Source organism: Centroberyx affinis, unplaced genomic scaffold (genome assembly GCF_046629955.1).
Source record: "Centroberyx affinis isolate AG114_WGS23_722 - 3 ecotype Tasmania unplaced genomic scaffold, CSIRO-AGI_Caff_v1 ptg002965l_1, whole genome shotgun sequence".
NCBI classification, from domain to species: domain Eukaryota; kingdom Metazoa; phylum Chordata; class Actinopteri; order Beryciformes; family Berycidae; genus Centroberyx; species Centroberyx affinis.
The window spans coordinates 159,188-231,276 of NW_027281077.1; the positions used below are offsets into that span (position 1 = coordinate 159,188).

Below are 72,089 nucleotides of genomic sequence, written 5' to 3' on the forward strand. Positions count from 1 at the left end.
ACATCGTACTGTGTGGATTTTTCATTTGCACATCTACTACAAGGCTCTTGCAGATTATCACTTTAATCTATTTTACATTTTTGGCTGCTGCTCTTATAATGAGGGAACACAAGGTTCAGTATCCCGCTCACGGACTCTTTGAAAGGACGTTTTGCATTGCATTTGATTTGCATTGCATTTGATAACACGAAAAGTTACGAGGCTGAAATAAAAAAAAAAAAACAACCTAGCCTACTCCAGGAAGCCCACCTGTACTTGTGCTGAACTGGATCTGTTTTCTTTATCTGGCTCAGTGCAGCAGAGGACAGTTGACTCTGTCTGTGTGATGGATTTGCATTGCAAATGTGGGACGAGGGACCTGTTTGAACACTCAACTTCCCCTTTGGGGCAGATCACATGGATGTCAACAAGACTGCACAGGGTCCCCCCTCCCGCTCCCCAACCCCCCTACCACTTCTACACACACACACACACACACACACACACACACACACACACACACACACACACACACACACACTCACTCAAACCGGGCTCTCATTTAAATGTTATTTCGTTGAGAAAGTCACAAAGCCAGGCAATCGATGCGCAGATACTGCTGAGGGTCACAGGGAGTATTTCCAGTCCTGAGACGAGACAAAACTCGGACATTATGCCTTAATAAACGCTGTGTATTCTTCTAAGACACAGCTGACACCTCATTTTGATAAACCTGAATTTAACTAACTCATTTTCAGATTACACTGTAGCAGGTCTGTTGATGTGTTTGCTGGGAGCCTGATATGGTTGCGAACTTTGCTGAGTTTGCCTTTCACTATAGCTGATCGTTGATGATGATTGTTCTTTCTAATTTTCAGCATTTTGTAACTTGTTAGGAATTGCTATAGTCTACAATTATATTAGTATTATTATTATCATTATGAGCACCATAGATGTAGATTTGGGGGCGACAGGGAAAACGCCCCGCCTCAGTATTAGGTGAAGCATGAATTGCCCACTATTTTTACTTGCTCTGTGTTTTTAGAAGCAATGTTTACATGGATGTCTCCTCACCAGCACATTGCCCTGCCTCTGAGGAGGAGGATGAGGATGAGGGGGGGAGGGGGGCTATGAGAGAGTGGGTATCAGTTTTATTTTATCAGTGACCCTGAATGACCTTTTGCCCTAAACTGTCACCTAATAAAGACACTCCACTCATCAATTGTCAACATCCTATAGTATCTGACTGGAGTGAATTCCCATGTGTTGGTTTCAGTAAAGACTTGCAGTCTATACTCATTACATTTATCAATATGAATATTTATATATATTGCATTATACAGATAAGCAAAAATGTGGTGCTGACTTGAAACATTTATTTTAACATCATTCAATCTGGTTTATTTGCATCTTATAGGTCTAGGAGGAGAGTGATGTGTGGACACCAAGCTTTCTGCCAGAACAAGGACTGACATTTGCCCAGACAGGGAAGTGAGAAGAACTGATTGTTACTTGGCTTTTCATTTCATGTTCCACAGATCCTCACAAAGGAAATGCAGTAAGTCAGCTGGGCAGTGGGGGGAAAGGTGCTGTCAGTGGAGAACACACAGTCAACACTACAGGGAAAACCGCCCAAAGTGATGATGTGATATTGACCAAGAATTAAGGGGGGAAATATAGGATCCTTGCATACTGAATATCACATTAAAACGCAAAACATTTCTCAAGTGCAGATTTATTTGAGAGGCATTCAACATACAGTATTACGATATTTTACATAAAAAATGCAATACAAATCACTGTAGATGTCCATTGATTCGTTCCATACGAGTGCGCACGGTGCGTAATGATGCGCAATGCAAAAAAAAAAAAAAAAACACTCACTAACTTCCGTTGTTTGCAGTGAGATGGCAGTTACAGATAGCGCTAATGCTAGGCTCTCATGACAATGCTATAAACTCACCGCCACGATCTTAAATCACCTGTCCATCTGACTCTAACGTGGTTTCTAGCGTTTGTCTCCAACTTACCAACACCAGTTCGCTTTATGGCTACAGTCCTGCTGTGTTTTTATATCCAGTGAAATGTGCGCTAAGATGGAGCGCTCCTGCTGCTCTTCCCTCCTCTCAGCTTCCATCCTGTCTCTCACATTGCCATGGAAACGTGGAGAGCACCGGCGACAAGAGAGGATAAAACTAGTGTTTAATGTTTAAAAAGAGGCGGAAATGTATTCTGCAAAGATCACCGGGTCCGATATCCCGCTGTATCACGCTGACAAGAGCACAGTGAAAAGAAAAAGCAGCACAAGAAGATCAAGAAGCCCCACGCGTGTTCTTCCAGTCCTGGTTTCCAAGCCTGGATTCACTATAACCAAGGCTTTTGCATTTTATATAGCTTTGATTTAAGCCTGTCGCCCCTCCCTCTCCCGTTTCATTTGATAGGCATAACGGGTCACTTAAATATTATTCGTTCATTTAATTTATTCTGTATAAAATGTAGGCTACCGCACTACTGTATTGGGACGGATATTAATGGCTACAAAGCCAGGTGACCCTCTTTCAGCCTCATAATGATATCTGAGGATGAGGTTCCTGTCAGATAAAGGTTATCAAGGCAATATTTCTCAAATGTGCCATCAGCTCTAACTCTTCTTAACCTGTGCAGGTGATTACTGTAATGACTAATCATTTGAAGCAATATGTTGCCATTCTTATTGAATTCCATACAGATATTGCACAGGTGAAGTAGAGATGGAGTTTAATCAACACATCAGCATGCAAGTGGAAGTACTGAGACAGTGGAGACAGATGGCAGCTTGCATCCAGTTAAACCGACTACAATAAACGTCAATCATCATGGCAAAGTTGCCAAGCAGAAGTGAACTGTTACCAATGATTATGTCATCTTCAGTTAATCCAGATAAATCCATAATTAGGCAAGCATCAACTTTCTAATATTCAAACTTCTGAAAGCATCAAAATATAATCAAAAAAGCCTCATCAGTTGAGCAGTTGAAACAATTTAGTAATTTGTAAAACAGAAAATTAGCAGCCACGACAAGTTGATCCTTGCAGATATGTTACAATATCCAATGCTGCATTCACGGCACGGGGGAAAGATGGTAGATACCAGCTTCCCAGTTGAGAATAACGTTCACCTCAAATTTCAGTAGGCATGGACCCTGATGTCTCTGACCTTCTGACTACTGACGTCACCAACGAGACAATATCTCTAGTCAGGTGTGGGGAATAACATAATAATTTCAAACAAAACAACAAAATGTATGATTTCATCACATAATCACAACTCTTGATACGCTGTGGCACAACACAACTACTTTCTGGATTTTGTCATTTGTGGTAGAAGTTGCAGTTCTGATTTGCTGTAAAACATAAACTCCAAAGGTGTATATATATATATATATATATATATATATATATATATATATATATATATGTATTAGGCCTACATGAAAACTACAGAAAACTTTTAAGTGGTGACTGGCGTTTTCAAATACGTTAGAAGGTGTGAAAGCATTTTGAAATGATTTTATTATGAAAAATCCGTTCACACAACAATCTCTAATACTCTAACTGTAAAAGAACTAACCACAATATAAATAACTAACAAAAAATACAATTATAAAGATGGAGACAATAACAATAAAATAAATGAACAGCGTAAACGAGGGAAAGAAGAAAGAACATCACAATATAATTATTTTTACAGATTGTCTCTATAATCAATTTTTAATCATCATTTCTAACATTTGGAATGTTTTTATAGCTTTCCTATTATTTGTTAAAGAGTTGGCAAAGCCTTTGATTTCGAAACAACCAAATGATGATTAGGTTTGGTAAGAGCCACTCTAGGAGTATGAACATCCAGAGACTTAAAATCCTAGTTGCAATAGTGTGAAAGTCGTCATTGCTTTGAGTCATCGTTCCGTTGATTTACAGTGAAATGTTGTCATCTAGTTTCAACGGACTAGGGTTTTTCCCACACCACGTGAAGGCAGCGCTACAATCTATTGTTCACTCCCTTTTTCTAAACCCCGCCCACTCGCTGGATAGCGGCTGTGATTGGCTGAATCTGAGTGCGGTGCCGTCATCGCTCGGAGCGCCCATTCATCTCTGCACTTGGGCGTTGGACTCCGCATCTTATTAGCAACAAGGGAAATTTCTCCATTTTCCAGCCTGTCTACAGCGACACAGCCACCAATCTGGGATTTTTATTACTTCTCCTCACCTGGCAGTGTTTTCTGCAATTTTAAAAATTTTCTTCACTGCAACTGGACTTTAGTTTATTTTTTTCCAGTGAACTTTTTCCAGAGAGGGGCAACAGCAAAGAGCTGGTGTTTCAAGAAAGAGGCTTGTGGTCTTTGTTCGTTTTTGGATCGGTTGAGTTTCTTTGTTGGAGCGAAAAGCATGGGAGCGCAATTCTCCAAGACAGCTGCAAAGGGCGAAACCGTGGCTGAAAAGCCAGGAGAGGCTGCCGCTTCACCAACCAAGACCAATGGACAGGTAAATTATATTTTACAACCATCTTTACATTCATCAAGGGGAATATAGGCATTCTGGAGGGCTGCGCTTCAACGGCGCAATACGTGCGTAATTGTGGATAGATTGAATGGAGATGCACGTTGGGAGTTTGAACTAAATTATAAGACTTGATTTTAAATCAGAACAGATTATAGTTTATGAGCAACAGTTGATCATTTGCTATTTCTATTTTTTTTCACTGAAATAACGAACACGGGGTCAAAATTCAGGATTTATTTTGAGGTAAATTAACAAAATAACAAGAATTTGTTTTTGACTAGGAAACCTCGGTGGTACAGAGGGTGAATCCTTTGTTTGGATAAAGTCACTGTGAATGTGATCACATTGTAGGATTAGAATGAAGCCATGTGTTGATTGGTTTATTGGTAAAATGGATCAATTCGCTCCAAAAAAAATACAGATTTTGGTAAAATAATGGATTGTTCATTCGAGGTTTGGCGTAAATCGAGTTGCTTGGATGCATTTGGAAGTTGGGGAACGAGACAAGATGCACGACGCCAACAATGGCTTTCTCCGGTCTGAGCACCACGCCTTTTGTTACAGATGCTCGACTAGAAAGTGGAGATGGCAGGCTACTATCACACTGGAGGGGAGAGCCTCGTACCCAACTGTGCGCTCCAGTGAGACAGAGGCTGGTGTTATTAGCTGTTGCTTATTAAAGTTTGATACGGATGATGACAGTTCAAATGCCCATCTATATTTTATTTTTTTAGTGAAATGCATCTGAACGCTGCTCTTCGTGATCTGGTGGACTAATGAGCATCTGCTGTTTTAATGAGCAGCTGCTTTGCCTTGGCGCTCCGTTGCTGGAGCGACTAGGCACCGACCCCTTGCGATCCAGTCGAGGCACTGCGCTCCGTCTAGCTCATGATATGAATTATATTCTCGGCAAAAACGGGACAGGTGAACACGTTGGACTGTTGAAACTAATGCATGAGTTTTGTTTTTAGATGCCCGGTCCTAAACAACGTCTCTGTTGCACTGTAAGCATGCGTAAAGTGAAAACACTGAGCCCAGGTCGGGCTTCATAACACTGAAGGAAGAGCCTGTGCTTTTGTCACTATTGATTTTGTGGTGTCTGCTGCCCCTTGCGTCTGTAGGAGGCATCGGTCGACTTTACACTCTTGAATTTGTGCCAGCTCTTTACATGGTATTAATAGGCGCTGCTTCTCTTTTTAGGAAAACGGCCATGTTAAAGCAAACGGGGATGCTTCTCCTGCAGCCGCCGAGGCAGGAAAGGAGGAGGTGCAGGCCAACGGCAGCGCCACAGCTGAGGAGAGCCCCAAAGAGGAGGCAGAGAAGGCAGAGCCTGCGCCCGCTGAGAAGGCAGAGGCTGGAGATGGGGAGAAGGTAGAGGCTGCGTCTCCTGCTGCTGAGGGAGAGGCGGCGGCGAAGCCCGAGGACGGCGCCACGCCTTCCACCAGCAACGAGACCCCCAAGAAGAAGAAAAAGCGCTTCTCCTTCAAAAAGTCTTTCAAGCTCAGCGGCTTTTCTTTCAAGAAGACCAAAAAGGAGACCGGCGAGGGGGCGGAGAACGAAGAGGCCGCCGCGTCCACAGAGGAGGCCAAGGCCGAGGCCGCAGAGGGGGCCGCGGCCGAGGAGGCCAAGCCCGCCGAGGGAGAAGCCGCACCTGCCGCAGAGGAGGCCAAGGAAGCGGCGAGCCCGGCGGAGGCCAAGCCAGAGGCAGCGGTGGCTGAGCAACCCGCCGAGGAGGCCAAGGCCGCCGCGCCCGCAGAGGAGCCAAAGGTGGAGGAGAAGCCGGCCGAGCCTGCGGCAGAGGCCAAGGCGGCCGAGGAGGCGCCCAAAACGGAGGAGGCCGCCCCGGCAACGCAGGAGGCAGCGTCACCAGAGGCTCCGGCCGCAGCCGAGGCTGCAGAATAAGGCCGAGGATGCAAAGGGCAAAATGGAAGAAATAAAAAAGGAGAAAAAAAAAGATAATCAAAGAACATTTCCCTGTTTGTATGTTGGAGTGATGCCAGTTCCTGGCTTTGGAGAACTTGTCTACGACCAGGGATATTTTAAAGCTTTTCTTTTTTTTGTTTTTGGTTTCCATTCCCCCTTACACAAAACCCATCTCGGTCCATTGTTACTTCCATTCCAACGGGCTAGGGAGGTGGGTGGCTTAAATATGTAAAACAGATAAAAACATCCACACTCTGCCATATATTTTTTTCATCAGTATTAAATGTTTTTTTTTTCCTTTTGCATTTTTATACAAAATGTAAACTTGTCAAAATGTATGGACATGCCCATGGTATGAAGGAGATGGGGATTCAGCTGAGATGTAAATGAAGGGGGTTCAGGGAGGGCAAGGGAAAAGGATTTGGAAGTGGCATCCTTGTGCTTGGGAAATGTGCCACAGACTATTATGTAAAGAGTAGTCTTAAAAAAAAACACGAGACCAACATCTATACGCCATGAGAGGACCATGCGGTTTACAACACTAAGTCATTTTTACTATAAGACAACAAAAAATACAATTCCCAGAGCTAGGTTTTAGGAAGTCATATAAAATCATAGGAGCTTTTCACCTCTCATTAGCTGTACCAGTCAGTGATTCAGTAGAAATACAAGTTGTATAGGCTTTATTGTTTATTGCTGGTTTTATGACCTTAATAAAGTGTAAGTATGTATAGGCGGGGTGTTTTTAACTGTGATTATTGTACAAATGAAATCTTGATCTCAAGAAGCACATGAAGTTTGCAGCTCTTTTTTCCACCCGCTCATTTTGTAAGATAACAATAAACAAAGTCATCCTGGAAGACCTTTTAAGCAATTTTGAACTCAACCAAGCTGTGATAAGTGGAATGGTTACTGTTTATATACTGTGGTATGTTTTGATTACAGCAGACAATGCTTTTTCAGTGGTCTTTGACAAATTAAGGAATCTCTATCAGATGCAATGTTTGTGTAGCATCTTGTCTCTTTTTCTTTTGTAAATACTGGAGAAGCTTTGACCAATTTGACTTAGAGATGGAATGTAACTTTGCTTACAAAAATTGCTATTAAACTCCTCTGCTTAAGGTGTTCTAATTTTCTGTGAGCACACTAAAAGCAAAAATAAATGTGAATAAAATTTGAGCAGCATCTGTCTTTTTTCTTTCCCAGGCTTGGTGGAGAAACAAAACAGTATTACTCCAGGGTATTATGGCAGTAATAGCGCTTGTCTGGAGTCTAATTCTGATTTTGATTTACCTAAGGTTAAGTGGATTAATCATATCCTAAGACATTTATTTGAGGTGCAGCAGCCCTGTGGCTTGAGTCCAAAGTCCAGGATACAGGGAGTTTTTATGCCACATAAAATCAAGTATGGCAGTAAAAAGTAAGCTGGACAAGGACTTAATTGTAACTTAAGAGGAAATTGCTTAATTGTGTATCCAAGTTGATTTAAGCAGAATAATAAAAAGAAAATACATCCAGCAGAAGGGCCTCGTGGTTAGAGATGAAGCTCGACATACATGGGACTTTACGGAAGGCATACATTTATGTTTACCTGTACCTGAGAACGATATGAGAAAAGCAAATTACCTAAATACTCTGCGTGTAATATGACAAGAAATATGCAAAAAACATTCCTTTAGAAAAGCACTTGAATACGGTATTCTGACACTAAATATCTCTAAATCTCAACAAAATCGCAAGACATGTGAGCTCACTCCACACCACACACTGTCCTATAAGCTGAGTTTTGTATCAACTGGCCCAAAACACCCAGCTCAGCTTCACCTCCCAGCTGATCCTGACAGGAACTTGGCCTCCTGCAATCAGTAGCAGCCTCTCACTTGGCATCTGATCTGTTGACAAGTGCGCTGCCAACCAAGACTCACCTTCAATGAAAATAGGTTGCAAATTTGGAAGTTGATTGGCCCTTTTTAGACCTTTCTTAGACTATTTCCAACTCTATTGCTGGACGTTTACAAATGTTTCATAGGAGAGAAGTAAAAGTTATTTCCATGTTGAGCAAAAGCAGACAAAAACTGATTAGTATTGATAATGAACACTGGGCTCACGCCTAATGACACAGCAGACATGGCATGCACTCTGCCAAATGCAAATAATCGATTAATCGGTCATAAAAGCTGCAGAATAATCAACTACTAGAAACAGAAGTGTTGTGCACCGCTAAAGCTGAGCAAGCAAATGACTTTCAGAGCTCCTCAGAATTGCTTTAAGTTTCTGATTAAAGACAGGGGAAATGCAGTGTCACAGACCAGAAGTTCCCAAAAGTTTTGAAGTCAAGACCTCCAAAACAGACACACTTTGGTGCCATGGACCTTTATTTTGTAAGATTTTAACCCAGGGACCCACATCTGAGAAGAATTTGGTTAGTAGATATGATTTGGTACAGAATTGGGCAACAGTGAGGAGAGTGAACAGCCCTGTGATTTCTTCAAACGAAATAAAAGTGAAATTATACAATTCCTTATTCTGCTGGGGGTCCTGGAACCCCCTGAAGGACCCCTGAAGGTCCCCAGACACCACTTTGGGATCCGTTGGCCTGTAGCTGACATCACAGTGTGTTGTTTTTAAACGTGACTGCCTGCATAACCAAAGTTCAGCCCGAGGTCGGATTTGTTCAGTTGTGTGTCAAATGTTTTAGTTCAGCAGGCCTAGTAGTCCTGATCAGAAAGAGGAAGTGAACTGAGAACTGCATAGTCAGCATGGATAGACACAAATCTGCTCCATAATAAGCAGCCTGAATCGAGCAGTTTTTGGTCTGAGACGCTGTCTAGCACGCAGATCAATTTGTGACCAATACTGCTTTCTATGCAATCATGCATCTGCAAGAGGGGGATGGGTTGTTATTATTCAAGAAGCAGGAAGGCGGAGTGGGGCTGATGTCTGTTTCAATAGGACCTAATGTGCCTAAATGCAACGTGGCTGTGAATAAAAAGGTGGGTATTTATGACCTGTCACAGATCATCATAAGGAATCACAACCACCATTTATGAACAAAATTCAGTTCAATTTCCAGAAAAGCATTGATTCATGTTATTCTTTTTCTACTAAAACACCCTATCTTCGTGAAATTTACATCAGTTTATACTACCTTATATGAATTCACACCATAAAGACTATAAAAAGGTGGGTAAAGTGGATTTAGGTGAGTTTACCCTCCACTACGTCCTTGGTCAAAGGCCCTGAATGCCTTGATGATGATGAAGATGGTGAATGTGGGTAAACCAAAACATTCCCACTCAATTCCCAACATCTCACTCTTCAAAAGTAGCATCCTACCTCAGTCAGATGCTCATCCTTTATGGCTCCTCTGCTTGCCTAGCTTGAATTTCTGCATGTGAAATTTGCTCAGGTATGATCTGCAGGGCTGTAAACATTAAATGATTACCCTTAGGCTAAAGGCTATACCGAAACAGTCTTGTCATAACTGTGCATTTTACATACCTCATTATAGCCAACAACAATACATACCTCTCCATCAGAGCAGTCTATGTCTTTAGCCTGGGGCAACAACTGCATTGCACTTCATTAGCATTGGTTATGATTCTGCCTCCTGCGTGTCCTCAGTGCCCCGACACGAGTCTTTCTCTCTTCTATGGCAAGAACATAACACCAAACGCCCTTGAAAAAATCTGGCAGTTTAAGGTTTCCTTGATAATTACGACATACACATGCCTGATAAAACATAACTTAAGACTCTTTAGGAATCAATAGGACCCAGCGTTCAATTCGGCATACATGCAATACATCAAACAGCACGTATTTTAATAAAATGTCAACTTTTAGAACTGGTTCGACTGTTACTCCCTAGCTTCCTCCACAAAAATGTAGCTACATTGGTGGGCGGTAGCGAGCAGTGTCAACAATCTATATACATCGTCATTTTATTAAAATAAAGTCCTTCTTGGTGGATCGTCTATTTGCCGAATTTACCAGAAGACAGTACTGATTCGTCAAAGATCTTATAATATGTTCTACTATGTATGTACGCTTGCCGATAAGCGTGTAAACATTTAACTGCCAGTTTTTGAACGGAGTTTGGGGAAGAGCTTTCTCCTTACGACAACAGCAATTACCAGGGCTAGCGCTCCTGCTTCCCACTGCAGCACTCGGCCTCTACCTGTCCTCAAATGATGCAGGAGATGCTGTATCTGTATAAAGACATACAAAAAAAAGCTGTGTACTCGTTCGTCTACGTTTATTTACAAAGTGAAGAAGTCCGGAAGTGGGCCGTACCACTCTAGGTAAGAACCAAAACACCAAAGCCCTTTGCACAAAGTGAGGATTTTTAGGTTATGTCGCCCCCGTGTGGCTGAATATTTCCATGACACAAGGGTACAACCATAGAAATTGAATTGATAGAAAGGTAAGCCCCCATTCAAATCTATATACATTACTGAATGGTCATCGGGCTGACGCACTTACAATAAACTGGCATATAATTTTTGATAATTTTGTCATGGAAGTCAGTGTTGATTTGGTGAATGAGACTCAGAAAGCTGGTGTGTTACCGTGGCAACAACATCATTTGGATGAACATCCCAATGGCAGTTGTGATGAACATTCTAACTTCATATGTTCATGATCAAAACTCTCTGGAAGCCATGTTAGGTGCACCAAAAGTTACCATGATACACTAGGAAGTGTCATTTCTATCCATCCAGGATCTGTGGGTACAACACAACAGTACTAGTCTCACAGAGGAATACATTTCAACGCAATAGTATAAAAAAATTTTATTGGCAAATGCAAAATATCAAATCTTAAACATATGAAATCCTTGTAGGTTAATCTACGGGTAGACCTATACTCACATAATTTTCTAAAAACAAGTAGGCTGACATTTCATTCAGAAGGTCCAGCACATTGGAATAAATGCATTCAAATGGTATCAAAGGAAGAAGTATGGCAGATTCAAGTCGGAATCGGTGGATTCAAGAAATCCGCTGCTACAACACACAAAAGAGAAAACCTTAACGTTCACAACAGATTTACAGCTAGGACATGGAGATCGGTAATAAATATAATGCTTCTGATGTGGAGTCGGTTGAGAGTTGGATCCAAAAGGGATGGGCGGATAGCACCGTTGCGTTGTGGGAAAAAAACGAACACAATAAAAATTTAAAAAAAAAAGATGTTTTCAGGCACTGCTGGTCTGCTCAGTCTTGATGCTGCCAAAAGAAAAATGAGGAATGATGAGCGTCAAACTCATTTCAGCTGGAGATTTACTGTAGGGCTTTAGACTTGTTATGGGAAATGGTGTGTTGCAGCATGTGAGGTTTCTAATGAATAGCTGTTTCAAATTAAACTTCTACAATCAAATTCTGAATTCAAATCGAATGGTGTTCATAATAACACCATTAGATGACTCAAGACGCAACTAGATGCTATTGGGTAAGGGTCAGCTAGATACATTTTTGATCCAAATTACATACACACACACTTTCAAAATCTCTAAACTAGATATAGATATATCTAGTAGATATAGATATATATAGAACAGCATAGAATCATAAGAACTAGATCTGAATGCCTCTGAAGAATAGTGAGTAAATATTAAACAAAAACACTCTAGGTATTTTCTTGGGACCACATATATCTGTAAAGACTAAATACAATTTTACTTTTTAGACAAATAGAAACACTGATAGAGGTCAAATGACTGCTTTGTATCACCTTTTTGAGTCAGTCTTCTCAGCACTGCTGTCTTTTGCTTTCTCTTCCTCTTTAATCTCTGGAGCGGGGACAAATAACAAAAAACAAAAACAGATTTTAACATATTTTTATGCCATTTCACCACTGTAGAATAATAAGCCCGCCATTAGTTTCCCTCACTATCCCAGTTCAGAATACCCACCAGCTTTCTTCTCCTCGCCTTCCTTCTTGTCCTCCTCGACTCTCGGCCGTTTCGCTCCCTTCTTGTGATTGGCCACGTTCCTCCTGCCTCCCTCTCCCTCGTCCTCGGAGTCAGAGAACTCCTCATCGCAGGCTATCCTCTTGTCTGAGGCTCGAACTGTTAATGAGACAAGAAGACATCATGCTTAGATACGATTTACGGTTTTCAATGACAGCCAAGACGGATTACCTGTTTTGAAGGCACTGGCGGTAGCAGCAGCATGAGGTTATTTGAGTGTTATCGCATATTTGCAGTGGTTTAACAGACACACGAGCATATTTGTGCGACTTGGAAGTGTTGTGGAGGACAGCCTTGCTTAATTAGCAAAGATGTCTTGAGCAGGGAGGGAATTTACACCTGCCGCTGTTTTGGCTCAGGCTTTCAAGCTCATCTATCCTACAAGCCACTTTGGCAGGTAACCAACCATCGTTTGGCGCTCCTATTGTGTTCTAAAAATCTACTTGGCTGCTAAAGTAGTGAGAGTGCTCGGTCAATTTGGGGATTTACTAGACAATGTGGCCGGTGGACAGAAGAGGTAGTTTCCTGCCTTGGTCTAGTGTAAATGCATTGCTTCTGTTTAGAGGTGTAAATATCTCACTTTAATGCTGGGTGTGCTGTGTGAAGGAGTAGAAGGACATTTCTTTCACATAGGACTTTTTTTTAAAAATATACTTGAGCCTTTTTCAGTGGTTTGGTCATGGCAGGTAGGGCTGGGCGATATGGTTGAAATCAATATCATGATAATCATAAGGATTTTTCTCGATATCAATATATATCACGATATGGTTCATGTATGCAAAATCACGTTAAATAATCAAATTAATGTTCATCTCATTGAATCGAATGGTAATGTTAGGTGTGATGTCAAACAAAACTGACATTCCTACCATACCTCATTTTATGAGAGTTTTCAAGTAAAATTTGCTTGTCATCATCAATTTAGACAGCAGAAATGTGTCACGATATTAAAATATCTTCATATCATCACGATATGATTCCACTGAAAGACGATAAACGATAATATTGAATTATCACCCAGCCCTAATGGCAGGTGTGCATCTCCTCCAATCTATGTGCCTTGTGTTTTGGATGCAGCATGTTTTGGGGCGCTCCCCCTGGGCTCCAAGGTGAACATATCTCACTTATAGCTGTATCACACATTACGGCAGACAGAGACAAAATTAGAAGCGCCTGGAGGGAAGTAAGTAGATTCTCGCAGTTTCTCAATGAGTGATGGCAACTTTCTCTACAACCTCGGTTTTGGAACTGGCTCCTCATCCTCTTTTTTCGAGAGCAAGCAGAGCAATCGCTAACTTTCTCCAGTGCATTTGTATTTTCAACAAATGTTGCAAGTTGTAGTCAAACTTACACAAATGATGTAACGCTCCTTGTGCTCTTTGAGCTCTTGGCCTCTCTGTTTGCAGCAACACTCACAGCACTTTGTGTCTTTCTATCTGATCACAACCTGAGAAGCAATATTACTCCTGATAACAGCCACATGATCAGAAAGGTGAGCTTGGTAATATCAGCAGTTACAGTAACACATTTACATGCTTTACAAAAGGGATCTAGGCCAATGGTTGTCAACGTGGGGTCTGGGGACCACCAGGGGTCCTTGAGGGGGTTCCAGGGGGTCCCCAGAAAATTGATGAATTGTTGTTATTTCATTTAAAAGAAGTCAACACAGTTATAAAATGTAGAAGAATGACTGTTTTGATCATAGTTTCACTGTTATCTCTCTACCTACAATACAGATAGTCATGGAATTCTGGACAAAATCATATCTAACAATAAAAATATTCTCAGATTTGGGTCAGAGAGACAAAATCTCATCAAATGGGGGTCCGTGGCTCTAAATTTGGACTAACTTAGGGTCCTTGATATGAAAAAAGGTTGAGAATCACTGCTCTAAGCAGATGGAGGGCCTCTTACTGGACATGCGCTTGTCAGGGTCCTCTGTGTCCTCGTCCACCGTGTCGTCTGGGATGGCGTCCTCCGGGACGGCCTGCATCTGCACTCCAGGGGCGTGAGGCAGCATCCGCAGGTTCTCAAAGAGTCGCTGCCTGAATGGTGAAACACACAAGAGGAACACATTCAGGTCAGCCGATACTGAGAGTAACTATGGAACGGTGTAAATTTTCATACATGAACCTTCAAAAGGACACAGGAATATATGTTGCATCTATTGTGAAGCACTCTATAGTCTAGCCCTGTTTATTTATATAACCCTTTATCACAGTCAAGGCTCAAAGGGCTTTATATACAAGCAAATGCCATACTACATCATATACAGTACATATACATACTATATATATATATATATATATATATATATACATACTGTATATATATATACACATCACATCATATACATTGTTTACTACACCATACACTCTGACTCCTGCACTCATTACTAACGGTTGCCTGTAATGTTGATAGATCTAGGTAGTTGAGCTTATTCTTCTGCTGTCTCCTGTCATCTTAATTTGATATGTAAATGGAGGACACATTCAAGAACTCAATACAAGGAAATTATATTATAGTAACTTACTGTATGCAGTGGACTGTTACAATTTTGAATTACATTTTGAATGTTTCAACACTTAACATTTCCATTAAGGTGGCCAGAAAAAAAGAAAGACACTATTGATGCTATCTTATCATATCTAACGTTTTGCCTAATCGTCAATCACCAATAAAAATATTGTTGAAAATACTAGCAAGACCCATATTGTGCTCTACACTTTTTTGTTCCATTTATATTTGCATGACTTTGAAACGCTTAAGAAAAGCTGCTATAAAATTATTACACATACTTGATCTTGTCCATGTACTCCTGTGTGTTCTGGTTGGTCATGTTGGAGGGGCTGATGTGCAGCTTGAAGTCAGGCCCAAAGTACTCAAAGTAGTCATTGTACGGCAGTTCTGGAATAGAAACATCATTGGGAAAAGTAAGCGAACTGTCTTGGCCAAGATGAACACGGCTGTTAAAAGATTTATAGGCTGATGTTAAAACAAAGTGTCAAATTATCTGTCCTTTCGAATGAAAAAGGAGCGATAACACACCTGTTAATGTGATTTATAACCTACACCGATCCCTCACTGAGGAGAGGATATATTGAAAGGAGTGAGGAGTTCAGTTAATGTCCTGAAATTCCATTAAGAGAACTGCTGGCCCTTTCGACAGGCTGTGATAATGTCTTCTCTCTCTCTCCGTTACACACACTCAGTGGCGGAGACATTCTGCTTTGTCAGCTCCCTGCAGGGTAAGGAAGTAACCGGGCCGTCCCGTTCTAGAGGTGAAGTCGTATAACATTCCCCTCAAGAGCGATCCCCGGATCCCCCTGCCACCCAGGTTGAAGAGGGCAGAGGGAGGTAAACCATGAAAAGTGCTGCAGTCTGACTTGCAGAGCTGGGTACTATTGGAAGTTTTTAGATCCATATTTCAAATGCTCTGCTGGTTCTAAGCTGATGCTCTTTTCTGATACCTCTCTTTGCTGAATAAAAGCACATTTCATTACGCAATAGATTAAATTATATTCTGCATAGCATTTGTACAGGCCTTCTGTTTCTCTTAATAGAATCAGACCATGGTTAATGGATTTCCTCAGAACAATTTCTCATGAAAAAAAGTTATCACGTTAAGAATCTAAAATTTTGAAGCTTTTCAATACTTTTCAAACCTTTTTTTATGCCTTAAAATTAATAGATACCAAAAATCAGTTCAGTCCTAATAGGTTTTTTGATATCCAACCCTACCCATATGCTTTGGAAACTGACACTATCAGAGTAACAATGATGCCATACAGTAGTTGAAATAAAATGAAACTCTTCTAATTTACAACACATGATGATACAGGTAGGGTGGTGGCCTTGTAGCTCAATAGGCAGAGCATGGCACTAACATCACCAGGGTAAAGGGTTCAATTCCCACTGGGGCTACCCATGATAAAAAATGTTTGCATTCATAATACTGTAATGCACTTTCGATAGAAGCATCCACCACAACTACAGGTAGGCTACAACTGCCATGGTCATTTGAACAGTTTCATACAATATATTTCATTTTTTAAGCTGTAAGTTTCTCATTCAGTTTCCCCCACCCAGATTTTCCACTGTCAGTCAGCAAAACATTCATCCAGTCACAAGACCACTTCCCTAACCTCTAGGCTATCACTTCCTAATTTAACCACAAGTACAATTAGTGTTCATTCCTATCAATAGCATCATTCATATTAACTGGTATTTTGATGTGGAATCAGTGACAGACCGTCTGGGATGTCCGTGTCCAGAGCCACAGCGGTCTCGTAGGTCCAGCAGCGGGCCACGTTGCGAATGGTGTAGCCTCCTCCGCCCAGCATGAGCAGCGGCAGGTTGAAGGACTTCATGTACTCAACACACTTGGCGTGGCCTGGTAAAGACAGAGTTATAGAGTATAGAGCAGTGTTTCCCAACCCAGTCCTCAAGGACCCCTTTTCCTGCAAGTATTGGTTCCAGCTCTACTCTTGCGCACCTGATCCAGTTAAGGTCTTAATGCTGATTGGTAGAGACAGATCTACCTGAACAGAGCAGCATGAAAGTGTGTAGGCCCCAGTGGGATCAGGTGTGCAAGAGTAAAGATGGAATAAAAACTTGCAGGACAGGGGGTCCTTGAGGACTGGGTTGGGAACCACTGGTATAGAGTAATACTTGTGGCATCGGTTGTTAATGCTAGATGAATGGCAGTCATAGAAGAATCAGATAATGTGACACGGTTGCTTCTATGACTCCCGTTCATTTAGGATTAGCTGGTTTCTTAAGACTAATCTTAGTCCAGAACTATCTGAACATCACATGGAAATAACAGCATTTATCCCACAAGTTCATGTAAACGTGCAGGCCTCCTTACCGCGGATGGTGAGGTTGAAGCAGCCGAGACGATCTCCTGAGAGCGAGTCTGCACCGCACTGAAGAACCACGGCACTGGGCTGGTACATCTCCATCACCTTGGCCATCACCTGCAGAGCCACAACGGACGGTTACACAGTAAGTCACGTTAAGTTGGATAAGTTGGATGATCTGATGTATTCGTCCATGCCGGGTGGGGGATGACAGACAATCAGAAAGTGTGTGTGCAGTTTAGACGTGATGGCTTGAATTGAAATGTAGTCTGTCTTTTAATTGAGCAAAGACAGGGGCTTTTTTTTTTTACATTTTAAATCAATCAAGAAAAAAACTGATTAACAAGTTATCAGGTCACGATGCATTCACAGTAGGAAGTAGTAGCATAAGACAGTGGTTCTCAACATGGGGTCCAGGGACCACCAGGGGTCCTTGAGGGGATTTCAGGGGTTCCACAGCAAATTGATGAATTATGAAATTATTGAACCTTCACCATTATTTCATTTACATGAAGTTAACACAATTAGAGAATGTAGAAGAATGACTGTTTTGATCATAGTTTCTCTGTTATCTCTCTACCTACAATACAAGTCATGGAATTCTGGACCAAATCATATCTGACAATACAAATATTCTCAGATTTGGGTCAGAGAGACAAAATCTCATCAAATGGGGATCTGTGGCTCTAATGTGGACTAAATTAGGGTCCTTGATATGAAAAAGGTTGAGAATCACTGGAATAAGACATTCAAATGGGGAAGCAGAAGCAAGGACAAAACCAGCGCACCCCTCTGGGAAATGTTGTTGTGTGTTAGGCTATTTTCTGTGCTGGCTCTAAATACATTCAAAATCTATTTCAGCATGATTTTTGTCCCTGTGTGTACTTCCCCATTCGAGTGTCTTGCACTTTCAGGCTACATTTTAAATGAACAAGCTCATTTCCACCTGAATTCATCACCTATCCCTGATGTATTCGCCCAATCGCCCGAGCCTAGTGTCAGAACACACAATCTTAAATCTGTTACTGAGGTATAAGCACTGGAATGCTGGGTAATAAAGGTGATAATCTGGGTGGTTCCTGGAGGCTGGTAGTTAGTGTTCATGTATCCCTGGGCCTAATTCAACAGGCCATCTGTGAAGGGAGGAGCTCACTTGATCACTATAGTTTACACTTTAACCACACTTTAACATTTGAGCAAAGTTTCAGAGCTTTCGAAGTGCCTAAGTACAGTTATGGCATAAGGGATTTTTACATCAGATCCAGTGTATTTTGAAAATGACAATAATACTGAGTGGACAACACAACAGCATAATACAACTGTGCAGTGGAACATCTGAAGAGACATTTGCCATTTTCCTGATTTACAGCAGCATACTCACAGGCTTGAAGATCTTCTCGTATGACTCATCGTCAATGCCATCCCTCAGTGGGAAGTTGACAGCGTAATATTTGCCTTTTCCAGCTCCAATATCCTAAGAACAGAGAAGGGCATTGGAGAACATGAGGGATAACAGACCAGCACACGGATAAATTACTAAATAATATAATAATATACTCTAAATGATTTTCAAATAAGAGAGTATTCATCACAGAGGTGTCATCATTAGTGAAAAGTGCCGCAGCAGATCAACAAGACAAAAACGCCTTTTCAAAACATTAACTACTTAACACTTAATGTTGTGTGTTACATTCTTATTGTACAGATGTGTGTATTGCTGTTCTTTTCACACAATCAATCCCACTTTTTGTTGTTTTCATACCTGAAAACAAAAAATTTAACATAAAACTTGAATGGTCTAAGTAAGTACATAAGTGAGAATGAAGGATCCATCTCACCCTGAGGTCTCCAGTCCCGGGGAAATACTCCCCATATTTATGGAAGGACACGGTCATGACCCTGTCTGTGGTGTAGAAGGCCTCCTCCACTCCGTCCCCATGGTGGATGTCAATATCGATGTACAGCACCCTCTGGTGGTACCTGGGGATGAGGGACAACACACGCAGAAAGGCTGCACTGTTTGGTTGTATTCTCAAGAGAAAATGCAGAACTCACAAAACAACTTTTACAAGACAATGTTTCTGCCCTAAGCGAGCATGAGCCTATACCTGACTGGCATATTTCTGACATAATGGCAGCGTAATTTCAGTGTGTGAAATGGAAATGCTGTCATGTTTTTGACAGGCAGTTTTCTTAAACAGGCGGTGAAACTCACTTGAGCAGCTCCAAGATGGCCAGGACGATGTCATTCACGTAGCAGAACCCAGAGGCCTCGGACTTCTTCGCGTGGTGAAGTCCTCCTGCCCAGTTAACCGCGATGTCAGTCTGCTGTCGGTTCAGTTTCACTGAACCCGCTGTGCAAAAGAGACATCTGTTTCAGTTACAAGTTCACAGGTTTAAATATACGCATGTGTAATTGCACAGCACAAGCGCTACAGCTTGCACAAACACCCAAGGTCTGCTCCAGCATCGCTTCTGAAGCCAAATCCCTAAATCCTAAGGTACCAAACACAGCTGTAATGACTGGTTTGGCTCTTCAGTGATGCTGAAGTGATGCTGACAGTGATTTGTCAACAGACTGTATGCTGTGAATGATGTTACACCCAGTTATTGTGATTTTACAGGCAGTGATTTTTTGAGCGAAAGAGCCTTGCAACAAAATGACATATCCACTACTGGAAAAATGTGACACTCTTAAAAAAGGTTTAATAGCACAAAATTAATATTTTGTATTTGAATATAATGTATTTTAGTAAACTATATTTTAAAGCTGCACTAGGCAAGATTTTTATGCAATAACACACACACGTTATCAACCTAAATCACAAATTGGAGCTGCAACAGAGTGTCTCATCCCTACTAAGTGAGTAACAAAGAGGATGATGGGTAGGTAAATCACTTATTTCCTTCACATTTTTGCCAGAAATCGAAATGACTTTCAGAGGGGGATGCATTTCATCTTTGTGCTGACAAGGGAGGTGCCACTCCCCCATCCTGTCAAACTGCTCACTTGTTACATATTTTCCTTTAACTTACCAGCAGAGCCGCCGGTGGATAGTTGGCAGAACTCAAACAAGCCATCGAACACGGGACAGTCCTCTCCGACGTTGACTGCAAGGGAGAGCAATGAAGCATAACACATGTAAATCAACAAGAAATCATTCAATTACTGATGTGAGCACATCAACAAAACAGGAACAAGAGATTTACAGTAGCACAGCTAATTAAGCAATTTAACTGTTTCTGTGTGTGTGTGTGTGTGTGTGTGTGTGTGTGTGTGTGTAGTGTAATGTTGTAAAATTGCCTGACTTTTCCATAACTTTCCATGACTAAATCAGGGCACTTCCATGACCTAAAAACATATTCCTTCCTGGTTTGTTGATGTTATTTTTCAGTTCAGACAACTTCTAAAGAATCTGCATTCCAAAACACGTGTGCTTGCTGTGGAAAAGTTGTCATACAATATATTAAAACAGCTGAAAAGACACCATCTGATACGATAAATGCATAAGACAAGCTGTAAAATACATTCTGGCATATTCCCTGATTTCCCCAGAAAATTTATCAAATTCCCAGACTTTCCCCGTCTGAAATACCATTCTCAAAATTCCACGATATTCCTGAGATTCCCAGGAACCCTGTGTGAACCCTGTGTGAGGAAGCCATGACGCAGTAAGGAAGCACGTAAGCACACATCACTTACACCGCTGCATTTGTTTGCTGAACTCGGACATGTTGTCTGGCCGTATGGATCGGAGGAACTTGATGTAATCATCGCTGTGGTATTTTGTCATCTCCTCTGCTGTGGCTTTGTGTGGTCTCTGCAAAGTGAAAGAATCAGAGCAGCTTGATTGAAAATAAGGAGGAAAAAAAGGTAATAATTGCATATGTTTCATTTAAATCTTGCATCATGTTAAAAGGTGCTAAATAAATAAATCAGAGTGGTTAGAAACGTACATATATTTCCATTTTCCTGTAAAGTCCATAGTTCAGGAGTAGGTTGTGAGTCATGCGGATACGATGCGGTTTCATGGGATGCCCTTGTCCATAGTAATAATTTCCTATGTCACCTGCAAAGGGAATTATAACAGGTTAAACAGCATATTCACAACTCGCAGTATGACATACTTGAAAGCCACAGAGACACAAACCATCAAGAGCCCTTTTAAGGCTAAGACTGAATTTGTGTGCTGTACAGGTGTGTGTCAGGTGGCCATGTTGGCACGCAAAACACACTGACTTCCAGGACTTCATGTGAATAAACAAGGAAAGTAGAGTATTTCACAAGAAGACTAATTATTTGCACAAGCCTGTGTTATTCCTATCATCTTGAACAGCTTGGTCAATATTTGTGCACATGATTAAATCTCTCCCAAAACCCAAAAACAGGAAAGCCAGGACATCCCAAGTGACACTTTCTGGGTCAGGGCGACTTCCCCTCCTGTGAAACGTTGCTCATCTGGGTTCAGAGAGGCATAAACATTGAATTCAGTGAGTACGCATCAATTAGGCCAGACTACAACGTGAACGAAATACTTGCAAATGCCACTTTATGGCCTCAGAAATATAAGTTTTGATTCTGTGGGTCTAGATTTCTGGGGAAACCATTCCCTGAACTGTCCAAGCCCATAGGAATAACATGGGAATTATGTGTTGAGGTGCAATTAATGGTAAAGTCTGGTCCATGGTTGCAACTGCTGATGATAATGAGTGTTAAGCTCATTCACGTCGACATCATCTCACGCATCATTTTAGTTGATGTTACGTTATATTTTTTTTATTCTCACTGGCACTTTACACGCGTTGTAATGTACATAACGTTATCTGTGCTTTATATTAACGTTACATGTCAACAGGCAGGGTGCCGTTAGTTAACACCAGGCCACACAAACGGCGGTTATTAACGCTAGCAAGTGGCACGTTAGCTAAGCTAGCTTGTGTTAATAGCCGTGCACAGTTACACATTCAACAGCACTAGCTAAGCGGCTAGCGTTAGCCTGCCAGATGCCCCAATTTGGGCTCCTCATATTCAGACACCAGGATATCCCATACCGTCGTAGTAGTAGCAGACCTTCTTCTTAGTCCCGCCTGCGGTCGTGTAAGCCATGTTTACGGTACTTTTTTTTTTTAATTATTAGTTAGTTTGTGATCGTTTTAGCTGATGAAGAATACGATGGACGGGATCAACAGAGAAGAAGAATAAAACGATAGTGCGTCTTGTTGAATGGGAGGCGCAACGGTATCGGGGGGGGCGGGGCTGACAGTTATGAAGTGGCCCCGGCCCCACACACACACACACACACACACACGCACACACACACACACACACACACACACAGCACTAGCAGACTTTGAGTCAGGAAGGGTTCTAATGCTGCTGTAGAAATACTTTGGGTAAATGTACAGTCTGTTAACAGGCTATCACACCACATGAGATCAACTGGAAACCCATGATGAGGAGATTCCGAGGAGAAACACTTGTTGTTGGGCTGGGAGCCAAGTCCTAGAAGTAAAACATCATGTTGCTTGTCATGGTTTATGAAATAACTTGTTATTAATCCTAAACTTGTAGCTTCAATAAAATGCATGAGTCCAGATATTGACTTGTTGGTCTTGTACAATCACACAACACTAGATGTCAGCATCATCTTACTCCCTTCTGCTGTCTTTCTTTGAATCCACCACAAGTGAAATCATTGAGTCTGCTTGCATCCAAGCAGTCGACGATATATGACTTACCTCTATGTGCAAGGAGCGCTGTCATGCATTCACTTGAGTGTATCCCTGAAGAGAAGTTCTCCTTTTTTCTTGCCCCCCCTTCACATAGAGGTCAAAGGTCAGGCTCAGCTACAGACCAGCTGGTAGGGATTCAGTGTCTTGCTCAAGGAAACTTCAGCAGTGACAATGCTGTAGTCTCCCTACTCCCTACACCACCCTGCTGCCCCTAATAAGCTTTCAAATTAAAGTGTCACAGAAATTGGAATCAGGCCCATTGGTAGTTTGGAAAAAAAATCTGATAAAAATCCTTTTTGTGCTTGTATGGCTCGGTACCCTGTCTAGATAGAATCTTGATTAATCTGCACTAGAATAATTAATTTCAATGCAATTAAATTTATGTTTTGAATTTACATTTTGAATTAAACAATCCTGCTATAAATCATAAATGCCAGCTATAGTTTCAAGAATCGCAGAATAGCTGTCACTTCCAAAATCTCTGAAACATGAGTTTCTTCCTGTGCCTTGGATCAAGATATTCTATTCTATTCTATTCTAATAGTCTATTCTATTTTATTCTGTTCTGTTCTGTTCTTCTCGTGAAACCAAAGCAAACAATAAATCAGCTGACAAATGTTTACATGTTCTTTTAATTAAATCTTTTTTTTTTAATTTTGAACAACACACTTATGATACAGAATGAATATTTGCACATAAACAGACAAATTTGCTAATCATCATAGAATAAACAGTTGGTTTGACAAGTATCATCAGATGACTTCTTACTATGGCTTTTTGCCAAGCGTATTGCAAACCAATGTGGGGGGGGAAGCAACAGAGTTACAATATAACACAAGCTCGAGTTATAAATGCTTGAATGTTTTGGACATGGTTTGAGTCAAGCTTGAAACACCGGATCCTATTCTTATGAGTCTTTTCTGTCTTCGGGTTTAGTTCAGTTGTGCTGAGAAAAATAACTAAAGGAGATCATCTGGTAATGGAGTAACCACAGTATTTATTGAAAATAAAAAAAATATAGTGAAAGAATACAATGGTATTGAATGAAAAAAGACAAGAAACATAAGAGTGTACAATGTAATAAAGGTATCTTGATTGCACATGCAGTTTGGATCAAATAAACAGTGTGATGGGAAACAAATGAAGATTTTGTTGCTTATCAAATGTTACACGTTTTGTCTTCCTTTATGGTGTTTTATCATGGAAAGGCATCACACTTAAAGCTTATCATAACAGCATGAATGTTGGGTTTTTGATAGTCTTTTGAAAAGCAATATACGGTAACATAAAAATAATCTCTTTAGTTAATCACACACTTAAGTACTGGATTTTTTTTTTCATGGGGAACTATGACAGACAGGTGAAATATTTTGCAAGATCAAGTGCTATAAACCGAATCTTTTAGTCAAACCTTCAAACGATTTTCCCTTTACCTTCACACACTTAAAAACAAACGTACATCAACGTCCTTTAATATTTGGTCACAATGTCATTCTTGTATTAAATTCAATCAAAGTGCTATTAATATCTTTTGAGATTGTCCAGCCAGGCATTTTAAAAATGCCCGGCCCGAACAACCTCACTTCAGAAGTTCAAAGCTCCTCATGGCCAGTTGAAGGTCCTACCAGTGATCTGGTAAAACTTCTGATTGAAGGGGTGAAAGAACTTCTGCAGTTTAGCCACCACCGACGGGTCCACCTCGGGATGGATGCGCCCCTTGCTGCCTGCCAGGCACTTGTTGAAGACAATGTTAAATCGCAGACAGTAAAATCCCCTGGTGGCGTTGAAGTACAGGTTATACTGACTGATCCTAGAGGGGAGGTTGAGAAAGCGCTCGACAAGCTGCAGCTCCGGCAGCGGGTCTGTGATGAGCCGATCCCCGTCCACGATGTGGAACTGCTCCACGGGGAAGTACTTCAGCCAGCGCTCCAAGTGCTTGGTGTAGATGCTGGTGCGAACCGCTTTGTACTTTGTGTTCACCTCGCAGGTGTTGGCGTCGATGGCCAGCTTCTCGAACTTGTGGTAGGTCTTGTTCTTGCGCTCCTTGCCCTCCAGCACCTGCGTGTAGTCTGACACGGCTCTCGTCGTGGGTTCGCGCACGATGATCAGCAGCTTGATGGAGGAGTTCATCTTGAAGATGCGTTCAGGGACCTCCTCCGTGATGAAGTAGGCGGGGCTCTTCTCGATGGTGATCTGGTGGGGGAAGGAGAAGGGCATTTTCTCCCTGTACCAGTCGATGCCCCGGGCGTAGTTTTGGTCGTTGTCGAAGAAGTGGATCTCCTGCGAGGCCTTGACCACTGCCGGATGCAGGTTGAGCATCTCCAGTAGGGCGCGGGTGCCCCCCTTGCGCACCCCAATGATGATGGCCCGGGGCAGCTGCTGTACCAGGTTGTGCAGGCGGATTTGCTCTTTGGTGGCATTGCCCTTACGGAGTTCATGGAGCAGGCCACGCTTAAACTGCAGGGTGCGGAGAGGGATTTGCTCCGGCTCAGGAGGGGCCAGTCTGCTCTCAATGGGGCAAATGGGCTGAAGCCTGAATAAGACAAAAAGGAAAAAAAACATCCTCAGTCTCAATATGATAATCATTTCTTTTATTACATTAAGATTCTTAACTTGATATGAAATAAAATGTTTGGTTTGGTGGAAGTAGTAATCCGCAAGATTCTTGTTATTGATTTTGTCAATTTTTTTGTCGCTCAACGCTCATTACTGTGGTGTTTCTGCATTGCACTTCCCAGAGATCACCTGTCAATCAAACAGAGTGGGCGGAGCTTGGATTTTCGGCGCTCTTTTCTCTGTCTGTTCAGCCACGGTGGCTATCGCTGCTCATGCTAACTATCCAGTTCTTCTGTTTCTGTTTATTCCATTCAAACCGGAAACATAAAACGCATCACTTCCTGTGTGATGGAGGATTTTTCCCGGGAAAGATCTACCTGACACCTGGTTTTCGTAACAGCAAATGTACAAGTTTTTATGAACTGGGTATAGGCTGAATCTCTATTGTGTTATATCAATCAGGTATAGAGAGCAGCAAAACAGAAATGTATTTATATGAAAATGTCACAGATTATATACTTTAAATAAAACAATGTACTGTTCAGAGTGTGATAGAGATCACCCACCTATCCAAGGTCCCAACCCTGGCCACAAGATAGAGGAGACTTCCGATAGCAAGGCTGCCCAGAACGAAGAGCTTCTGTCTCAGCAATGCCTGCTGTTTGAATAGCATGGCCCTCCATCAATCTTCAGGACTGCGTCTTCAGCCTGCGGAGAGCAGAGCACATAAACCACTAATCACCAGGGGAAGAGAGACAGCCTAATGTTTATTAACACACACTCAATCAAGTCTTACAAGTGATTAAGCCACACTCACAGAAGCCTGAAAAGTGCTGCAGTGCCATTAGAGGAAATGCCCACCCACCCACCACTTTGTAAAATTTATTTATTTATTTCTGCCAACTCTGGAATCAAATTTGATCTAATGTATGGGCAAGCCGCCTGCTGCGAGTGCCCAGTTTCGAGGCTGTGAATGCATAATATGGAGTGCAGCCACAAATCAGCGGTTAGGTCTGAAGCTAACCTTAAAAAAAATAATGACTATGGAGACAGCTGTCCGATTGTCAAACTCCGGGGATGCTGAGGTGAGAGCTGGAGGTTGTTAATCCAAAAGAAAGCTGAAATTCCCAAACGAGCTAGAACTCCAAATTGAGCCTGTATCACCCTCCCAGAGAGCTGATGTATCCGGACCTGTCCAACAAAGAAACAGTCATGCTGTTGACTGACTGAGTATTGTATGGAGAATACAAAATGAATTCTCGGAGGAATCGTAGTATCTGGACATCATACTTTTTGAGCTCCATCTGCTGTTTCATATCAGACCTAATTCTACCCCTAAGAGCTTTGTTTTGTTTTCTTCTCCCTTTGTTTCCTTTTTATATATACACATCTAAGTGTTACCCAGTATTTACAGCGACTCCATTCTACATCATGATACCAAAGCAATAATTTCAGGCAGCTCTTGTGCATCATACTGGAGTTTTCAATCTCACATAAACGATTTTGATTATAGATATTTACTCTATGCCTTACAGATAAAAACTGTAACTTGTAAGCAGTGAAACATTATGTGAACGTGTATGCAGCACATGACTGTTTTGACCTTCAAAGAAAGAAAAAAAAACACTCATCTCTTCAGCCAAGAGAGGGCAGTACCTCCTTTATTACAGATGGAGCACAAAATTATCTCTCACTCCAATTAAGAAAAGACTTTCTTTCTTTTCTTTTTTTTGTGCAAGTAAATACCTGAGTCCTTTCCTGCATCTATCAGCTTACCAAAGTGTGACTGGGTACGCTAATCAAATTATGGAATAACAGACCCAAACAGAAGTCATAGCACTACTTCAGCATGACCCCACTTTATTCTAATCCGGTTTCTAAAATGCCTGTATCCGACGGCTAATATAATACAACAGAGGAAGTCCGCTGCAGCATCTCATAAACAAGTGGAGAGAGCGTCTGACCCCGCTGTGACTGCAAAACATTTAAGTCATATTGCCTTGTGGTGGCTTCTGAAGGGAGACTAGCAGAGCAATTGCAATTTCATCAGTCTGACAATACAGAAGAATAAAGCCACTTAGCCAGGGGCCACGCCTGTGTTTGTGGATTCCCATTTAGAAAAGAAATGTTTTTCATTACGGGGCTGTATCTCTGAGACACAAGGGAGTCATTCACAGATCCCACACTGCAAAAAGTATTTACAGTTTTTAGATTTATATTGTTTTAAGTCTAGCGCTTAGTCGTAAAGTTGGACTTTTCTTTAAAAAAGTGATAAAACTTGCCAGTGGGGAGAGATAATTGTACTTTTTTGCACTGGAAAGCAACTCTTTTCAATAGTTTTTTTTTTAATGACAAGTGATATTATCTCTACCTTATTTCACATTTTGTCATTTGTTTCAACAAAACAAGTACAACCGCACTTGAAACAAGAGAAATTATCTCACCCAAACTGGCAGAGTTTCTCGCTTATAAGATTTAAAGACTCTTTAAAGACTTTAACACTTAACAACATCAGTCATTAAAATGGAAACTCTTGCAGCGGAGAGAACGAGTTTCCATTCCACACACTCTTTGACCTGCAGAGGCCCACAGCGGCTCTCACTAGACAATACTCAGTTGTGCTAATGAATAGAGAGTACGAGTTGCTGCACTTTATTTACGACTATTTATAAGCATGCACAGAAATTAATTGTTTGCCGCTGTCAAGGAGCTACAACCATGAACAGCTGTGCCAGGCCGTGAGCACGAGAGGGGGCCCATACAGAATGATCAATTATGGAGCAGTTATTTTCATAAACTATGCATCGGGCCAAAGCATCCGTTTTGGTTCCTGCAGGACCTGGGAAAATTTACAGTGGCTCCGGCAGTTTGTATCCTTCCCAGGCGGAGTGTGTGGTATATTTTGACTAATGTACACCAGGAAGCTGTACACACTCGCGAAAAGATGAAAATCTGTCCCCCCGCAGATGTTGATTTACGTTTAAAAAATCGAATGGGATAGGATCGTTCCACCAAGCTGTCCCCGCTCTCTTCTGAAATGATGGCTGCCCCCCCCCCTGCCAGGTTGGATCACTCCTATTTGTCTTGAACGTACAGCGGACTCTTACACAGTGTGACCCAAATAAACAGAGATGAGCTTCTGAGATATTCTCCTTGAAGGACTTGAGGACTGGGGAATGTTTTGATTGAACAACCAGAGGGTGGAGGCGTCAGAGGAAAACAAACGGTGACAATCTTTTTCACAGATGCGAGGCGGTAAGCAGGGACGTCCTCAGCAAGGGAAATAAAATAGACACTGCAGACACTTCAGACTGAAGAGCGCCGTCAGTAACGATCTGGAGAGGAATTCTCTCTGCTGTGGAAGTTTCTGATCAGATAAATCAAATAGTACTTCAAAAGTTTCCCACTGTTTGGTGAGAAGTTTGCTGGAGCTTTGAGTCAAAATGCAGCTTAGCAGACAGCAGGAGGAACTGACACGAGCGCAGCGAGTCGACAGAGCCAAATGGAGATTTGACATCAAAGCAGCGACATCCATAATAAGGCGCGTTCGATAGAGTATTTAAAGCTTTTCAACACGCCAGACACAAACTGAGCAGCACAGCAACTGTCAGAATAGTGACTATAGTGACAAAAAAATTAGTACTAGTGCCTAATTTTAGTGACTAGCGCTTTTAACGGGCAGAATAGTGACTATAGCGACCACTAGTGCTAGTGGTCTAGTGCTACTAGTGCCTAATTGTTAGTGATTAGTGCCTTAAATTAGCCTCTAGTACTAAGTACGCGGGTGTAATTTTAGTGACTAGTGCCTTGTAGCAGATAGAACAGTGACTTCTGACTAAAAAGTAAGTACTAGTGGCTAATCGTTAGTGACTAGTGCCTTTTAACAGGCAGAATAGTGGCTAGTGGTGACCAAAAATAAGTACTAGCGCCTCATTTTTAGTGACTATAGTGCCTTTTAACAGACAAAATAGTGACTAGTGAGAAAAAGGTAAGTACTATTGCCTAATTGTTAGTGACTAGTGCCTTTTAACAGAGAGAATAGTGGCTATTAAGCAAAAGAAAATAAGTACTAGTGGCTAATCTTTTGTGACTAGTGCCTTTTAACAGACAGACAGACTAGTGACTATTACACAAAAAAATAAGTACTAGTGGCTAATCTTTTGTGACTAGTGCCTTTTAACAGACAGAATAGTGACTATTAAGCAAAAAAATAAGTACTAGTGGCTAATCTTTAGTCACTAGTGCCTTTTAACAGATAGAATAGTGACTATTAAGCAAAAAAATAAGTATTAGTGGCTCATCTTTAGTGACTAGTGCCTTTTAACTGTCAGAGTAGTGACTAAAAAAATAAGCACTAGTACCAAATTACACACGAATTAGTCACTAGTACCTCGTACAAGTAGCTAATTTTTAGTGACTATTGCATTTGACTAGGAAATAAATGCCAAGCAGCCTACCACAGCATTCAGTACTCGGTATTCCAGTCCACAGAGACAGTTCGCCCTCCTCTGTCATTTTTTTTTTTTTTTCATTTCCTCTCCTCTCAGCTCCTGACCTCGGCTGTCTCCAAGCACCCTGATTCCCTGAATGTTTACTACCCGCAAAACAGATGAAAAATGAAAAGCAGGTAATTTGTTTTACACCGTTTTGACCGACGCATGTCATGAATGATCAATCATACAAGAAGCTTACAGCCTTCTGGGCTAATGGGCTAAGAACAAGCGCAGCAGAAAACGATTACAGAAAACACTGCGCGATTACAGAAATGCTGACCAGTCTCTCTGTTATTTTTTTTTTTTAAGAGTGCATGTAATTAAAACATTGAAAAGTGTTGCTGTTTACAGGCCCGATAACAACCATAATTAGTTTCCATATACTGTGTCATGAAATTCAGGCTTGACAGAAAGTGTTTATATACAGTGACATTACACAAAAACCTGTTTACTTATTAAGGTGCCTGCTGCGCTGTGCTAATTATTTGCGCTGCACTGTTCTCATTTTGAGAACAGCACACTGGGGTCCTGGTAAAAATAGATCACTGCAGTTGAGCCCTCAGTAGAGTTCCCATTCTGTTAGCTCACTGTACAAGTGAGAAGCCTGCTGTTGTACCAGCAGAGGTCCGGGACCACCAACCCCCTCCCCTACCTGTCCCTATAGTCTCCCTCCATGACCACTCCACACACACACACACACACACACACACACACACACTGCAAAAAATGACGAGATCTCCAGTGATTTTAACTTGTTTCCAGACCTATCAAGCTTATTTCATGATATTTTTAGTCAAATTATCTCACTGCACTGGCAGATAATCTTGCCGGTTTCAATACATTTTACTTAATACATGCCAGTATGACAAGAAATCATCATAAAACAATGAAGAAAATCTTGAAACAAGAAACCTTCTCTAAGACAATTTCACTTTTACCAAGTAAATGTCCTGAAACAAGTGACATTATCCTGAAAAAACATCAAATTTGTTGAATTATCTGCCAGTGCAGTAAGATGATTTCACTAAAAAAAAATCCTGAAAAAAACTTGATGAGTCTGGATATAAGATGAAATAAATTAACAAGTTTGTCAGTTTTTGCAGCACACACAGACACACACATAGACACACACATACACACACACACACACACTGGCCTGGGGACTCGATCATGAGGACGGCAACAGCAACAGCAGCAGCAGCAGCAGCAGCAGCTGGGCAGTGTGACAGGAAAGCCTTGTTGGGGACTCGTGCCATATTGTCCCCAGATCTATCATGTCAGATCAATGCCATTTTCTACACATCAAATAACTCACTGACGCTTTGGTGTTGCTGTTTCCCCCTTATCTGTATTGCGTTTCAACATGAATAGGACCACGAAACGTCCAGATGGATTGATGGGGAAACATTAGAGAAAGGGAATGAAAACCGAAAAAGGCATCTATTTCTGTGCGAATATATATCTATATTCCCCCCCCCCCCTCTCCCAAATGACTCATGTTGAAGGCACCAAAACAACACTGTCATGTTTCATGCCGAACCAAGTCACATCTTTACCTGATGTAACGACTAAATATTTGAGTTCAAACATATTTTGGGAGAGCGCATTCAGCTGGCTGATTGACTCCACATGTATTATTTGCGGAGGCAGCCAGGCAACAACTATAAATGCCAAAGTCCCCACAGTCTACTTCACAGAGCCTTGCAAATTTTACCCTCTGACAGAATTGGTGCAGACTCCAAAGAGACCGGCTGGAATCAAAGATGAATTTATCCGTTCATCAAAAGGTGTTTACATGTGCAAAAAACGAAAAAAAAAACAATAATAATATGCATTTGGCTCTTTGTTAATGAAAACAAAGTCTGGAAAGTTTTATGGAGACAGACAAACAGCAGCGGCATTATCGTCTGTAATGCTGGATTGAGTCAGCTGAGGACATTGTGGAGGGATAAAAGAGAGAGATAGAGAGAGAGAGAGAGAGAAGCAGAGTATTGATGAATAATTCACCACTATGGGCTTTATTATTGTTATTGATCTTTGCTTATGCACAAGGGAATGATTCTGCTGTGCGGCTCGGAGCCCCGCCCCCCCTCCTCTCCGACCTCCACTCCACTCCTCTAAACCGCGCGTCCATTTTGTGATATTACACCTAAATTATTTATCACCCGTCGCTGCGGATCCCTTTGTCTTGAACTCTGCTGTGGCACCGTCTCGTCTGTCATCGGGTATTATAAGAAGCATCGAGTGTGTGTGTGTGCGAGTGTGTGTGTAAGTCCGCCTATATGCCTTCACATAATATACAAACGGGCCTAAACATAACAGCGCGGCGCTTCACTTTACCACGCTCCCCCATATCTGAATCTAAACAACTTTGTCTACATTTAAAAGCATTTTTTGTGTGAAGTGCCTCTCTCTTGTCCTTGGAGTGAATGGCAAACTCTCACAGCATGATAAAACAGCGCTGTCACTGCATTCAAAAAGAAATCAACATGTAAAAAAAAGGGGGGGGGGGGGCTTTGCTTTGGCTCGGCTTACCGAGAGTAAACACACAATTAGTGGAAATCACAAACTAGATTAGCTCTTTGGGCTTTTGCGAGCTGCACGGCTTTGAGAGCGGTTGACCTCGTGTGCGAGCGCCGTGCGAATGGTGAACTCTCGCTTTCATCTCCGAACAAGATGTAATAAGACAGGTCTTCAAATCCAAAGTGGCTAATTACTAAGTCTAACAATGAGCCTGTTAAGTGCCTCTTACAAAGCCCCGGCATGAGACAGGAGAGAGAAGCAGTGGGTGGAATACAGCAGAAGGAATGAATGAATGTTGTGAACTTAGGAGGCAATATCTGGTTTTACTGCCGACTGCTGCGTGACCGCGAACCAACAAATAAGACAACATTCATACACTCTGAGCCTTAGAGACAAACAGGGGGAGTCGTCCCTGCAAGGTTTACGCTTTCTTTTTCCCTCAAGGCCCCGCGTACTGTGGCAGTTACTCCCATTGTAAGGCATGACTACACACACACACACACACATATATGCACTTGCACACAGACACAAACAGAAACGCACAGAAACTCCTCGGAGATGTAAGATGAATGACAAGAGATTTCCTTTTACGAGGTGTACTAACACACTGGTGGCTACATATCACTTCAAACGTTAAATTGCAATCACGATGTTCTCTCCTCTCTAGTCTCTCCGTTTGAACACAAGACGAAAGGGAATGAAAAAACATTTCCAAAATAGGCAGAGTCCTTGTGGGTTGGGTAGTAACAGAAAATGTAGGTGTTAGGTATTCTAAATCAAAAAAAAAAAATCTGTATCTGTATTCTGTCACGTTATCTAAAAAAAAAAAAAAAAATCATCCTTTTGATTTTTGCTTTTGAATTTTGGTTACAGGATTACTTCTGGGAAAACTTCTAAAGTGAAAGTGAGAAACTCATGAGGCCGTTTAAACAGTGGCAGGTGTTTATAAAATGTGGCACAGAAGAAAATTTGTGTTTGCATGCAAAGCTGAAATAAATTTCATTACTGAGTTTGAGTATTCCCTTGGATTACATAGTTACTGATAACATACAGCATACAAATACAACACAACAACACAAGAAAATACAAAGAATGCAAAAAGCGGAAAGGAGTGGGAATTTGTATTAAAAAAGAAGGAGCTCTTTGGTAAGGGAATATCAAAATTATACAAAAAATAAGGAAAGGACCAAGGCAACTCTCTTCAACTGAAAAAGTTAAAAAGCTTTTTAGCCATGCAATAAAGACTTTTTAACTTTTTTCAATTGAAGAGTTGCCTAGGTCCTTTCTGTCTTTTGTAAAGTAATACCCAACTAAGACTTCTTTTGTTGTAACAGATGTAACTTAATGCTTCACCCTTCTCCAACCATTTTCACCGGGTTCATGCCCGTCTCATTTGAGGGCAGCCACATTGTTTTTCTGTGATGTATACCTCCGTGTCACATCCTTCCCCGTATCGCTGTACATGGTGACAACTAACAAGATTAAGTAGAGAGGCCTGTTTTAGCTTCAGAGTTAAGTGCACTAATGGGATTTGTTAGCAGAGGGCGCGTGATATCCGCAGGTGAACAGGGAGGTGTTGGAGAAGGTGTGTGTTTATGTGTGTGTGTGTGTGTGTGTGTGTGTGTGTGTATGTGTGTGGTGGGAGGGGCTCGGTGCTCTGTCTCCACCGTTGGGAGACTCTTGAATCACATCAGGTAGAAACACCTGCTAGAGGAGCGGCCTCCGGAGCAGCTGTGCGCCTCTAACAGCTGGTGAACCATCCCCCCCCCCCCCCTTCCTCCAGCTCTGGATCAGGGGGATGATCATGCCTGGTTTGGGCCTGCAGGCGGACCAGGAGGCAGGCAGGCAGACCAGGAGGCAGGCAGGCAGGCAGGCAGGCAGGCAGGCCAGCGGTGCGTCTGGGCCTCAGAGCGGCGCCCATCGGCAGGCTGATGTCTGTTCAGCCACCGGAGGAGCAGCGCGCTCAATTCCCAGCAGCCCCCGGGGCAGCTTGCCTGCACAGCCTCAGCTCATCTGATTTTCTTCTATTACCGTGACATGCTGTTCTGCCTCCACTCACCGGCTAGGAGAGCGGGCATCCTTCCAAACACTTGCTTGTCAGGTGGAAACATCTCTGTCCAAATATCCATGACATATCCGCCGTGACAAGCCCATGAAAGCTCTTCATGCTTCTTTAACTTTGACACTGTTATCTAGACATTGTATGCAGTGATAGTGCTGGTGGAAGTTTTTAATAAGTAGAGGATTCTGTAACCTACAAAGATCACAGCAAACTGCAAAATCATCCAATCAATTCTGGATTGAACATAACCTAATGATCTATTAGTACACAATGTGATTAAGATTTTTTCTGCAAAAATGCCTCTTCATTTTAAAGGTGCCCTATGACAGAAATCCAAATTTTGTTATTTATATACACAGTATTAGGATTTTGAGTGGTTACATTTAAAGTTATCACACTTCCATCCATTCTTTTTTACAAGCCATTTAAAGCCATTGATATCGGCCAGCCGGTGTCCAGTATTGTGACTGTTCTGCCTGTGAGGACTTAGTCTTCAAATGCATCCAATAAATACCCTTTTAACTAACTGCCAAACATCATAAAAGAACATTATTCTTTTCCTGAGTCACAGTACATTTGAAAACAAACTCACAAAAACCGAATGATTAGGGGCCTTTGGAATATCTCTGTCTAGGCGAGTTCAGTTTGATCGGGAGAATGATGATTTAAACTTGACATGAGTAAATAATCAATGGGCACAGCTAGCTGCAAATGTCAAGCTGTGCCTTTAAGAACCCAGAAAGCAGATAAAGCAAACACTAACACCTGATCATCTTGTGGAACAACAACAATCCCTTTCCCAAGATCGAGCAGGAGATAGAAAAACATGCTGGGTGTTTTTGGTTCTTTTTTTCCTGTTCACAGAGATGAAAGAGCAATAACAAGACCAGATTTTATCAGTAAATTATGCACACACACACACCAGGGTAAACAAACCCCATCATCCTTTCAAGGCTCAACCAGAGACAGCCCGTCAAAACAGGGAAAACCTTCTCACCTTCTTTCATTGCTTGACGAGCCGAGGTCCTGAGGGGGCTGAGGGGGGGAGGGAGGGAGGGAGGGAGGTGGCTACTGGAGGTTAGAGCTGAGTAATGTGTAAGTGATAAGACTCTGAGTCATGAAAACACTGCAGGGACTTTGCTGAGATATCTGCCTGCTGCACATCCAGCGCACACCATTCCCCACCTCATACATCAGCAGTTCCTCTCATCAGCTTGTCTTTGTTGACCTGAAATGCAGCAACCTTGGTCCATCCTCAGCTGTAGTTTTAATCAAAGATTCAGCGTTACACTGCAAAAACTATCTTTATTATATATTATATCTTCCTACCTTTTTTCAGTATAATGTGACTTGTTTCGGGACATTTACTTGGTTAAAGTGAAGTTGTCTTGGAGAAAGTTCCTTGTTTCAAGATTTTCTTCATCATTTTATGATGATTTCTTATTCTATGATGATATTGGCATGTATCAAGTGAAATTTATTGAAACCAGCAAGACTATCTGCCAGTGCAGTGAGAAAATTTCACTAAAAAATATCACAAAATAAGGTTGTTAAATGCACAGTATGTAATTTCTGCCGCTAGGGGTCTCTCAATCAAAACAATAACAAAAGACATAGTTCGATGACGTCGTGAAGTAGCGTGGGATCATGGGAGTTTTTTTTACGGGGACAGCTTCGGCGACAGAATGCGCAGCAAACGGGAATGAATAATCGTGCTCTGTCATGAGTGAGCGATAAAAACAATAGAATAAAAAAAACAACAGAGCGGCTAGCTAGCTAGTTGGCCGACTTCCTTCCTCACTCTCTGACGTATCAGCTGGTGTTTCCCGTGTTTCCCCGGAAGTTAGGGAGTAAAGGGGATGTGACGCCACTGACAGGCGACCACATGAAACGCACCGTTACCTTGAATAAAATTATGGATTTCTCTGGGTTTGAACATTGTTGGAAACATTTGCGATAATGTAAGTACACAACTCAAAAACATATATAACAGGTCTGGTTGTTTTTAGATATTTTAATGTGGAAATGTTACATATTATACCTTTAAGTCTGGAAACAAGATAAAAATCACTTCATTCAACGTCATTTTTTACAGTGTATATACTTTATGCTCATGGTCCTTCGAACTGAATAGCAATCGCATGGAGAAGTGAAGCGTATCTATCCGCTGTGCTCAACTATAACTGACAATGATGCAGATAGGATGGCGGTGGGGGGTTTTGACACGTCCTGGGGATTGCTGAAGTGGTTCTAGAGGTAGGCCTCCCTGCAGCGGGACTCGACATATGCATGCAGCTAATTAGCCAGGCAGCGCTTATGCAGAACCTTTCAACTGTTTCCAACCATCACGCACCTTCTGATTCCCACTGACAGGTCCTCTGCTCTGCTTTGCATGAAGAAGCCAGCGTGGGTGTTTAAAATTTCATCCGCCTCCCTCAGCGGAGACCTATCGCTGCCCGCGATCGGGTCTCCGTCAGGTTGTCGGCAAACAGCACCGCTCAGCAGGACATCCCTCTCATCGCCGTTAACCCTTTCCTCAGGACCGCTCAGCTTTCTCTCGGGAGTCTGTCACCCGGCAGAAGGCAGACGCACATTCAAAACGATATCAAGATTTGACTCTATTTAGATGTGTGGGACACGATGAGGTGAAAACTGTACGGGTCAATGGGTTCAGTTTAACACTGTAACACAACTGTGTCTGATCAAAGCTTCTTTTGAATGGCTGTGGATGTAAAGAAATCGGTATATTGACCAGAAGGAGCGACCCAGTCTCATGACCAAGCATGTTGTCTCTGCAATTGGCTGCTGGGCAGATTGCATCGCTCTCAGACAGTCCATGCTTTGAATTGTCTGACAGTAAAGAGCTGGTGATGTGAAGAATGTAACAATCCAATACAACACTCCTGAGGTCAAGGTATCGCTTTGCTATTAGGCTGCGGTTACACTTACAGTTTGTTTTCTTTGGTCTGGACGATAGTGGAAAAGTTGACTTTGTTGCGTTTTTGTATTTGGTTTGTTTAGGTTAACAAGCACAAGTGAACCAGGGTTTGTAAGCAAAAGTCACATGGACTCACAAGTAGCTCGCTCATTGGACGTTATTGTCACGCTTATTGTAACCCGTCATCCCCGAGGTTAGAGATTTTGGCGGCTGGGGAGAGTTAAAACAAATCCCATTCCAGTCCGGGTAATTTTAGCTAAGCATGATGCACTTGTCTGCACTTTATGCCGTAATTTACCTTCTCTGGTGTTCGTGGCAGTTAAGAAAGAACACATGAAGAAATAGATGAATATATAACATCAGTCCAGACTACAGTTTCCCCTCAGTTTAATTTGCTATAGTAGACTTTCTACGCATGAGGAACTGCTGGCTATCAGATGTCAACATCTGTCTCCTTATACCCATAAAAGCTTGAGTTTTGGGCTCCTTTCCTGTAGTCGGCTCAGATTTCATTCCGCAGTTCTCTTGGAAGAGGAGAGAGACTGAATAAACCGCTCCAAACATGCTTGCTGTGAAGTCCAGATAACTTCACACATTCTGATCATGAGCTCAGATACAACCCACGGCTGCAGAGCGGGATATCGATCATACTCAGCACGTCTCCCGCAGCACTCTCTCCCAGGTAGCTGTAGTTTTCATATCCAATATCCAATGTCTGCCTGACAGGAATACAATGTCTGTATTGCTCTTAATAATATTGTTGATACTGACATTAACAGCGGTTGCGTGATGTTTGCAGCCCGTAGACAATCCATCTCTATCACTGCCTGCCCAGTCCTATCAGGGTCTCATGTCAATCAGAGCACTGATGGGTCAGAATGGCAGTGAGAAGTGCTTCGGCTCAGCTGATTATCATTCAGCTGCATTTACATTTAGCTGACACTCTCATCCAGGGCGACTTACGGAGGGGGAACAGGAAGGGGCTGAGTCTGTTGCTCAAGGACGCTTTGACAGGACGCACAGCTGTTGATGGATACGTTGGGCTGTTGTGGGAATCAAACCAGTGACCTTCTGGTTATGGGGAATATCTCGATTACCACTAGGTCACCCTGACACTGTCGCTGAATCGTGGAACTGTCATCCCGTCACACCAACTGTCTGAAAATGCAACTTCAATGCAACAATTAAACTTTTGAATGGTTTGTCTGATTGTCTTGCTGAATGCTAAAGGAAATCATGCTTTTGGCTCTTTAAAATGACTTAAAAATGACCTAAAATTACACTGGTCTGTAAATGTTGTACAGTGTATAGGCTACACATACCCCAGATTGACCTATTGGGATACTGCATCTTTGTGTACAGAGATTGTTTTTCTGTGACCAATCATAGTTGCCTATTCCCTCCAGCTGATCTGGCTGGCCTCCCAACCAAAACGAAAGCTTTGTGACAGTAAATGGATCGGCACTGACTTCACTACACAGAGTACAGCGCATATGGATAAGACTTTTATAAGCACACTTGGGGAAAAGACACTCAAAAGTCAGGATGTCTGTGTGTGTGTGTGTGTGTGTGTGTGTGTGTGTGTGTGTGTGTGTGTGCACTGTGCCAGGTCCCACCCTGCAACAATGAGTGGAAGAACTGCTACATCGAGTGGCACTTGAATGGATAAATGACTGTAAATACACCACAAGGGTATTTGGAAACATTATGGGCAGAAACGCCAAGGGACAACAAAGCTTGGTGTTGCCCAGGGGACAAATGAGTTACAGCTGGGAACGATCATGTCCCCAAGAGCTGGAGAGACTCCAACATAAGAGGAAAAGTCTGTTTAGTCCTTGTGTGTGTTTTGACTAAAATACCAAAAACAAATATATGTTCAGTGTGTTTTCTCTTCATTATTGTCTGACAGTGTTGGTTCTTTAATGGAGTAAAAGTAAGGCATTACTGTTCCAATTTCAGTATTCACATTACAGTTACAGATCTAACAGATAGGTTGTTACTTGCGTTACATTGTTTAATATCTATTAATATCTATTGAAAGCTATTCTGCCTTCAAGTCATATTGGAAATATTGGAATACACGCAGTGCGCATGAGCGAACCAACAAAGAGGTAAATACTTGGAAAGTCAGAAATCAATGCTCCATCTTTATTTAAAACCATAAAAGAAAGATTTTGTGTTTATCATTATTTAGATACTTCTGCTGGTAATGTGGGCTTAGGTCGAAAATATTTATTGGCCCAATGAACGCAAGTAAGACTATAGTACAATAGTTTTAGGGTGTAACGCAAAGTAAACCATTACTATTATGGAAAAGTTACAAATAATGTGTAATGTGGAAACTTTTTTCCAGTAACAACCCAAACACTGCTGTCTAAATGTTTATTTCTGAGTGCAGAAGATGGAGTTTTAGTGACCAAATGAGCTGAGAGTGTGCTGAGAAAAACAGAGGTGTGCTTCATATTTACCACAAAAAAATTGGTTTAACCATGAGGTGAAATGTAAAGGTAGTTAAAAAAGCAGACATAATTTTCAAAGACCATCATTGGATCCCACTTCACTTGTACTGTGAGAGGAAACAGCAATGAGCTGCCCATCATCTGCTAGAGGAGCCCACTGGACTTCTGCCACGCGCTGCAGGATGCTCTGCATGGTTAGGCAGATTCTTCTCCAAACGCCCGTATCACTCTGTTTCCCAACAAAGCCTCGCAGGCGTCATTCAGGTATGAACTGACATGCTGAAGGAGATTTCATCCCAGAGCAGAGACACTGCCAATCATCAACACAGGACAGTTTGACACCAGATGGGTCTAAACAAAAGGAAATATGGAGGAAGCACATTTGAAATCCATGAGGTTAAAAAGTGATTACCATAAGATTCTTGTTTTGTTGATTTTTTTTTGGCGCTCATTGCTGTGGTGTTTCTGCACTGCACTTCCCACAGATCACCTGTCAATCAAACAGTGTGGGCGGGGACTGTGACGTCTTTTTCCTTGCATTTTCTGTTGAGTTTCTGTAGGTGGCGCTCTGTTCTTTGTCTGTTCTGCCATGGCGGCTATCGCTGCTCACGCTAATTACCCAGTTCTTCTTCTGTTTATTCCAAACAAACTGCCAGAAACGCATCACTTCATGTGTCAAAAGGTATTTTTCTCAAGAAAGACCTCCCTGACATTAGCTGTTTAGAACAGCAAATGTAGCGCATATAAAAGTATTCATGAAGCGGGTATAGGTCGAATCACTGATGTGTTATATAAGTCGGTGATTAGCAAAATAGAAATGACTTTAACAGTGTGAATCCTTTTTGTTTTGCATTACTCTTGAAAAGGAAAAAAAGAAAGACAGACACACACTCCATACAACAAAGCAGTGAAATCCATTCGAGGTCCTGGAGAAAGCAAATGCGTCAAACTGCTGATTCTCTATTAATAATGCATCCAAATATAGATATACCTATGTTTCTCTGTTCTTGGGATGCCACTCAACTGGAAATGAAATATTTATTCATCCTGGCTGTTTGTGCAGCTACCGAGGGACACAGACCTGCCCACTGTATGACTCCAAACAGACACTATATATTGTACCTGACCTTACGCTGGCATGTAAAAAAGTACATTTGTGTTTTTTAAAAAAGTATAACTGATATTTTATTTTCCAGTGGAATAAGTCCACATGTATTTCTTTTCTCAGACGATAGGTTGCGTTTTCTATAACCACAGAATGTATTAGCTTCGCGGGACCTTAGCATATGAGACCTAATTTAGCACTAGAGGGTAATAAATCACAGACTTTGCTTCCTAACCTCCCCATGGTCCGGTCCGCAGTTAGTTAAGACATGAGGTGTATAGCGCTCTCTTCGCTGGAGCCGGGAGAAAATCTCTTATGAAAAAAGCATCCATCTAGGTGACAATAAAGGGGCGGATTATCACCTCAAATCTGAGTCCATACTGTCCACCCATTTGTTACAGTATGAAGAGGTGAATCCATCTAAAGAATCCCTTTTTTCTCGTCTTTACAGAAAGGCTCTATACTGATGATAATACACTTGTTTAACTGACAGCTAGAGCAGTGGTGGAGAGTTCGCTGTGCGGCTCAGACAGTTCAATAAAATACATTTGAAGAAACAATCTCTAACATTGTCTAAAATGCACACTTAACCGCAGCTTTTGGTGCAAATGACCCATCGTGCTCCTTAAAGCATGCCTGTTGCCCCTCAGTATACAGCCCTCATAATATTACTACTCCAGGGTTAGAAGGGACCACATTAAATCGCACCAAATCCCACACAGCCAGACCTTATTCCAGGCGAGCGAGGTCTCGAGTCACGGAAGAAACAAAGCTCAGCCCTGTTATTAATGGACTCGGCCCGTCTCGGACGGGTTTGCCATTTCTGTAATGTCAGAGAGCAGTGAAGGAGGACGCAATAAAACACGGAGCCTGGAAGCTCCACTTATTACAATTAATAATTCATATGACTGCATTAACTAGGCAAAATCCACAATTTCACATGGCAGGCGCGGCAGTGTGCGTAGGGGCGCCACCATCGGAGCGGGGGGGCGGGGGGGGAGATGGAATCGAAAAGCCTTGTTACACAGAATGAAGACTGCAGCGAGTACATGGCCCATGAATAATAGATAGGATGTGTTGCTGTTGAATGATAACGTTCCTCTCTCTCTCTCTCTCTCTCTCTCTCTCTCTCTCTCTCTCTCTCTGTCGTTTTGTGCGTGTGCCCGCCAAACACAGCGCTCGCTAAACACGGCTTAACTACTGTATCGGCTGTGTTTAATCTCCGAAATATCACTTCAAATAAACAAGTTGGAGACAGATGCCTCGCGCTGCAAAAAATGTCCGTCTTAACATGCCAATTTAATTTTGTATTGAATACTAAAATCTAATTTCTGTTAAAATAAGTGAATAACTCTGCAAATGGGGTAACATAATGTCTCCGAAGCAATTCAACTTTCCAAAGCAAATCAAGTTGTCGCAATAATTTCTTCAAAATTACATTGTGGAGTTATCCGCCTCTTATTTTAAGATTTTGTCATTTGTTTCTACAAAAAAACCCTGAAACAATCAAGTTGTTGCAGTATTTCTTTCAAATCAAATGACATTACCCTGAAGCAAATGGAGTGATCTGCCGTAATTTAAGAAAGTTTTGTCATTGGTTTCTAGAAAAAACAAGTTGAAGTGTATTGAACTCACATTGCTTTTAAGAAAAATAGCCTTTTAAGACTTAACACAAGATGACTTGTTAAAGTGGATATTTCTGCAGTGCGTATTGTACACAAAGCGCTGTGCTTTAGGAGTTCTGCTCCAGCAGTGGGAGGCCGGTGACACTAGTAGCCCACTATGACAGATTACAGTGAACCCACTCCACCCGCCGTACAGCAGATGATCCCAGGAATAGAAGTAGAGAGACTTAGGGAATGTGCCATATTTTGCAGTGCAAGGCGAGAGCAGCGCAAAGTTATTTTCTCTTTGGCTCTGGGAACGTGTGGTTATGGGGATTACGCTAAGCACGATAATAACTTACTCAGGAAGATATTCTAACACATAAAAACATTTACTGTTGTTGTCCACCGGTTGTTTAGCGCAGGTTAACTTAGCAATAACCTTCACAAAACATTACCTGCAGCAAAATATTCGTCATGCAGCCTTGGTGTTTTTCACCCCCCCTCTCCCCCTCCAGAAGCATGTTGTCAGGGCGCCACAGCCTGAAATCAGCGCTGCCAAAAAATGAATGCTGCCGAAAAATAATGGGCGAACGCCATAATGTGTCCCGTGCCCACCAGGTGTTTTCAGCGTTCACCCTTCACATACGATACAAACACCCGGAGGTGAGGTGAAGTTCAGAGCCGCGTTGATGTAATTTCACTCCCCGTAGCTTTTAGTCTTCCCCTTCACATGATTGTCTTGTGAGCACATCTTTAAGTGATGACAATAACCTTTACAATGCCATTATGCCAGAGCGAGTCCGGGGGCTCGTGTGAAGGGCAGTGGTTTATGTATCTGTTTTGTACCCCGTGTGCCCGGGTGGCAGCAGTTTGTCAAGTATACAGGGAAGGTGACTACAGTTACACCGCTGCATGTGTTTCAGCGATGACCCCGCCGTGTTCCCTCTCATGACTTAACGCATTGCTCCTGTCTTTTAATATCAACTTCAATTATGTCCCCCAATACCACCAGGTTGTCTGAGTTGCCTAGCAGCGACGTGCAACAATATAAGGCCGCGTCGCCCGAGGCAATGGCCCTGAATATTGCTTTGGCGCCGCTTTCATCGCCGCGCTTCTGCCATTTATGGCTCACCTGAACGGAACGAAATATGGATACCATTAGACCGTGATTATGTGAAGGGGGAAGCGGACTAAATATTCTTTTTATGGCAGTTTTGATTTCAAATTTTGTTGATAATACAGATATAAAAGAACTGCAAGAAGGCCTACAGTGCAAAAAAATCAAGTCATTTAGTCTATTATTGGGTCCTAAAATCATAATTTTCTTAAAACAAGTGAAAAAATCTGTCAGTGTGGTTTAATAATTTCATTTGTCTCCAATGCAAATCAACTTGTTTCAAGAACTGTGTAGAATCAAGTGTCATTTTCTTGATAGCAGTGCAGTGATTTTTGCCTCATACTGACTTGTTTCAACATATTGACACGCATTTCTAGAAAATTCCTGAAACAAGTGAAACTGCATTGGAAACAAGTGGAGTTATCTCACCACACTGGCAGAATTTTTGTCTTGTTTTAAGAAAAATACGATTTGAAGCTGAATATGAGACTAAATGACTTGTTGGGATGGATTTTTCTTGCAGTGTTTTTGTAGTACCTTGGGTTGTGTAGCTTCCTGGACGTGATAAAACCCCAAAATCGGCGATTCTCTGTTATCTTGATAGAGACGACTGGAGAATTGTGTTTTTTCTCTCTCCATTCACTGTCCATTGTGTGAGGATTGGAAACAGGTCTCACTTCACACTTCTAGCACATAAACAAATGCGAACAAAGCAGATTATGACAATATACAAAAAAAATGTCATTCTGCAGATTTTTTTTTTATTTAATCGCTTTCTTTATCTTTTTAAATCTTTTTTTTGTTTTTCAGTTTGAACAAGTGTAACACTAAAATTCTTCTGACCAGATTTCGGTGTTACACACAAAAATTATAGTTTTTTTTCCTTAACAAGTGCTCAGTGTGTTCTGATATATTATAGAACTACCAATTCGAAAAACAGCAGGCTACTTCAAGAAAAGGCCAGCCTAGTCAGAGAAGAAAGAAAAAGTGACTGGATTTGCTCATTATCGCTGGCTGATCATGTGTTGTTCGCAGTGAAGTGTCTTGGGGCCGGTGGGTAGTACGGCCGGCTCACCTCCACTGTGGACTCGTCAAGGTAATTACTCCACATTCCCATTCGCTCCCCACCGGCACGCCAGCAACCACAGTGCCCTGCTGAGACACTGGCCGCACTGTTACAGTACTCATTTGCACTACATCAAGCGTTTACATCGGGGGGCCAAAGTACTCCACTACAGGGAACGCACTAAGCCTCCATGCATTAAAACTAACAAGGCCAGAACACACACTAAAGCCCGGAGAATAAAAAAAAAAAAAAACACCCAACGCGGGAGATTCGGTTTGACAAGAAAAAAATAGACTTAACCTACATTCGGGAAAATTCCGCGAAATAACTCTCCGGCTCTCCAACCTTTAACCAGCCGGCCGTTATACATGGTGAAATACATTTAATTACTGGAGTCCTCTGTTGGGGCTGTTCTCATTGCACTGCGCTGGGAGCAGCTATTGATTTCAGGTTGTCTTCTGCCTCATTAGACCGTGGCAGAGCTCTGCCCTGCAAGCTAAAAGGGAACAGCGTCGATCCATAAATAAGCCGACTACACAATATCTTCTATTGTGTTGGGATGAAATATCTGGGCGCCCGAAGGTGCAGGAGCGGTAAGTGTGTGCAGCCTTTGATAGTTACTCAGGAACATTTAAGCCACAACGGGGCGGCCCACCTTTTGACGCCCCGGGGCTGATGGAGCGCTGCGGGTCTGAGGTTTGGCACGGCGGGGCATTTGCATTGAATTAGAGCTAATTGCGTCATTATAGTTATTACCACTTGCTCATTGCCCAGTGGCCGACACGAGAACAGAGGCATGAGCGAGGACAGCAAGGAGTCACAGTCACAACCAGGATCAGCATGAGAACAGGCCTCTATTGATCTGTGTTTAACGCCGAGGCTGCTGGGAGAAAGACACCAAGCTCACTACACGGACCGAGAGGCTTCATCTCTTAAAGCAATATTCCACTTAGTTTTAACCCTCATCCTACCAACATATTTAACATACAAGGACTACCAAATGGGGTCCCTGGGGACCCCAAGAATAAACTACTGTAAGAAACAACCATCATAGCAAAATGTTTATTTCTTGTCAAAATATTATTAGTTATGTAATTAATGTCATCTGAGAAAAAAAACAGATTATTATTATTTTAGGAAAGCTACTTTAGGAAGAGCAGTATTTAGGGTCGTCACAGAGCACAAGAGGAAATCTGTGTCTGCTGCATCTGTGTCTGTCTCCTTCAAAATGACTGACAGAGTGCCCCTACCCCCCCGATAGTGTGTGATACTTTAAATTAGGACCCATGGCAAACATAAACTCAATAAACAGTTCCATCTATTAAAACTGCATAGGCGGAATTGGGTGCTTGGGTGTATTTTTAAAAAGCACTAATTAAAACAGAAACAGAAAACAATGATATGAAGTCATTAGGAACAAAGTGATTGACAAAGTCATGAAAAATTGGAAAGATAGAATAAAGCACCTGTGAGATATGACAAAAAGTATACCTCTGGGGTCTGCAGGTACCCCAGTCAGTAGGATGAGGGTTAACATGGGGGTTATTCGGCACTTGACCGCCATAAAAATCTGAATATAATAATATAGAATAATATATCTAATCACTAAGATCGGATGCAGCTGGACAAGTTTGTAGCGTTCAGATTTTTACTTCCCATTCATTTGAATGAGGCCATGAAAATAGACTGAAAACTGACATTTAACGTGTTCGTGAACAAAATCAACAACAGATACTGTGATTTTCAACTGACTGTGGGTCCAACGTTTTAGAACATAACTTCGCTGATTAGCATTTTTATTGATAGAAGAGAACATAGTGGACGGATACCATTTAGGAGAGATAGTTCCTGTTTGGGAGACCGGATCTACTTTTATTTTTAAATACAAATTTTTGTGTAAACCAAGAATAGAAATGCAAAATGACGAGGGACCCAGAATGCTTTGTGACTGTTGTTGAAACGTGTTAAATGTCAGTTTTCAGTCTATTTTCGTGGCCTCATTCAAATGAATGGGAAGTAAAAAATCGCTAGTACACTAAAAACTCGTCCAGCTGCATCCGATTTTGGTGATTAGTTTACATTCTGGGGGTCAAGTGCCGCATAACCCCATGCATGTTAAAACTAAGTGGAATGTTGCTTTAAATGGAAATACACTCACTAACACAGCTGACAGAAATATAAAGGAGTAATTTATGTCTTTTTCTCTGTTGGTGCCATAAGCCACAACTCCACAACTATCTTCATATAAAACGAAAAAAAAAAACAAAAAAAAAAACCCCATTATGAAATAGTTGAGTGTGCATCCATTTTGTATGTGTATCGCTTTGCTGATGGCAGCTTTGTGTCTCTTCAGAAAATCTTCCCCGCTGCTTCTTTAGTCAATGCGCAGAGCCTCCTGAGCAAAACTGAAATAAATCCCTGTGATCTTAAAAGGAAATGAGTCAAATTGATGGGTAGGCCTCCGATGCCTGTACTTTATGACGGATGACAAGAGAAGGAAGGAGGGAGGGAGAGAGGGAGAGAGAGGGGGTGTTGATGATTTCTGTGTCAGATTCCAGCCCATTCAGAAACCGGCTAAATCCAGACTGACGGGTGATAATTTAAACACGCTTGAACAGTTGGTTTCAGTGCTGTGCCCTACGTCTCAGCCTATGTATGTCTCTCTCTCTCTCTCTCTGTGTGTGTGTGTGTGTGTGTGTGTATGTAAGTGTAATCTCCGGTTCGTCTGCATGCGCACATATGATGGAGCTTGTCATACTACGTTTGACTTCATGCATATGCAGGTGAGCGCGCCTCAGAAGAAGCCGGGAGCCGGTTAGCGTCTCCAGCTGTCTCCTCCCAGCAGGCCGCACAAACCTCCTCTGGGAGATCTCTCTGTCTCTCTCTCCTCCCGCTCCTCCCCACCCCCCCATTCAAGTGTCTCGCTTCCTCTGAACTTTTGCCAAAGTTACCCCCCGACTTCAAACTTTCGAGGGCGTCTTGCTGCGCGAAAACATGCAGGAATCATGAAGGAAATGAATTTGACATAAATGAATTATGTGTAGAAGGCGTGACGCTGCAGTCATTTAGTCTCATATTCAGCCTTCAAATCTTATTATTCTCAAACCAAGAGAAAAATTCTGCCAATGAGGTGAGATAACTCCACTTCCATTGCATTTGCTGCATTGTTTCCAATGCAGTTTCACTTCTTTTAGGAATTTTCATTGCATTACGTCATCAGCAGACGCATTTGTCCCCAGTTTGTTGTGTAGAAATGAGTCAATATCTTGAAACAAGTCAGAAAAACATCAGATCACTGCGCTACTATCAAGAAAATGACACTTGATTCTACAAAATCCTTGAAACAAATTGAGTTGCATTGGAAAAGGGTGAAATTATCTAACAACTGGCAGATTTTTTCACTTATTTGAAGAACATTCTGATTTGAGCACTCAATAATAGACTAAATTACTTGTTCAGAGATTTTTTTGCGGTCTGTTGTTGGTGTAAAGCAAGTGAGTGTCAATCAAAATTGTTGCAAAGGTTAAAAAAAACAGCAACTTAATAATCAAATGCTCAAAACACCAAAAATGACAGTTTTGTGGTGTCCTGCGGCTGATATGTTGGAATTTTATTGTGCAATAAAATCTGTTAAATTGCTTTTCCCACATTATATCCTCCTGCTCATGAATGCAACCATGCAAAATGACCTGTTAAGATGCAGTGCTTATCAAAGACCCACATTTACTTGTGAGTTATACTATGGTAAATCCATGTGTGATTCATGATTATATTTTTTCCAGGAAATAATGTATACAACATCAAAAAATATATTTAGAAATGAGTAATCAACTAAAAAATAAAGCTAAAAGATGACTAATGTAAAACCAGCTAAAAAGGCTCAACCTCACAGACAACCTTTGACTGTTAGAGGGTCAACAAAGTTTTACTAGGAGAGTTAGGCATTGCCCTCAATTTGATTTATGGTTTTTGGTGTATATTTGTGTTGTTTACACATGCCAGCAGTCTTAATTTGGTGATATTTCAGAGCGGAACTGTCACTTCATTTCAGAATAAGCCTATAAAGCAGCGAAGGTGCTGACACATGAGAAGAGATATGAGAGGTGGGATTAATCATGTGCCACAGAAATTGTATAAGCAGGGACGTTGCTCAGCTAAGCTGGGAGGGAGGGAGAGAGAGAGAGAGAGAGAGAGAGAGAGAGAGAGAGAGCTGCAACATGGGCACATTGATGGATGAGTGTGGTGTGGATTTACTGCTCACCCCCCCCCTCCCCCCCTCCCCCCCAAAAAAGCAGAGGCTGGTACCACAATAACAATGTGTGCCAAGCGAGGCAGCAGCAGGTCTCATCAGCCATCTAAGCTGAACTGTTGACAGGTAAACAGGGAGAAGTCAAACACCAAGGTCAGGTAGGGGAAGTAAATAATCACCTACTGTAGGCCAGAGCCGATAGTTGGATCAATATATTGGTTTGCCGATATAAAGTCAGTGTCGTCCACCTCTGACATGATGGAGCTTCCTCCCTGACCACAGCTGCTTCAAACGCAGCCTGTAAAACCTGCAATCAAATCTTATTTTCTTAGCATTTTTTTCTTTTAGCCAATAATGTTTTTTGAAGATAAATTCTTATTTTAAAGGCCTGATCTATCTCAGAGTTTCACCTGCCATTGAATAGATGAGGTGGGTCTCCCTGCCTTAAAGATCTGCTAACCCTAAAAGAATTTCATTAGTATTGGTTTCAATGGAGAGTTTTAGTATCACATGATGGTCCAAATGCTTTTTCAGAGGCTTTTCAACCCTGATAAGAACAACAATTCTGGGGGAAACCCTGAAAACCTGTAATGTTTTGGGCATAAAAATTGTTAAATTGAAAGATACTGAATGCCACCACAAAATATTGGCTATTGGCAGCTTCAAAACAAAAATATCAGTATTGGTATCAAAAAACCATATTGGTCAAACCCTATTGATACTTCAGTTCAGTATTAACTATGATGTTTGGGACAAAACTGGAAAGGAATATCAGCCTTTTTAAACAATCAAATTTTAGATCTATGCTAGAAAAGAAAGGATTTCTGTGGTGAAGAATGCCTAGAGCAGAAACAGAAAGCGAAACCTCTTCTCATTTTGATTTACAAACCATCACACCACGGTAATGTCTCTGAAGAAAACCACAGACTGATTTTTTAGCTCCCAGCCCGGGGAAAAGGCTCATCCACTTCTAGTTTGCATGACAAATGAATGCAATGCCTGGCATCCAGTTGGGAGACAGCGTGCTAAGTTAAAATGTCCCCGCAGATGAGAATAAAACACGACTCATCAGTGTAAAATTGCTCCTCTCCTCAGTTAATTAAAATCAGCCCACTAAGTGTGTGCGGATGCTCTGGAAAGAAAGGATTTTTTTGATTTGAAAGTCAGTCAAGTGTTACGTAAACAAAGTGACCACTGTGCAACTGTGCATTCACTTCACATGAATCATATTGTCCTCAGATAGCCATCGCAGAGCAGCCAAAGGGTGAGAGCTGAAACTGTACAATACCTGCACTGCTGAGTGATGCTGCCAGGGTTAGAGGTCAGTTCCCACTGGGGCTGCCCATGCTAAAAATGTCCTAAAAACGCCCTAATCGTACTGTAAACACTGTGCACTTGGGTAAAAAGCATCCAGCAAAATGGCGTGTGCTATAAATGTACATAAACTGCAAAAAAACATCCATCTTAACAAGTCATTTAGTCTCATATTCAACCTTCAAATCTTATTTTTCTTAAAAGACGCAAACAATTCTGCCAATAAGGTGAGATAACTCCACTTGTTTCAATGCAGTTTCACTTGTTTCAGGAATTGTCTAGAAATGAGTCAAGAATGAGGCAAAATCACTGTACTACTATCAAGAAAATGACACTTGACTCTACAAAATTCTTGAAACAAGTCGATTTGCATCAGAAACAAGTGAAATTATCTCACCGCATTGGCAGTTTTCTTCACTTGTTTTAAGAAAAATGTGATTTTAGGACTCAATAATAGACCAATTTACTGGTTAAGAGTTATAGTAAGGCCTGGTAAAGGTGCAGCATGATGAAAAATGTAGCGTCCGTGCTCTTCGGGTCCATTCATTACTGGCCAAAATGGAAGACTTCACAGAGCTGCAAGGATCATGGAATAAATGTAGGCGTAATTCCAGCCTCTAGGGGGAAAAAAATAAATAAATAACTGAAAAAATAAATAATCCACAGGCATTTCTTTCCGTATTCCGTATTGATTCTCCGCTTTAAGTCATGCTATAAGTTATTCCATGCGAGCTTATTCAGTGAGACAATACCCAATCATGAGAATATTATAACATCAATTGTGAAGGTGGGGCACATAGCAATCAATAAGAATCATACGGTGCCTCAGTTCATTTCCTCCGGCCTCACAGGAGGTTCAGAAAGGTAGAAGGTAGAGATGTTGTGTGATTACAGCAGTCTGGGCCGACCCCCCCCCCCGGAGGTCAAGGGGTCAAGAGGTCAAATCCCACGGGCTGAGGTGCCCAAAAGGAAACGCACAGTCCTTTAATCACTTAAAAGAGCGAGTGTGGCGGCTGCATCGAGCGGAGATAAATCACGTCCGATAAGGTCAGGTATAACGCCGCAGTGTGGAGACCGCCACTCCTCCTGCAGGACAACACACTCTGCCAATCATGACCGCGCTTTACTGCCCTTTATTGGAGCTTATTTCATTATTTACTGTTCTTTTATGTAACTATATGTATGTATATATGCATATATGATTAGTGTTTCGAGCATGTAGTGCAGAAACACTATTGTATTTGTTAGGATTATTATTTTTCTCTGGTAAAAGTATCTGGAGCTCAGAAACCGTAAGACCCACAGCAACTAAACTTGGCCGCTACTCAGGCAAAAAAAAAAAAAAAAGGACACCAATCGGCCAGATAGTGGCACTATAAGAAAAAACTTTACCTTTTGGCCTGTAACTATAGAGTGTAGAACATGGGACCTTTAAAAGAGTGAAATACTCATTTAATGGAGCATCGCGTTAGTTCAGGCAGAACACTGTAGTCATGCCTGCACCCAGCTGATCAGTACCAGCTGACTCTCAATCACCAATCACATTCAAACAAGTCAATGTAGGCGGTCTTTATAATCTGACAGCTCGCACTCTCACTCTGCTGTTCATTCGTGCCACTGCTGCTACAGACCTGGTTGCTGCAAAACTCCCTCCACCTCCCCATCCTCCTCCTGTTATTGTCTGTACATAGGATGTTGTGTAAGCTATCTCTGAATTATGTTTGTATGTTAACGTTTTCATATATTGATGATGTATGTCTACTTGCCTTGGGGGTTAATTGTGCTCCCCGCAGAATCTCATGCACGCCGCTTGGATTCATTGGGGAGCTTCCTCAAGAGCAGAGCCTTTCCACCAGATACAACTGTATAACCATTTGCAATAAATGGTCTAAACTCCTTTGACACAAGTGTCTCTGACTGAATTGAATTTCACTGAACGATATGAAACAACAACAAGTATGAAGAGTGCATCTGCATGCTATAAACAGTTCAATATCTGATGCTATTGATGGTATGTAACAATTATCGGATCAAGAGTAGAATCAGGAAGGACAGGGGAAAATAAAATTAAAGAAAAACATATGGATTCACTCACAATGTGCATCTAAAAGTGGGAGTATTTGTTGTGTTCTTTTATCTTTCTATTTTACTTGTTTGTTTGTTTCTTTTAATGCAATGCATTTTGCTTGTTCTTTTATACAAATTTTATTTTCTTATCTGCCTTCTATCTGCCGTCTTTTATCTGCCTTCCATTGATGTAAAGCACTTTGAGCTGCATGTTGTGTATGAAAGGTGCTATACAACTAAAGGTTATTATTATTATTCTCTTTCCTTTGCTGTATCCCGTTACTATTATTATTATTATGCAACACATTTACAGTACTTTCAAATCATTTTTAGCCTAGCAATAGGCTACACCAGCAAAAAGCGAAATAAAAAATAAAGTTTAATATACATTTTTAGACGGGCTGCAAAATACTCACAAGGTCTGAAGGTTTCACAAGTTTCAATGTTTCTGTCACAATTTATGATAGAGAAAGTTGGACACAGTCACTTTTTTTTGCAAATTTTGACTTTACACATACCTTTTATGTGATTTTGATTCTGTTTTTCTTAACACACACTTTTCACACACTATTCTTTGTCTCCTACTTGTGATGCTGCTTTCTCAGCAGTTCTGGAATCTACTACTGGTAGACTGGTAGATTCCAGCAGTAACTCTATGAATTGTTTGTGTGGTTTTGCTATTTATATGCTGTTAAAAATAGAACCTTCACCTCGCTCTCTGCTAAACGATCGAACTCAGAAATGACCGGAAGTCTTCCCAGTCTCACCCGCACTTAAATCAAATGCTGAATCAAATCAATGAAAGAATCAATTGAACAAATCTTTTCACTGAGTGACTCATGAAGAGCTGAATCTCATAAAAGAGCCAATGTAACTGGATGCAAGCATAGATTGTTCTACCATTGTAGTGATGATGGGAGCGTATCTATGTTCCCAGGGTCCTATGTTCCCAGGGTCCTATGTTCCCCAGTTCAATATTCTGTTAACACATATTAACCCTCCTATTCAAGTTAAAATATTTCATAAATATTATCCTTTTTTTTTTTTATTGGAGCAAGGCTTCAAAACAGCTATATAAACACAACAAAACCAATGGTTATCATTTTATTTGATTTTGAAGGTCTCTAACCCTAACCCTATTCTACACACAACCAACCTAACCCTAACCCTAGAACTGGGGAACATAGGACCCTGGGAACATAGGACCCTTTGTCATGTTCCCATTATGTGCCATATAAATCTGGGGAACATAGGACCCTGGGAACATAGGAATGACTCCGTGATGATAAGCCACTGCTTTCAGCCCTGCTTTTCCATGTTAAAGTTACAATATATTGGTATAAGTATAAGTGGTATATAAGTGTTTCTTTCCTTCTTATTCTGCAAGAAGTCATCTTCAGTCAAATTGATGTGTTGAGCTCAAAGCACTATCATCGCCACTTGCAGCTATATTTATACCTGTATTTGCATATATCAGTCAGACTTTCTCTATTTGTTTGATCTCCATTCTGTCAAGTTAATATATTTTGTTCTATGTAGGATTTTTCTTCTCTTTTCTGATGTTCCTACATGTTTTTGTTTCTGTTTTAGTTCTGTGTCTTTTCTGTTGTGTTGTTATTTTTGTCTAATAAAAAAAATAAATAAAAAAAAAGGTCATGTAGGTCACGTAAAAAGGCCGTGAACCCCGCGCCGTTTCTGGTGTCGCCGCCGCAGTGTGGAGGCCGCCGCCGCTCCTCCCTGCAGGACAACACGCTCTGCCAATCATGACCGCGCTCGCACATTGCGATGACGGGAATGTGTTTGCCAAGCCGCGCAGAACAAACATTCATTTAACTTATGCAAATATGCACAAGAGTAGATTCGTTTTAATTATTAAAATGAGACAGCTCTGTGTGCAACAGATTGTTCTGCTGGTGAATCCGCCCGCCGCGTCTTACACCTCCTCTCTAATTATTAACAGCAACATTGTACTTGGATGAATCAGAACAGAAGACGGGGAGAAGAGGAGTCCCTGTGGCTAGCGCACAATGCGAGTCAAAAGGAGATAACAAATTTTTACACGCTTTGTGATGTAGTGTTGATTTCCAGAACTTATACCCACCCTCCCTCTCCCTCTCTCTCTCTCTCTTTCTCTCTCTCCATCTCTAACTCCCCATGCTGTACCTTTACATGTAATTGAATGCGGTGCACAAAAGCGGCTACACAGGCAAGCTTTACCTTCAAGTGATAAATATGTCAACCTCTGCACTTCCCCTCTCCCTTTTAATCTGAGTGGCCAATGGTGTTCCTAGGATTCCTGCTCCCATGGCTAGGTTTTAGTATCCTTCAAGGCAAGGAGGAGGAGGAGGAGGGGGCAATACTGAAGCAGCAAAGATGAAAAAGGGAGAGGGAGAGAGAGGGAGAGATAGAGTGCTGGAGTTTCACCACTGCACTATATGGATGAACGCTCAGTGAGCTGATGGATGACTCCTCCTTTACTGATGGCCTTTCCGTCTAATGCTTGTGAAACAACATGCTTACTTAAACTGTATATGTATAAAAAAATCCACGCCTACCATTACTTTAAGCGGCATTAGCGAGATTAATTTGACAAACACATTTCTCAGCACAGCCTTCACAGCGGCAATATACCTGCAAGCGCCGTTTAATGGAATCCACTGTTTGATCTGCCGATAGGGATCTTGCATTATAAAGCAAGGCTCCCTCTGGTGAAAATATGAAAGCTCTACTACTATACAAGTTGTATCCAAAAATACTCTGAGAATGGAGTTTACCAAACTACTGAAAGAGCTGAAACTTCTAGTGTAATTACCATCCGGGAATTGTAGCTGCTCAAACTAAACATGTTTGTCTAATCTTGCACAAGCCGCTTTTTGCATATTTTTGCATGTGGTCAGGCATGGTTAAATACATTTCTGCTACCCTTCCTGCCTCTTTTTGCTTTGCTGTAATTCTCTAGTTGAGTGTGGGTCCCCACAGCATTTTTCAACAGTTTGTACTTGTGGAGCCTACATGCCTTCTGCACTGCTAATTACTAGAAAGGGCTCAAGTAGCTAGAGCTCACCGGTCTTCCATGAAGTTTATCATGGTACAGATAATTAGACACTGAGCTGGTAGTTAAGTGTCTTCTAGCAAGACACAGAACCTTCTGCTCTGTAACAGTGTCGAGTGTCGAGAGTGTGACAATGACTACATTATAAATGTGGAATTAACACATTTAAACTGCACTCAGAAACTTCACACGTTCGCGGCTCTAAATGGCAGCGAGAGACAAGTGTTTGAAAATGTACACAGAAATAATGTAAGGTGATGTCAGTAAACTGCACCTACCAACCTGGCCGGTGTGTGCTGTTTTATACCAAAGGAAACAAAAAGGGACGAGAGAGGAAAAAGATCTGAGTCCAGCTTTCTCTGTGTTTGGCTCTTAATTTTCAGTTTGTTCCTATTTTTAATTACTTCCTATGGGCAGAGAAGTGGCAAATGTGGTGAATCCATGGTATCTCAGTTTTCTCTGTTGCAGCCTCACTTGGTGATTTAGGTGATAAGATGGGTGTATTTTTACATAAAAATCTGCCTAGAGCAGCTTTAACGGTAATAGACACACCTCCTATACAGAGAACACAGATAACACGAAATATGCATATTTCTCGGAAATTATCCTTACTCTCACATAATAAATTATCAGCATTACATGGCAAAAAGTAGCTCGCTTGAGATAAAAATAGTAGGATTATAACTTAGCAAATACTGTGACCAAATTACTTAAAAGTTCACTTATAAAGTCATTCAACTTTATGGAGTCAAATTACTTCCCAAGAACACCAAAAACAATTCCCAGTTAATGCGGCCATGATGTCCCCTGCTGCTCTCCTAGTTGTGTTTGTTAATTAGTTTGGATGTCTTTTGTGGGGCTAGCACTCAAATAATTAACAATGACAAATAGCTTTCGTGTCCACTAACTCTTATCCCACCTCTACAGCTGTGGGGATCTCGGCTTGGTCTTCAACCTGTTTTTATCAGGCTACGGGAGCCAAACCAAAACTGCTAATGCGTTAATTTATAACATGACCTGGCACTGCGCCGAGGCAGCCGCGAAGAGAGGTTGGGTGAAAAACTGCAGTGTCACCACATGAGTCCACTTTTAGCCCTCCTGCGTCAAGTTACTGTGTATGTGCTGATACAGCCCCGGGAAACAGATGTCCTTGTGTGCCGGATTGTAATTATTAATGGGTGAGACTTGCTGGTTTCATCACAGGCCGAGCTGCGGCGCGACACGTGCAGGAGCTTGATCGCTCCGTGTCAGACCGCGGGACTCTCAACCGCAACGGAAGTCATTAAAATCATAACTTTTAAAGCCATTTTTCCCTTTATTTGACAGTAGGCAGACACAGGAAAGACTGGGAGAGAGAGAGAGGGGGACGACATGCGACAAAGGTCTAAGGTTCAAACCCAGAACATCACTGGTACATGGGGTGTGTCACCTGAGCCACCAGGAGACCCTCCCATTTCCCACAAAACAATTCCTGTTATGTGTCTAACCAAGCTAAAATATGCAACTCTTTTAACATTAAAATAACAATAAATAAACAGGATATATTATGCCTTACCAGCCTGTGACTGTGACACCTTTGTGTTCATGCCTAAATCCCACTGTTTGCCTGAAATTGGCTTTTCAGTGATGTTTGGCACATTTTAGGGTGTGTATCGTTTAATGTGGGCCAGCCAGCGGTGAGCGCGGCTGTGGCTATGAGCCGCAGGGAAGTCACAGCAACAACAACAAGAAGAGTGGAAAGCAGTAAGAAATGGAAGAAAAGCGAAGTGTTGCTACTTCATTGCCTGTGGAGGCTTTACGGATGCCGTTACCTCCGCCTCAGGCTAGATGCTGCTTCAAGGGAGACAGCTCATCAAGATGAGTGACAGGTGCTGGGGTGGGAACTGTAGCAACTGAGTGGGAGGAGGGCGGGGCTAGCAATACACCTCCTGCATCCAGGTGGAAATCTGCATTTTGGAGATTTAAATTGGTTCACACCTCATTACAGTAACTCCAAATCGATATAGTTGTGTCTATTATCATCATTATTGTAACCTACCTAAGTGCAGCTCAAGCGATGTGAAGGATGATTTTGAATAGGATGTTGGATGAGCTTTTTGTCTTTAAAGTCCCCATGAAATGAACTCCCATTACCTTTACTTCCTGGAAAACAGAGTATCTTTCATGGTGACTTCATGCTGCAGTAGTAGGCATTAAATATAAATTCCAACCAATAAAATCATCACAGATTTTTGAACAATCCCTCCCCTCCTCACCCCTCCCATCAAATAAAGCTGCCTCTCTCTTCCTGACTCATATTCTATTAATTTAGACTTCTGAATGATCCCTCACTGCTTTATGTCCCGCCCCAACATCCTGTTTCAACAGGAAATACATCAAATTAAGAAAGTAAAGATGCCGTTTCATGGGGTCTTTAAGTTTTATCAGAACCACCATCGTCCACCACAATGTAAAGTTTAGACTAGCCTGCTTGGTGGAGTGGTGCTGAAGCTTATTTTTGGGCTAAATGGTCACTCTGGTGCCACTGACTAGCATCCTATTGGAAGCCCAGCTCAGTTGAGACATTACTGAAATATGGTGCCTTCGGCTTTCCATTCTGCCATAACACACAGGCTGGAGAAGGATTTGAATATTCAGTAACTATTATATCAGCTAACTGGCCATGCGGGTGCTTTCTCGGCAAGACGCCACACACAAACTAATGATGCCTGAAGTCAATCAATCATAATGTGCCTGGGAAACAGGTAGAATAAATTGCAATAACCTTTAAAAAACTAGCAGCTTTTTAAAGTATTAATTCCTACTTCACATAATTGGATAGGACACCTAGGTGGTCGGGCAATATTTTTTATGGGATTGCCCTGTCAGGAGTGCAGATTGTCTTTTGAGGCAGAGTGATCGTTTAGTGCAAAATGACAGTGAATCTTGGAAATGGGACTCCTTAGAACATTATTTGCCATAAATTACTGGGAGGAACTCTGCTCAAGGTCAGCTGTAAAAGTGACAGCCTTCAAGCAGATCCCAGCTCAGCTCGCCATTCATCGGCCATCGGCTTCATCAAGCGCCCTCCCAGTTTATCGGCTGCTCCCAGTGCCTGTCCCGCCACCGGCCATCTGAGAAGGGAGCGTGTGACCCGGTCTTATGTGGAGGCCTTTTTAAAGCCGGGCCAGTAAAAAACGCCGGGCAGACTTCTATCCAGACTTGTAGGAGACCCATAAGGACAGCCAATTACTGGGAAGGTTCCATAAAGACTTAAAAGGTTTGAACTTTGGAATCGATTTTCCTCTCCGGTGACGCCTGCTGAAAGGTGTCGGTTGGGTTTACAAATGACTTATGAGCAAATGGTTTATCTATTGTATGGATCTGGGGGAAGACAATCCACTTTCATTTGGATCCTGATGAGAAAAGGTTTGTAAGCAACACTTAGCTGACGCTGGTGGAAATCAAGAAAAATATCATCGACAAATACTTAGTGTCAACATCATTATAATTTATTACCTTTACCCAATTAGAAAATATCCACTATAGTTTTATAACTCGCCTGTATCTGAGCTGTATGGTTGGAATCTCTTTTACAACCTGTTTCTATCAGGTGTATGACATTGATGATCAGTGAGACTGGTCTGCAGGGGATTGACCAACTAACACTCTTCCAATCTAATTTATGGAGCAGAAAATATGAGCAGTTGTTAACCACCAAGCTGTGTGTAGCTGCTGGTGAATGACATTGTACCATCTAACGGTCTTCTTCCATCTTCTTTATTTATTCACATAGGATTCACTTCAAGGTGGACTGGTGGTTTTTTGCTGAATAAGGTCAGCTTGTAGTCAAAGATGTGTTGGTTTCATGTGTCCAATGACTGAGAAAGGACGCTTAACCCCTGTGTATACATGTGTACAAACCTGCTTGGAAGGTAGGTCTTCAAAACATTAGTCAAATACTTTGATACAATGCAGTGCTTTATGTATCAAGGTATCTGCAGTTGCAAACTGAGGACATCCTCAGTCACCTTTGTCATTTGTAGATGTACTTTGTCAGAGTTACATGGACTTGCATCAGGTTTAGCTGTCTTTTGTCAAACTTAGATGGAGTTCATCAGATTTAGAAGGACATGAGTCAGGTTTAGCTGTCTTTTGTCAGACTTTGATGGAATTGTATCAGGTTTAGCTGTACTTTGTCAAACTTCACAAACGTCACAGTTTTCCAATCCTTCATTCAAGTCATTTTTCCTGCTTAAACGGTGCTACAACCTGTTGAGACGAGACAACCGCTGAAGGTATAAAGAAAGTCTGCAAGAAAATCTGAAATCTTATCAGATCGGTATCCGTTTTGGCTCCAAAAATCTCAATCAAAGCAAAACAGAATTCAGTAGCCAGAAAATGTGTCCACTGTGAGAGATATTAAAGCTGCAGGTGGCAAGATTTTTATGTAAAAGTGTTATCAGCCTAAATCACAAAGTGGTGCTGCAGTAGAGAAGAGCGACCCGTCCCCCCTAACTGAGGCGCTGTAGGTTCGCCCTATTGGCCCAGATTTTGATGTCGGGTATGGACACTTCTCCGCCCACAGGATGTGACGAATAGAAGCCTCCAAACCAGCAGCGAGTGAGCGCTCTGTCCAACGTTAGATCTTTTGCCTCTCTTATCCCTTTGGTTTCCTTTGGTATAAAGCATCACAGACCGGCCGGGTTGGCAAACATGAGCGTGCCGTGTGCAGCTTACTGACGTCACGTTACATGATTTCTGTTTACCGAAGTTGCCATTTATATCTCTGCTGCCGACATGCAAAGTTGCCCCGTGCAGCTTTAATGAAAAACGTGTAAGCCAAAGCCCTGGGTATCTCAGACGGGACTGTTACATTCGCCCCAAACAGTCCGTCAGACTCGGGTGACATGCGTATTCCTCAGCGCGGGGGGACAGTGACATGCGATAGCGCTGGGCTTACTCCGCTTCGTTCCTCAGCCCCCAGTGATAATTTCCACAGGGTGTGGAGTCAATCACGCCGCGGCGCCCTGTCACCAGCCCTGTCACAGCCGCGCCGGCCCGCCGTCCCGCTACCGGCTTCGCGGAGAATAAACACAGCCGGCTCTCTGTCTCCTCTCTGTCTCCACGGTCCTCTGCTGACTGGCAACAGCTCGTCTGGTGACAGCGCCGCAGACAGCAGCGGGGTGTGTGTGCCAGAGATAGGCGCGCTCCGAGATCCCTCATAATCACTCTCTGTTCAGCCTTTCTTTCTCGCTCTTTCATTTTGCTGTGTCAGGCTTCCACAGTGATTCATGCTAATGATCTTAGATGATGCAATTTGTAAGACACGTAAATGCAGCCAGTCAAAGCAGAGTTATGCAAATGCGACATTTTCTTTTTTTTTGTCTTTGTTTATTAATTACCCTATGTTGTCAAGTGTCTAGTATGCTGGTAGAACTACAGGTTTAAGGTTAAAGAAAACATGAATGACTCTGTAGAAGGGCTGAACGTTATTGACAAAAAAATTGTGATTATTTGACAGAAAATTACGATGTAAATCACAAGTTTTTCTTCACATACATCTTTAAGAGAGAGGAGCATCCAAAATGGATTTGTGAACAAGGTATTTTAGAGCTCCAGGTAATCTTTGGTCCATGAATTAAGTACAATATTGGTGAAAACCCTTTCATCAGACTCAAACTCAGTACTCAGTAACTCAGTAACTCATTTTTTTTTTAAACAAAATCACTTTTCTTTAAACAATTAAGCAGTTAATTGCAGCCTCTGCGATTTGGAAATTGCAGTAGTTCATATATAGGACATATTCAGGATGTGGGGGATGAATAAATGAACACCAGCATTGATGTTAAAAATCGAAACCTGATGTACGACGCGACTGATAAGACTGGCAGGCTTATTATTCTCTGAGTATGTGTTAATTACAGCTACATGACTTCACCTTTAAGCGAGATGTGACTCAGCCGGTAAGCTGTATCAGACAATGAGAGAAACTGCTATAATTTTGTCACAGGTGTGAAGCTAATTAGAGAAGCGGGGCTGTTGCCACACAGGTAATGTGCAGATAGAAGGGTTGGGCTGTTAAAGGGCACCTTTAAACAATCCAAAGATTATTACACTGAAAGCCCATAATTAGGAGAGCAGCGTGGAGGCCGAACTTTGTTTTCCACCTTTCAAAACCCGCCGCAATAACGATCAGCTGTTTGCCCACAGTCGTTCTGCAGCCCCCGAACAGACACAAATTGCTGAAGCAGTTCAGAGGAGAGTGCATGTTGGTAAGAGAGTAGTACTGCCACCCCCCCAACACACACACCCCCACCCCCCCACCCCCCTTCCGCCAGGACAGATGTGAAAGCTTTTAAAGCGACTGCAAGTGTTCATTAGAGATAAGGGAGTTTGTCTGCCCACGTAATTGCCCGGCTCCTGTGGCAGACTGTATGTGCCAGTCAACTATTACCACTATGACAGCGGCCTGCCAGGCTCTAGCAGCTGCTCTTGTTCCCTGACATTTAGACCCATTTAGGCTCATTATAACCGGGAAGCCGGCAGGGGCCTCTTGTGTTTCCCTGTTTTGCTCACGCAGAAGATAAATGAGTGGCAACTTTAAGTGCTTTCTAAACTTATGCTTAACTATGGTTCAACAAGTCCGGAGTGACAGGTGTGGTACTTGTACCAAACTGAATTTCCTTTTATAAACGCTTTCACTTAAGGCTGCACTAGACACACTGGTGATTCCAAAAGTAATTAGTTACACTCCTCGTTACATTACTTTTGCGTTACACCCTAAAATGATTGTGCTAGGCTTACTTGCGTTCATTGGGCCGATAAATATTGTCGACCTAAGCCCACATTACCAGAAGTATCTAAATAATGACACAAAATCTTTTCATTAGTTGTGCAATTCCTTTTTATTATCTTGTTTTTATCTTGTTATCTTGTTTTTATCTTGTCATCTTGTTTTTATCTTGTTCTCTATTGCTGCTGGTCACTGAGAGTTACCAAACATAATTTCGTTGTATGCCTACAATGACAATAAAGTGTCTTAACTATTTCTTTTAAGGTTTTCAAAGATAAAGGAAAAAAAAATAAAGATAGAGTCTACAGCAGTGAATTCAGATTTTTTTTTTTTTTTTTCCACTTTGTTGTCTCGTTTATGTGTGCTCTACTTGTAATTCTGATATTTCTGACATGATTTGAAGTCAGTTTTGATAGATATTACGCCAATAGGTTATAGAGGCTAAAAAATGAAATTAAGTAACGACCGATGTGTTAGATCAGTAACTGTAATGTGATTACTGAAATCGCAACAGTAATGCCTTACCTTACTCCCTACCTTACAGGACACCTTACCTTACAATGGGACGCTCTTCTCTATCTTTGTCATTTAGGCCTTTTCTAAATCTTGCCTAGTGCAGCTTTAACTTTGTAACTCAGGCATTATTATCAGTTCACTGAGCAGTTAGAGAGGCGAAACAATTAAATGCAAGTATTCTTTCTGAATTCTCTGTCTCGTTTTAATTTGCCAGTTTAAATGACACACTGTACACCGCAACTTTTGCATTGTATAATTTCAAAGAGATTATTTTTAGCGTTTTGAGGCAGCGCTCCAGTCTAGATCTATCCTCCAGCCCGGTGTCTCCAGGGAGTGCCAATTAGCTTGTTTTTCTTGTCTTTGATCATTCGAGCTGAGATGGTGCAACATCATGCCACACTCAGGTGATGATGAGATTATCTCCTTTGTCTGAGTTAAAAAGCAGACTGTAAAAACAGATGCTATCTGTTCTGTCATTATATGTCCAAGTCTAGACTTTGTGCTACATCACCGTATTAAAGATGAAAAAGACAAATAAAAATAACTTCTAGCGGTAGAAATAATGAACACTTGCTTTTGAGGATATTCCTATTAACCAACTTAGCTTTGAAGTGGATTAAATAGAGGGTTGAATGTATTAAAGTCTATATCACAACAACAAACACAGAATGACTCTGCAAAGCTGGCATAAAGCCACAGCAGGATCAGGGAGTGTCTGCCTCCAATGAAGTGAGTTCAGGAGGGGAGGACTTCCAGATAATTTGGCACAAGCAGCACGCTCGTCCCGAGGACTTCTCAGGCCGGACAAGCACGGCCATGTCCTCCTGCAGCAAGTGACATCCATAAAGATGACAGCAGCCCTGCAGGAGACGCTGGAGGGGACACAGGAGAGGAGCCATGCCTAAAATAACCAGGCTGTCTCCGTCGTGATGGCAGCGCCCGCTGATCAGACGTGGCAGGGGGAGCCGCACTGCTTTTGGCAGGCAGCGGGCCCATTTGGCATAACTGCACTCACTGGTGAGGTGGTGATAACTTTAGATTGCTGAAATCATCAGGCGTGAGGCTCTGTAAATGGACATCTACAGGAAAGATAAATGGTGATGGCTAAGCATGCCAAAGACTATGCCCGGCCTGACTGATAGTGCAAATGCAAACACCCCTCTGCAGTAACACTGACAGTCTCCTCTAAAATGGCCACAGCCAAGAGCGCAGCACACATCCAGCAGCCCAGTCCAATAGCAACCAGTATAAATCCTCAAAGTTTGATCTAGTGCTTAATTTCCTCTTGGCTCTGTAAGCGGTGGAGTGTCAGATCCTGTGAGGAGAATTGAGCAAATATGTAAAATAAACAACTTTTTCCTTTCAGCTTGAAAGAGTTATTTTCATCAGTGGGCGGAGGAGGAGAGAACTTTCTCCAAGGTCCCTGATGAAGTGTTATGACAGTAAGTTTAATAAAGCATGAAGAACTCATTAATAAGTAATGCTCTGCTGTGTTGACAAATAATGTGGAAAGCATCAGCTGGGGGCCGGGAGTAAATCACATCAACACATGCAGTCAAACATCAAGTCATTGAAGCCAAATCATGAGTTAAAGAAAGCTCTTTCTTTGCGGTGTGTAGTGATGCAGCGCTGGCACAGACTTCGAAAAAAAAAAAAAAAAAAATCAGAAAATGCTGTGGTGGGTTGGAGCGCGGACAGCTCTATTTCACTTCCTCGTTGTGATGACTGGAAGTACGTGAGCATCGTCGTCTCGGTGGCCCGATGCTTCACATATAGTATTCTTTCAAGCCTCGGCACAAGGACATCGCTTTTGGTGTGTGATATCACAAGAGAGCAAGCAGAAATGAAAACGATGAAATCAAAAAGGGAAGAAAGAGGTTGACTGCTGCGATGAGACGAGCAGAACATTGGCTCAGATGTCTGCGGGCCCGGAGATCTACGGTTTGTTATTGTACAGTGTCGCGCTACACCCTTTGTAATGAGAGTGGAGTTGGCTTCATAAAACATGGCCGCTTTTATAAAAAATAAAAAAAAAATTAATGGGATTCTGCAGTAGTTTTTTTTTACAGAGGCTCATCTGCCCATGGCCACTCTTGCCATTGGTTTATTTACAGCGGAGTATAAAAATGCATTCCAATGATCACAGAGCTCATATAAACTCTGCCTCATAACCCGGGCCTTGATAGTCATCTATTTGCTTTGTGCCACACATACAACAATATTACAGCCATACATTTTATGTGTGTATCGCGCGGAGCTTGTGCAACCCGTGTCACGCCTTAACAGATTTATTTACAATTTCCCTCTTCTTGCTCTGGGTGTTGGAGAGCAGAAACGGCCTGAGAGGATGCATTATACATAACCGGAGAGCTTTACCTTGGCCGTGGTATCCCGGGCTCTACGTTTAGAAATGAGTTTGTAACCCCCATCACATGGTTCTGCATCAATCTTTTCTATTGGAAGTCACCTCTCTCCTTACAAACCACACAGAGACCGGTCCATTATATACATTTCCTGTAATGACTAGTCTTTCTTCAAATAAAATATGTTGAAAGACAGCTACTTATCTCACAAAGATAACATAGAGAAAATTAATCATAGCATTACTGACGCGCTAGTTATTTATTAAATTCCCCATAATAAAAGGATGCAGCTGCTTTAAAATTTCAGTGAAGTAACAGCTATTTGCCGAGACAAGTGGCCGCACTAATGAGCTACAGTATTTGGAGTGAGAATACCTGCCGTGAATGTAAATATACCTTTGTGTCAACGGAGATAACCAAAGAATCATTATGTTCATTTTCTTTCAAAGTTAAACGGTAGAGCCCATTTACTCAGACAAAAAAGCCATTGAGCATCCCGGCCCCGGCTCTTATCCTGCCATTGTGTCTCAGTATGCAGCAGTGTAATCCAGGGTAAGAGGCTGAATCAGCACCATGGACAGCAGCTAAAGGCTAGTGTGCTTCTTCTTCTTCTTCTACTCTCTAAACCAGTGATTCTCAACCTTTTTCATATCAAGGTACCCCTAATTTAGTCCACATAAGGGCCACGGACCCCCCAATTGATGAGATTTTGTCTCTCCGGCTCAAATCTGAGAATATTTTTGTTGTCAGATATGATTTTGTCCAGAATCCCATGACTATCTGTATTGTAGGTAGAGAGATAACAGTGAAACTATGACCAAAACAGTCATTCTTCTACATTCTCTAATTGTGTTAACTTCTTGAAAATGAAATAATGCTGAAAGTTTAAAAATTCATCAGTTTGCTGGGGACCCCCTGGAACCCCCTCAAGGACCCCTGGTGGTCCCCGGACCCCCCCGTTGAGAACCACTGCTCTAAACCAGCAGCCTCTCACCGTTCTTATCCACAGCCGCTCCTGGACTCTGACAGGGTTTATGTTGGGATTTTTCAGTACTTTATAATTCAAGCCACTTTAGATCTATCCTCTGGACTTTCTTATAATCTAACTGGAGCAGGGTTTTTTTTATTTTTTTATGTTAGTGACATCTTTGGTGCTAAGTTATGATTTTGCACTGCACTTCCCAGAGATCACTTTTATTATTTGATTTTCTGTTGATGAAGTTTGAGTTTCTGTAGGTGCTCATGCTCATGCTAACTACCCAGTTCTTCTTCTTCTGTTTATTCTATATTTCTTATACTAAATGCTGTTGCTGCTTTCGGTAACGTATTGCATCACTTCTTGAGTACAAGAGGATATTTTTTGGGGGGGAAAGCTAGTGGGCGTTTAGAACAGCAAATGAAAAAGTTTTTTAGGTACGGGTTGAAGCACTATTGTGTTATATCAACAAAAGCAAAAGGACCTTGATTTATATGAAAATGTCACAATATATTGCTTTTCTGTAGGACTAAGGCTCTCTGCATGCAACAGAAAAATCTATTCTTCAGAAAGAACAGAACAGAATGAAGATGTCTCAGCTGCCTGTTTCTAAACCTTGGTGTGCACTGACTATGCTGTCAGTGGGTGGCTGTTGGTCAGGCCTGTGTAGCCAAGGGCAGACATCTTTGTCATACTTCAGATAAGGAGATACCAAAGTAAATAGAGACGCAGACAGAGAAAGAGAGTCAAACAGAAACAGACCCACAGAGGCATCTTCAAGACTTGTTCCTCTGCACCTAAACGTGTCTCCTCTTAACGGTAGCTGTAAATCTAACAAAGTTGAAATGAAATCCCCACGCGGCGAATGCATGGCGAGCGCGGCGCGATGAATGTAAATGATGCCGCGCAGCAGGAGCAGCTCACCTTTACATGTAAAGAATGGGACTGCATAAGTTAGTGAAGTCACAGGTGGGTTCATTATGTGGAGCGTGAAGGTGTCAGCCTCATTAAACAGAAGCCAGATCAGTCGAGTGGAAAATGATCGTACCGCTGGGACTGTGGGCGTTTGCGCTGCAACATATTCATCATGGAGCCACAAGAAAGAGATGCTGCTCGGCTCCATATCAGAGAGCGAGAAAATCTACGCAAACATCATGTCTAGGTTAAAGCTATAGGGATACAGAGGGATGCATGATCTACGAAGAGGCTTAGAAGAAGAAGAGGAAGAAGAAGAAGAAGAAGAAGAAGAAGAAGAAGCAGATTGACTGGTGAAATTGGAGTGCTCGGTGACAGTTAAAATAAAGGTTAAAATAAGATTAAAATTTGTCATTGACCCTGACTATCTGTTGTTTCAATATTACACATTATTATATATGTATATTGGTATATTATATGTACATTGATTCATATATCAATGTCATAACATGCCCTGGCACAGTAAGATAAAACCAAAATTTTAGCCCTATTAGCTGAAAAGTTAAAGTGATAATCTATGACATTTTCATATAAATAAATGTCTGTTCCTGCTCCTCAGCAGCTAAAAGGCTAAAGGAACGTCACAGTCCCACCCACACTGTTTGATTGACAGGTGATCTCTGGGAAGCGCAGTGTAGAAACACCACATCAATGAGCGCTGAGCACCAAAGATATATATATATATAAAAAAACCTGGTCTATGATAATTTATACCAAGGGAACCCAAAAGGACAAGACAGGCAAAAGATCTAACGCTGGTGAGTCCAGCTTTCACTCTCTGCTGTTCAGTAGCAAGTTCTGTATTTCCCACTTAAGTTTTGATTTGTCATTTCCTGAGGGTGGAAAAGTTTTCCTGCTACTAACCACACCTGACCTCAGAATTTCATTCGGGCAAACAGGGCAAATCTACGACATTTCGATTAGCGGAGATGGGACGCTTTTCTCCATTGCGGCCCAACTCTGTGATTTAGGTTGATAGGATGGGTGTTTTTTTTACATAAAAATCTTGCCTAGTGCAGCTTTAAGCATATCGTGACAAAGAGAGCAATGTGCCGGGTCAGTGGTCCATACTAAAGATAACCACTGAAGGTCGGGACACTCATCCGCGGACTAGATCTACTGATCCAGGCAATCGCCGGCGTATTCAGAATGGATGGCCCTGCTGCGCTCGTCTCCAATCCAATCCCTCCTCATCTTTCTCCTCTTCTGTCTCCCCCTTTCATCCCCCCACCGTCCCTCTCATCTCCATTGTGCTTGTGATGCAGCGGCAGCACCTCATCATGGAAAATGCTGGGCTGTCCTCCGCTCGATGGAAGTGGCTGTGGAGATGGAGGACACCCGTGACCTGCAAATGCATTTGTTAACCCCTGAGGTCACTCGCTCCAAACAAACTGTTATTTTAAAGAGCTGGCCCTCTCTGTTGTCTCTGCCTCCCTTCTCCCACCGACCCACCACCTCTACCCCCACCCCAAACACACCCCAGACCCACCACCGCCACCCCTACACGCCCTGTAAAGTTTTCTGTAATCCAGCAATGTGCTTATTCATTCTCTGTATCCATTCTCAGAGGGGTTTTTTTTGGTTTAACCTTCATTTATCCAGGTCAGGCTGACTGAGAATACATTGTACTGCCCTGTTTCCCACTTGAAGGTATGCACACTCATGCCTGTGAGTGCAGCCTCAGTCTGCTGCTGGTAACTGCTGAGGTCCAGTAGCTGTTAGGAGGAGAGAGAGTTTCTTGTACTGGACAATTACCCTGCACAAATGTTTTGCTGATTAGTCATACAAATATTTCTCCAAGGCAGAGCTGCTCTGGAGGCAGAAATAATCTCATCGGTTGAGTTAAACCTCAATGGGAGACAAAGAACCACAGTTTTTCAGAGCGTTAGTTAGCTAACTGGTGAACTTGAATGGCAAAGAAGCAATTCTGGTCAAAATATAAATAAAAACTATAAATGGCAATGATTTCCCTTTTTCATTCATTCATGACCATGGCATTCATGATGTTAAGGTCAGCAGTTAGCTAACTACCTAGATAGCTATATGCAAGTATGGCTTTTTGAACTTCAGCTAGGTCAGCTAGGCTAACTAGCTAACTTAGTATGATTAAATTTGATTTTTTTTTTTGTTAGTAGCAAGAACACAAGCCTTCATAACATGACCTGCATCTCTTACCCCTTGTCTTTTTGTAACATTGCCAACCTAGAAGAAGACTGTGGTTGTTTGGCTCCACCCATTGAGGTTTAAACCAATTAGATTATTTCTGCCTCCAGAGCAGCTCCAATCTTCTGATTTGTCCAGCCAATCCAGGGTTTCCAGTCACAAGCATGGTTCTCTAACCTTCAGGCTACCAGCAAACCAAAATTTAATAAGAGTTGCAGTTAAATTTCAGGGGTTTCATTGACACGATTTCTCTCTAGCGATTTGCAATACGTGAGGAGGTTGAGGTAAAAGGTCACACGGCTGCTGCTGGACGCTACAGACTTAAAACTGTGAACTTTCTGTCACGGGACAGACTTTCTAACCACTATTACTCCCTGCCACCCTATTTATGACGCACAAATACTAAGAATACCACACAAGGAAACAGCAGATGCAATTTATTTAAGAACGAGGGAACAAAAACGCAGTGTGTGTATGCTGAAGGGGCAAAACGAAGGGGACGGCTGATTGCTGTTCTTTGTGCAGGTGAGAAGAAAGTGAAGAGAGGGAGACTCAGCACAACATTGCTGAAGAATGAGAACTGTGGCCCTGCTGTGTTTCCTTCAGCACTTATAATTGCAACCTCAGAGATTTAAAACTATCTAGTATACTAGTATATATCTTACCAAAGAGAGGAGCAGTGTCCAGGCAGGCACACGCTCTCCAGATGCTCGTGAAAATGTTCTCCCCCATGTGTGAGCAAGTACATCCTGGAACAACCCGACTCCGACCTTACAGTGTTTCCTTTTCCAGGCTAAAATACATCCCATCTCCCTCTGTTCCCCTCCCCCCAAGGTCAACAGAGCAGCCGTATTGAGTCAGAGATATGGCAGGCATGGCAGCAGATCTGTGCAGATAAAAACATTTAGGTTACATCCCCGAGGATGTTCTGTACCCTGACTTGAAACAGACTTCCACCTCATTCTATCCAGTGACAAAAACTCTTGATGTATTGTACGTGATTCTCGAAAAAAAAAAAAAAAAAAAAAAAGTCTTGCCCTGGGGGGACGCTGAAACATTTTCCACCCTTTTCTATATTCTGAATTCTAACAGGTTGCATAATGTTGAATCTTTTTTTTTCCCCCCGGTACAGACGGTTTTACGGATCTCGTTATGGTGCAAACTGACAGCTAAAGACATTATTGTGGCTCTTGCTGTGGATTTGACAGATTTCAGAAAGTTGGAATCAAGCTGTATTTTTGCAGGGAGTGTTATTTGAATGTTGCTGACGATTTATTATTATTATTTTATTTTTTTGGGGGAGAGGGCACACAGAGAAAGAAATAATAGAGAATGGTGATTTGAACATAACAAGGTTTTCTTTTCTGCCCTGTTCATTCAAATATCTCAACCGTTAATAGTTTCTGAAGCAGGGTTAAGCTGTTTTTTTACTGGGAGAATGTAGTTCATCGAAAAATGAGGAACACTGATGTGCAAAACAAGAATGTTTTTCCCTCTATTCCACTTTTCAGCAACCTTTCATCCAGCAGCACAACAGTGTTTATTCAGTACAACACTGTACTGTAAGCAACAAAATTCCAGTTCAGGCTATTTCACTGTGGTTAGCCTGACCTTCACTGGGTTCACGTCCATGAAAACAGAAAAAAAACAAAAAAACAATCTTCTTCTTCGGTCTTGTGGGTTGTAACGTCTGCACGCTCTTCGCAAGAGCAGCTTGGTCTCGCCCATGATTATTGATGACACAGCTAATTGATGGCAAAGGGAAAAAAAACAGTTTCAACCCCTCTCTGCTATAGTGGGATACATTAAATATTAATAGGATTTTCCTATTTTGACTGCAGAATATTTCCAGTTTTCCAGCCTTTATGGCCTCTGACACGTCCTTTATTAAATCCCTCCGGGCGGTTAAAAGCTGACCTGAATGCAGAATTGCAGGACTGACCTGAGACTGCAATAAACCTGCGAGGACTCTTTGCCTCTCTGGAAAGACTGCAAGCTTTGGAAATGAAAGAAAACCCAATACATCCCTGGCATCTGAAATATTTCATTGCCAGGTCGACTTCATGAACCTTACATCAACGTTGTGGCGGGTGTTCAACAATGAACATATACTCTGAACGCTAAATCTACAGCCTCCAGCCTAAAATCAATGGTGAGAAAGGGTTAAAGGTGTTTCCCATGACGACAAGAATCCGTCAAAAATGAAAACCTTTGTTGTAAACTTGACCTCAATTATACTCTACCTTCCAAGACGCTGTATCTAGAAGGATAAAGACTGTTTTGTTTTTTTTTACTCATGGAATTCATTTATTCACATGGAAAATTTTGGGATGGAACAAACTGTAGGCATAGTGAGTGGATGAAGAATATAAAATAATACCCCATACAATGTTATATATCCTGTAAGATTTATATGTATCAAGATCAACAACAAAAGAAGAAGGTGAAGGTGTACGTCATTTTTACTTTTACTGTACAAATGTGTCTCATCTTATTCATATTTCTCTATATTTCTACTTCTATTTTAGGTTTAGTGGGACCCCAAGAAGAATAGCTGACCTTGTGTACAGCTAATGGAGATCCTTATCAATAAACAAATAAACAAATACTTATGACGTTGCAGTGTGAATGTACTGAGGCTCTGAAACTCGTGTTCTGCTCTGAAAGCGTTTTATCTCCCCTCCCATCTTATTTCCTTTGTCTT

The 72,089-nt window shown here is 41.9% G+C and overlaps 3 protein-coding genes across 3 annotated transcripts; 1 reads left to right on the forward strand and 2 right to left on the reverse strand.

Annotated features, from left to right (window-relative positions):
- Window positions 1-4,255: 4,255 nt before the first annotated feature.
- On the forward strand, window positions 4,256-7,622 carry LOC139658798 (myristoylated alanine-rich C-kinase substrate-like). Its single transcript, XM_071536966.1, has 2 exons — window positions 4,256-4,502; window positions 5,721-7,622. The coding sequence occupies exons 1-2, from the start codon at window positions 4,407-4,409 to the stop codon at window positions 6,420-6,422; spliced, it is 798 nt and encodes a 265-aa protein (XP_071393067.1). The 5' UTR covers window positions 4,256-4,406; the 3' UTR covers window positions 6,423-7,622.
- A 3,623-nt stretch (window positions 7,623-11,245) lies between these two features.
- Window positions 11,246-22,461, reverse strand: LOC139658792 (histone deacetylase 2). The gene is made up of 14 exons (XM_071536961.1): window positions 22,329-22,461; window positions 21,234-21,346; window positions 20,980-21,097; window positions 20,313-20,387; window positions 19,492-19,630; window positions 19,115-19,256; window positions 18,658-18,750; window positions 17,285-17,393; window positions 16,667-16,807; window positions 15,213-15,321; window positions 14,329-14,459; window positions 12,358-12,513; window positions 12,177-12,234; window positions 11,246-11,671 (listed from the first exon to the last, which is right to left on the reverse strand). The coding sequence occupies exons 1-14, from the start codon at window positions 22,381-22,383 to the stop codon at window positions 11,641-11,643; spliced, it is 1,470 nt and encodes a 489-aa protein (XP_071393062.1). The 5' UTR covers window positions 22,384-22,461; the 3' UTR covers window positions 11,246-11,640.
- Window positions 22,462-24,611: 2,150 nt separating this feature from the next.
- Window positions 24,612-26,238, reverse strand: LOC139658799 (heparan sulfate glucosamine 3-O-sulfotransferase 5). Its single transcript, XM_071536967.1, has 2 exons — window positions 26,132-26,238; window positions 24,612-25,542 (listed from the first exon to the last, which is right to left on the reverse strand). The coding sequence occupies exons 1-2, from the start codon at window positions 26,236-26,238 to the stop codon at window positions 24,612-24,614; spliced, it is 1,038 nt and encodes a 345-aa protein (XP_071393068.1).
- Between the last annotated feature and the right edge of the window lie 45,851 nt (window positions 26,239-72,089).

Bases quoted from the DNA above. Each gene is read 5' to 3' on its own strand.
- LOC139658798 (XM_071536966.1), top strand. From the start codon at position 4,407: ATGGGAGCGCAATTCTCCAAGACAGCTGCAAAGGGCGAAACCGTGGCT. The intron at 4,503-5,720 runs GTAAATTATATT...TTCTCTTTTTAG, and splicing joins CAACCAAGACCAATGGACAG to GAAAACGGCCATGTTAAAGC.
- LOC139658792 (XM_071536961.1), bottom strand. From the start codon at position 22,383: ATGGCTTACACGACCGCAGGCGGGACTAAGAAGAAGGTCTGCTACTAC. The intron at 16,808-17,284 runs GTAAGGAGGCCT...TGTCTTTACCAG, and splicing joins CTTCAACCTCACCATCCGCG to GCCACGCCAAGTGTGTTGAG. The intron at 12,235-12,357 runs GTGGGTATTCTG...TCCCCGCTCCAG, and splicing joins AGGCGAGGAGAAGAAAGCTG to AGATTAAAGAGGAAGAGAAA.
- LOC139658799 (XM_071536967.1), bottom strand. From the start codon at position 26,238: ATGCTATTCAAACAGCAGGCATTGCTGAGACAGAAGCTCTTCGTTCTG. The intron at 25,543-26,131 runs GTGGGTGATCTC...TGTCTTATTCAG, and splicing joins AGGGTTGGGACCTTGGATAG to GCTTCAGCCCATTTGCCCCA.